The sequence below is a fragment of the Heterocephalus glaber genome, unplaced genomic scaffold (genome assembly GCF_053883595.1).
Source record: "Heterocephalus glaber isolate CG9 unplaced genomic scaffold, H.glaber_assembly_v1.0 deba00001442, whole genome shotgun sequence".
Classification (NCBI taxonomy): domain Eukaryota; kingdom Metazoa; phylum Chordata; class Mammalia; order Rodentia; family Bathyergidae; genus Heterocephalus; species Heterocephalus glaber.
This window is the reverse complement of record NW_028258296.1, coordinates 51133940-51206028: the sequence shown is the minus strand read 5'-3', so window position 1 is coordinate 51206028 and position 72089 is coordinate 51133940. Positions and strand designations below refer to the sequence as shown.

The window sequence follows — 72089 nt, the reverse complement described above, 5'->3', positions numbered from 1 at the left end:
CCACCGCAGGTGGGAGTGTAGACTGATGCAACCACTGTGGAAATCAGTATGGAGATACCTCAAAGAACTAGGACTGGAAGTCCCATTTGACCCTGCTATTCCCCTCCTGGGGATCTTCCCCAAAGAATTAAAAGAATTATACCACAGTGATATATGTGCACCCGTGTTCATAGCAGTGCAGTTTGTAATAGCTAAAACTTGGAAATAGCCCAAATGCCCATCAACTGGAGAATGGATAAAGAAAATGTGATTTTTTTAATAAAATGGAGTACTAGTCAGCCATAAAAAATGAGAAATTAGAGACATTTATAGCTAAGTGGATGCACATTGAGGCAATACTCTTAAGTGAAATAAATAGGACACACGTGTAAATACCGAATAGTTTCTCTGGTGTGAGAAACTGAAAGTGTAAATAAGGACTAAATGTATAATAGGTAATGTGAAATAGGAAGAAAAGGGGCAAAGGGGAAGGAAGTGGGAGGGCTAGGGGAAAGGATAGAAGGGAATGGGATTCATATGAGAAAATGGAAAAATAGGAACAAAATCTTTGTAAATAGGGAGGACTGGAGGGGTTGAAGGGAGGGCTGGGCAAGGGTGAAAAATAAGAACCAAGAGAGACTATGTAAAGGTGCAAATTTCCAATGATGAATGTCATTATATTGTATACCTAAAATGTACCAATTATTAGAATGAACAATCGATAATGTAAAATAGGAAGAAAAAGTCCAAAGGGGTAGGGGTAGTGGGAGGGGCAGGGGAAAGGAAAGAAGGGAAAGGAAAAAATGATGAGAAATGGAACAAATGGAAATGAAGTCTTTGTAAATAGGGAAGGGTGGAGGGCGTGAAGGGAGGGCTAGGAATGGGGAAAAAACAAGAACCAAGATGCATTATGTAAAGGTACAATTCCCAATGAGAAATGTAATTGTGTTGTATACCTACAATGTACCAATAAAAGAATTTAATATAAAAAAAAACGAAATCATCCAATAATAAATGCTGGCAGGGGTGTAGGGAGAAAGGAACTCTTCTCCATTGTTGATGGGAGTGCAGACTGGTGGAACCACTGTAGAGATCAGTGTGGAGATACCTCAAAGAACTAGGACTGGAAGTCCCATTTGACCCAGCTATCCCCCTGCTGGGTATCTTTCCCAGAGAATTAAAAGAATCATACCACAGCGATATATGTGAACCCATGTTTATAGCGGCACAGTTTGTAATAGTTAAAGCTTGAAAACAACCCAAGTGCCCATCAACTGGAAACTGGATAAAGAAGATGTGTTTCTTTTTATAAAATAGAGTACTACTCAGCCATAAAGAACCAGAAACTAGAGACATTTATAGCTAAATGGATGCATATTGAGGCCATACTCTTAAGTGAAATAAATAAGACACACATGTGTAAATACTGAATAGTTTCTCTAGTGTGAGAAACTGAAAGTGTAATTAAGGATACACATGGGTGAAATGGCCTAATGACATATTTCTCGGATTGTGTTTCCATCGCGTGTCATATGACTGTATCGAAATTTAAATTAAGGAGAAGCTTGGCTTATGTGGAGTCTGCTAGCTAACTGGAGTTTTTTTTCCAGACCACTATTTGTTCATTGTTGGTTTTGGGGACCTTTCTGAAATAAATCACATCCTCTGGCGTCTTATTGGTGCTTGAGATGCTTTTTTAAGTTAGATGGAAAAATGTTTAAGGGCTTTTCAGTTTTGTTTTGGTTGAGTTCTACTGTATTTGAATATTATTGTAGTTTTTTTCCCCTTGCATTGTTTTTCTTTGAATGGTTTTAATTTCTGTATGTGTGTGTTTGATAATAAAGTTATTTTTAAGTAAAAAAAAAAAAAAGAAAGAGTTGCCATTAATTTACCAATGTTCTTTTATTTGCTGCTCTAGAAACTCAAAAGGAAAGTAGTAGTCTCTTCTGACGGTTACAAAGTTGAATCATTAGCAAATTCTAGTAACTTGTCATTCCTTAATTGGCTAAAAGCCTGTGTAGAGAGTGTAAGAGGATTGCTCAGATAATATGAGACATGATTAAAATATACAGAGAATGTTTACATTTTTAAAATGTAATATAGTAAAAGACACAATGCCACTGATCCTTCTCAGAATACTTCCTCCTTATTTCAAACACACTTATCCCATCATTCCTGCTACTTTCTGAAGCCATTCTGAAAGTTCTCTTTTGTGAGTGTCTTTATAGAAAATTTATGATCAAACTTCAGTGAATGCTGCTGCCAAGTGCCATCCGTTATGGTGGGCCGGGGATGTAGCTCAGTGGTGCTGCGCCTGCCTCCCAAGCACAAGGTCCTGAGTTTGATCCCTGGTACCAGAAAAAAAAAAAGCATTATGCTGTTTCCTCATCCAACTGGTTTACTGGATCTAGCAGCAGGCAGTAGGACTTCTGGGGACGTTCCAAGGTCAAAATGACCATGAAAGGTAAACATTTTGAACTGATTCAGGATGCCGAGTCAGCCATGACAGTGCAACTAAAGGCACTCATGAAAGAGGACCTCCAGAGCTGCTTCAGAAAGTGGCAGGAATGATGGGATACGTGTGTTTCAAATGAGAGGAAGTATTTTGAGGGGTGCAAAGGGCAATGTTTATTTTACTGCAATAAATGTTTTTAAAATGTGAACATTCTCTGTATTTTCAATCATGCCTTCTATATCCACTATTTGAAAGACAATATATTTTAATGGAATGGTAACTTTAGATATTAGGATATTTTAACCTGTAAACTTATAAAGTTTCACATAGCTTAGTTCTTGTCTGTACTAACAATACATTCAGCTTCAAAGCAGTAAATCTAAGTTTTATTTTTTATACTGACTCCACACTTGTTTTAGTTTTAGCTCATCAATCATTGTCTGCAGTTATTAGCCCAGTAACATCATTCTGTACACTGCTATGATAGTTTTTTTTTTAAGTTATTAAAAGTATCAGTGAGATATGCAAGCGTACACAACCTCGTACAGGTAATAGTGCAGAGATACTCAGCTAATGACATCTCTTTATCAGCTTTTTGCAAAGTGGTTTCTTGTCTCATTTGAATTACATGTTTCAAACTTCACTAATGAAAACCAAAATTTGGAATTTATGGTCAATCTACAGCATTACAGACAATTCTGAAAAGTGCCCACTTTAAAGAATATATCTTAATCCAGCCAGACCGTTTGTGTGAAATTACCCAACATTGTTTGGAAAGATTCTGGCATCTTCTTAGAGGTTCCTGCTTGTCCCTGCAGAACACAGTGACTCATTGAGCACATTTCAGTGGCAGCATTTGTATATGCTGCGGCTTGTACAGTTTTTCCTGTGACTTTTGTGCTCTCAGTGCATATGGCTCTGCTGCCTTGCCAATTTAATGGAGAATTAAAACTGATCACAGCAGTTAGTCTTGTCTTCTTCTGTTATATAATAATCCTTTCTTGTTTGAACCTACACAGCCGTATCACATGAGGAAAGGTAGAAAGGTGAGGCCCGTGGCACTGTTCTATCCAGTTGCCTTCTGCACTTAGAACTAGAAAAGAACCATGACAATATTTAAATATCACACTCGAGAATGTCTTTGTGTATCTCAGCACAATAATGGAGACATTGTCACTCTCATAAATATCTGAGAGAAGTGCTTAGTGGAAAAATTGCTTCAAGTGTTCTCAGAAATCTTTGGGTCCACTTCCTCCTAAAAGTCAGAAACAGGATGCCATGGAGTTTCAATGAGTCATTAATTTGACATTCATTGGCCCTTTTGTTGCCAGAGTTTAGGGAAAAAAAAGTGGATTTATTTTCATGGCTTCCACTAGGACTAATTCTAGGGATGGCATAAAATGCAGGGCAGCTGCTTAGAAATCCTGGGCGGCATAATCCTGCACTCTCTATTTACCAGTGTGGAAAGGCGAAGGTGGTCCGCAACTGTAAATCCAGTAGGCCCTCGAGAGATTTGAATTGACCCTCAGTCCTGGTGTCTGGAAATCCATCATTCTACATAGACACAGTGACTTGAGCTGAATTGATAATTAGTACGGTTTAGAAAATCCAATTCAACAAGTATTTATTGAGTGCTCTGTGAACACACAGTGTTCAGGACCAGGTGCTGGAGCGGGGAGGAAACAAGTCTGGGAGAAAATGGGCAACAATCTATGAAATGGTTCTCATCCCCAGAAGCTCTCTCAGTAGAGAGACAAACACACTTTGGAAATACCGAGAAAGTACCAGAGCCAGTGTCTAATATTTAAAACCTTAGACTGACTATAAATCGGACCTGTGGCCTCAGCATGGGATATGGGTCAGTGGGGACTGGGAAGGCAAAGGGACAGAGGGAGGTGATGAACTGGTCCAGGGAGAGCTGGCGAGGACCTGCGTTAGGAATGGAATGAAGGGAAAGTGCAGAATGATGACCCTATGGTGGGGCCAGAGCTGAAGCATATTACAATCACACTGCTATAGCACTAGGACAGCAAAGACTCTGCAGATCATCTTAGAGAGAGAGAGAGAGAGAGAGTGTGTGTGTGTGTGTGTGTGTGTGTGTGAAATTCTAAGGCACTTTTCAGTTCTAAAACAATCTGTTGTTCTGAGCCAATGTCAACTTCACTAGGTATTGAAATTTTCTCTAAGAAAAATCAAATACAGATGTTCTCATTAGGATTTTTCAAGATGGGATTATCGCAGAAAATAAATTTAAGTCTTCTTGAAATTGATACTTAATCTGAGTACAGTTCCATGTACAGAATAAGAATATGAAGGAGAATTAAAAAAATGGAGATAATAGTTTAGTGATTAAATTGACCTCAGTATGAATCTTATGTTTGTAAAACATGTTTGTGGAAAGAGGTCTCTGGCCCTTCCTGGCACATGACAGATCATACTCTGCCCTCCTTTGAAGTTAGGCAGAGTCATGTGACAATCGGTGTGGTGGGATAAAGCACTGGGCACCACTTGACACTTCCAGGAGGAAGCTTCCAGGAGCAGCTGTGTGGTTCTCCTGTTCTTCTCCCACCTCACACGCCAAGGAAGTCACAGCTGAGGTGATGCCTTCACCAGGCTGGATCCTGGAGGCAGCTCGTGAGGGACAGTTGCTCCGGAGAGTCACAGAGTCACCTGGGACCTCACTGCACTTTGCATAAGTGAGAAATTAACCTTCACTGTGCTAAACATTGAGATTTGGGGGCTGTTTACTGCCCCTGTCCTACCCTGACTGGTACAGTAGTTGATTTTTTCCTTTAATTTCCAATTCAAAAATTTTTAATCTGGCTTAGTGTTTTAGTCAGATTTCCATCACTGTGACCAAATACCCAAGAAAAACAATTTAAAAGGAGAAAAGATTTATTTTGGCTCATAGTTTCAGAGGTTGCTGTTCATGGTTGCTTGACCCTGTTGCCTTTGAGCCACGGAAAAGCAAAGCATCATAGCGGGGAGCACCTGGTAGAAGAAACTGCTCATCCTATGACGACCTGGAGGCGGAGACAGAGGAGGGACGGAGATACCAATATGCCCTTCAAGGATACACCCACAGTGACCTTCTTCCTCCACGGAGCTCCCACCCCTCAAGTTTCCAGCACTTCCCAGCAGCACTGTCAGCTGGGGACAGTGCGTCACAGGAGCTTTGAGAGATATTTATGATCCAACCCATAACACTTACGTTAGCTCACTGGGAACAGAATAATTCTAAGAAGATCAAGACAAAGATTTAATTTCTAGGCAGATCAGTTAACTTCAAGGAGAGAAAAACTGTTTTAAGAGTCTATGGGCATCACTGAGCCTTCGCAGGTTCCCTCGACTGTCTCTTTACAACAGGGAGCCAAGTCCTTATTCCCTGGCTGTACCATCTCTATCTCCTCTCTGCTGGGATCCGCCAAGATTTCTGAGGTGTTCTGGAGATCAGGTGGACTCCCTGGGCCAGCATGGTTCTCATATCTCACACATTAACCCTTATTTGTACTGAGACACATTAACACTTCTGGAACTTGAGTGAAATGATACAGCACCAAGCACATTCCTTGCTTTCTGAGGAGACCCTGAACACTCAGTGATGCCACCCAAAGTACAGATGCTTTCTGCCCAGTGTAAACCTTGACCTATGGAATGCTTGTGAGAGCCAAGCAGATACAATTTGCTCTTCCTTTCTCCCATCCATATCCTGTACTGAAGCATGGCTTTTCCTTGTAATATTTCCAGGGGAAATCCTACCTGAACAATCTGTTTTCTTTACAGCTAATGGTAATGCATCACATCCTACAGGTGCTCATGTTTTTCTCATCTCATTTCCTTTTTGCTTCACTCATAACCTGCTGAATGTGCACCTATTAAGAAAGTGGTAGGAGCTGGGCATGGCAGTGGACACCTGCAAACCGAGCACGTTGAGGCCAGAGGATCACAGGTTCGAGCTCAACCTGGACAGTTTAGTAACTTAGCAAGACCTTGCCTCAAAATAAAAATTAAAAAAAATAAGAGAAGAAAGTAGCAGCACCTTAATCATTGTTGAGGATGTGTAGAGAACTTGGACTAAAATGATGAGTCTTGTCACTCCAAACTCTGAACAACAAAGTCACAAAATTAAGCCAAGAAGCATGAACTAGAGATTCGTTTTTTTGTTTTGACTTTCCACTTGGTATATTTTTGTTTCTTTCTACTTTTGTTGTTTATTTGTTTTGCAGTACTAGGGATCAAACTCAGGGGCTTGTACATGCTAGGTAAGTGGTCTACCATTGAGCGACATCCCCAGCCCTTGTTCCTCTCTGAAATGAATACGTTTGAGAAGTTCCTGTAGGAAGTGAGAAACTCTCAGGCCGGATGTGGTAGTACACATATGTAATCTCAGCACTCAGAAGGCCAAGACAAGAGGATGGTAAGTTGGAGACCATTCTGGATTATATAGCAAGTATAAAACCAGCCTGTACTACATAGCAATACCCTATCTCAAAAACAAAACAGAAAAACATACAAACAAAATAAAGCTCTTGGGTTTGTTTTTGGTGGTGGTGGTGGTGATGGTAGTGATGGTGTAAAAATATCTTTATTTTCTTTCTTTCTTTCTTTCTTTCTTTCTTTCTTTCTTTCTTTCTTTCTTTCTTTCTTTCTTTCTTTCTTTCACAGTCCTGGAGATTGAACCCAGGACCTTATAGAGCTACATCCCCAGTCATTTTCTAATTTTTTAAAATTTTGAGACAGGGTCTCATTAAGTCTTTAAGTTCCCCAAAATAAGTATTTTGCTGGGCATATGCTAGAGATGTAGAGGATGAGGGACAAAAGATAGGGCTTTAATCATCCAGCACCAGCCATTAAGAGTAAATGTGCCAAATTCTGAGATGCAATATTAGGAAGGCTACAAATAAGACATATTCATTTATCAGTTCCAACAGTAATAAATCTGGTATTTTTATCTCCATCCACCTGAATCCAATGCCAATGCACATTTTCAATTGGTTCCAAATTCAAGGAAGAATGGAATGTTACTTATCAACCTTTCTCTTAGAGCCCAATCTCTGAGCCCTTTATTTTCTTATTCTGGAATTCTAATTACTCATATGTTAGACCTCATTCATCTTCCTGTGTCTCTTAACTTCCATTATTTAGTTGCCATTTTTCTGTCTCATTCTCTTTTTCTTCATTCTGGGTGATATTTTTTCATTCATCAATTCTCTCTTTAGTTCTATGCAACCTATCCTTTTTGGTGATACCTTTTTCCTTATATTTTCAATTCCCTTTCCCCCTCCTTTTTAACACTTTAAACTGTAGCATAAGTCTAGGTTTCTTAGGTGATCTAATTTGACTGTCATTTTTATTGACTCTTTCTTATGACGCCTTGTTTCCTTAATGTCTTTCATAATTCTATGATGTCATCTTGTGTTTGGCTGCATTTTATTCATGGGAATCCTGGAAGATTTTTCAGGATATACCTCTGGAGACAGCGTTTGCTTCTAACCTGTCACTGTGTACATGACAAGCCTGCTGGTATATCATAAACTTCTAGCTTATACTTTCTTGAGAAACCCAGGTTTGAAAAAAATCAAATCCCAAACTCAAAGTTTTAGAAGGGATTTTTATCTAGTCAGTTTCAGCCCAGGCTGTAAACAATTCCCTTTGCTTTGAGCAAAGTGTCTTCGCCTGTCACTATTACACAGAAGTCTCTGTTCCAACTCTCACCTTAGTAAACCCTGAGGCTTTAATCCTTACACTTCAATCCTTACACTGCCACTGAACCCCAAAATCTAGGCTACAGACACTAGCGAATCTCCAAAAGGCAACTACTACTCGAGAGTCAGCTCATCCTTAAGTCTCTGAGTTTGGGTTTCATTTTGGGAGCTATGTCACTACCTAATTTTATTGCCTCCCAGAGGAGATTTCATCCAACATTTCTAGATGTCTTGTAGTGGGATATTTTCTCAGGGTGCTTTGATTGTGATATTTCTAGGAGCAGAAATCTTCAGTGTGCTAAACAAACTGAACACAAAGAGTAAAATCGATAGGTATGACAACCGGCATGTGGGACCTTAACCATGGATAGTAGACTTCTGCCATGCTTGTGGGCACCTGCATTATTTAAATTGCTTCCTATGTTTGGGAAGCTTTGAATATTGGGCCTTGCACTTCTCCACACTGCAGTGCAGGTGCGGGAGGTAAACATGACACCAGGACCCTGCCATTCAGTGCATCCATGTCAGAGTTGCATTTGGAGAGGTGCAACGCGAAGAGCAGGAACCCATGGGCCCATCTACCAGCAGGCAGAACAGCTGAATGTCTCCTTTTCTGGGGAGACGTTGCAGAGATTCTGGTGTACAATTCCCAGCATCACTTACTACTGAGTGCTCGTGTGGTCTTTGTAGATGCAATCCCATGACAGGATACCCTTGACTCCTTGACTGTGTAGTTTCCAATCCAGACCTTCTGGCTTTCCCAGAGAGTGTGTGTAATACCTAACAGCTTATAATACATTTTCCTCTTGCTTAAACTAGCTAAGCGGGTGATTGTGTTTTCAATTATGGACCCTGACTGATACCCTATGGATATAGCAGTGTGCAGAGGTTTAATTATGAAGACTAATTCCAAAAGCTACATGCAGAAATCAATATCATTACGAATAGTCCCGCCTCATTGAATTCTGTGAGCTAATGAAGAGGTTACAAACTTAAGATTACCCAAATAAATTTGATATTATATTTAGAAGGGAAAATAATTACAAATTTAAAGTGTACCTTTCTTATCAGCAATTTTGCTTCAATAGCTTTTTAATAGATGCAAGATTCTATTGTCTGGTTCAAACTGAGAGGTAAATGTGTGTGTGTGTGTGTGTGTGTGTGTATTTGTGTGTGTGTGTGTGTTTCAAGTTTGGTTTGATCTGTGATTTAGTTAAAAATAAGAAATGAATATTTGGTTCCAGTTGGGGTTTTATGTAAGTTCCTGCCAAGGTTATTATTACAAAGATACGAAGAGGTCAGCATCATGGAGATAAATAATCACACTGATTTTCCACATGATATCCCACGATACCACTGATAAATAAAGACTACACATCTCATTTCCATTTCATTTCACCTCTGCTCCCTCTGCTTGGAATTTCTCCCCCATCTGTCTCCACACTCCTGGATCATAGCTGTCCTTTAAAGCTCCCTTTCAATGCCACTTCCTCCATAAAACTTTCCTTTTTATCAAAGCAGAAGGACTTAACCTCTTCCTTCTCAGAACTCACCGAGTACTGTGTAAGATCTGCAAAATCTTCCTGTGGATGTCTGGAACCTCGTCACCCATCTCTCCTTGTAGAAGGTGTAGCGTCACCCAGGAACAGTCTTTCCATTGTTGGTCAGTTCATTCCAGGCATGGCTCTCTGCTTGGCCGTGCCCGTCATCGAGAAGTGTGCTGCTAAAGCAAGGGTGGGAGGTGGTGTAGAAATGGAAAGGTGACTGATCCATGTCTCGTCATCTCATAGGGTCAGACATACAAAGGCAATCACAAAGAATATAAAACTAGCTCTTTATTTTTGTCTGATCTAAAGTCTTATAATCCAAACATCCATGGTCCCATGGTAAGTTTACTTCATCTCTTTTTTACTCTCACTTTGATTCACAGGTACAGGGTGCACCGTTAAACCTGGGCTCCATCTACCACAGAGCCACAACTTTGCCACTCCCTGCTTCTTCCTCCTCTCCCCTGCCATGCAATTATTATTTTTTAAAATTTATTATCAAACACACACATACAAAAATTAAAACCATTCAAAAAAGAGCAATGCAAGGGAAAAAAACTACAATAATATTCAAATACAGTAGAACGCAACCAAAACAAAAATGAAAAGCACTTAAACATTTTTCATATAACTTAAAAAAGCATCTCAAGCACCAACAAGACACCAGAGGATGTGATTTCTTTCAGAAAGATCCCCAAAGCCATGCAATTATTTTAACACTCTACTTCCACAGAACCAGCCTGAAATCCTCCTTTTCTTGGGTCTAAACTTTTGGACCACTTGTCAGTTATTTTCTGTTTTATCTCCTCTTCGTGTGTGTGTGTGTATGTGTTTGCGCGTGCATGCGTGTGCGCACACATGTGTGTTGGGGAGGGGGAGGGACTCTGGTTCTGAAGCACAATACAGGATAGGAAGAAATTTCACAAGAGTCTGACCATTATGTGGAACACTTTAATACAAGATCTGTCAGAAGGCAAATATTAACCTACTCCAATAGCACCTATATCTCATCCTGTGGAAAAACTGTCGCTTTCTAAGCCCTAGGAGTGACAACCATTCTTCTGTGCCTTTCTGTGTAGCAGGACCTCTATGAGCTGCATCATCTGAGGCCCTTATGGCCTAGCTTCCATCAGGTTGTCCACTAGGCAGCATCAACAGGAGGAAACAGAGGTTGCACACACACACACACACACACACACACACACACACACACTGTTTCTATGCCTTGGTGCTGCATCTCTGAAAGCCTCTGTGCTCTTTCATGACCACTGCCCCTTCCAGGTAGCCCTACTGCATAGCACTGGCTCTCACTGGATCCCATGTCCCGCTGGTCTAGGGTAATATCAGCTTCCTGTGGTTCCTAGCCTCAAGGTCCTCCAGCATTCTTTAGCAACCTTGATGGTGCCCACATGTATGAAGCGGTCCCTTCCATGAAGTCCTTTTAGTTCATCCTAGCTGATATTATGCTTCCTGCCAGTTCCCTGACTGGTACAAAGAAAAACAGAAAAGTCACATGAAGAGTTATTTTCAGCTGAAAACAAGTTCTTACGTTCAACAAGAGATTTCTGAGTTTTCAACACCTTCCCACCCAGGTTGTTTCCGGGAGCTTGTTTCACAGGGGTACCAGGGCTGACAGTGCATGACACACGCCTGGCTCACAGTGATGCTCTTGAGAGCTCCTGCTAGCTCAAGGGGCTCGGGTCCCTTGGCTGAAGTCATAACAATTCCATTTTTCAGGCTTCCAAGAAGACCCTCCCACATCCCCAGGGAGCATCCAGGAGAGAGGGGGTCAATTACCTGTTCCCAGTCCTTCCTAGATCCCTAAAAACAGGTTACAGTTTAGAAGCAGCCAAAAACAGGATGGCTTGGGGTGTGAGGAGAGGAGTTCTCAGATAGCCTTTTCCATGATCTTCACATACTTGCTGAAATTCCTAGAGGACATATGGGGTTTTCCATAAATTGCACATGGCCTGGCAAGGGAATCATTGGTGTTAATGGGAGCCATGGCCAAAATATTTTAAGCTGAAGGAATTTAAGAAAACAATATGTGCATGAAGATCTTTCTTATTTTTCCCTGCCCTCCACCCTGGAAGCAGGTCACAAGGCCTTCATGTGAGAGGTGCCTCTCATATACCAAATGCCTTTCATACACCTTCTTCTTTGAAGGTAGGGAAACACAGAAAGGAATTTGAGCGTGCCTTTCTAAGTTTTTCTGTTTAATATCCTTAGATCATACCCTTTTGTCCTCCTACTATATTCCTCTATGACTAGCCAAATCTCTATTCCAGTTTATCTGTTTCTTTAGATCTTCCTTTCCTGGTGAACATTTCTACGTTACTTAAAACCTAAATGCATTTGTATACTTTTTTTCCTCTTATTAATTTGTCTTTTGTTAAAGGGCTTCAGTCATGTACTCACCTAGGATGGATATAGAAAGATATTTTTCTCCCATATAATATGAATATAAGTGACTCTGTTTTCAGCAGGGGTGTAAATGATAGCATCTGATCCTGTTCTGCTAAGAAGTAGGGACTCATCTGGCTCTGAGAGCCTGCCAGAAGCCACACTGAGGAGACAGAGAGTGCAGGAAAGAAAGGTCCCTCTGAGGAGTGTTTCCCATAAAACATTACCCCCCTCCCAGGTGTGTACCCTGAGGAAGGCTCCCCTGGAGGAAAAAGTCCCTCTGCAAAGAGAGTTCCTCCTGAGGGTTGCTCCTGTGAGGCGCTCCCAAGTTCTCCCTTGACCACTTCCACACAGATTCTCCCAAGAGAAAAGACTCCTTCCCCTGAAAGAGGAACCTTTCTAGTTTCTTTTTCATCTTCTCAGGGAGACTATCAGGGGAGGGTTTCATGGGCCTACTAGCACCTCAGAAGGGCACCAGGCCAGCAGTTTGGCTAGACCAGCCCCAGTCCTTCTGTTCTCTGTAGAGCTGGGTTCAAAGCTATAAGGGGGAACTTAGAAATCTATTTCCCTCCCCACACAAGTCTGCTGACCTAAGTTGTACCTTACTCCTCAATCCCATTGCAATTCCCACACCGTCAGCATCTTTGTCAAAATACTCTCCTTCTAACAATAAAGACTACTTCAGGCTTGATCTGTAATTGCCCACACTTGGAAGTAACAACAACTTCTTTCCCTAGATAGATGAGTAAATTGTGATATATCTAGACAATGGAATATTAAATATTGCCCCAAACAAGCAAACTCTCAAGCCATGAAAGCACATGGAAGGACTTCCAACATACATTACTAAGTGAAAACAGCCAGTCTCAGAGTCTGCCTTGGCATTCTAGAAATACCGTATGACATTCAGGAAAGGGCAAAACTGTGGTGGCAGTAGAAGGATCAGTGGCCACCCAAGGTTGAGGGGAAGGGGGGGATCATCAGACAGAGTACAAAAGGTCTTTAGAGCAGTGAAAAATACCCTGCACGCTGCTATAATGGTAGACATGTCTCATTATATCTGTTCAGCCCCATAGAATGCACAACACCAAGAGTGAACCCTAATGCAAATTTCGGATGACAATGACTTGTCAGTGTAGGTTTATCAGTGTAACTCATATACCGCCCTCGTGGGAGTGTTGACAAGGCGCGAGATTATGCATATGTGGGGGCAAGAGAATGTGAGAAACCTCTGTATCTTCCTCTTGATTTTGCTGTGAACTTAAACCTGCTCTAAAAATAAAGTCTATTGTTTTGTTGGTTTTTTTTAAAGAAAACAACCTGCACTCTTCAGGGAGATTTGCATTCTAACAGTGTCTGGACTCCCCAGCCAGAGGAGAGCAGGCTTCTTTGCATACCATTTGCTTTCCACTGAAATGAAAATGCAAGGAAAACAATATACTGAATATTCTCAAGGCTTACAATACTTGCCTTACTGAATCAAAGAATGTCAGTGAGCAAGCTGACCTGGATTTGTCATTCCTAAAAAGTTGGTGTCTGCACACCCTGAAAATTATTCACCAGTCTCTTGGTCCCTGCACATAATACTGTGTCCTCAGGTTGCTTGGCACAAATTCTTGCTGAAAAATACAAATTTGCTATAAAAATCTGCTATTAAAAGCAGAATGACAGTTAGTAGATAACAGCATGAGATCAGTTTAGGGGCAGCAGGGATTCCTAGTAGTTCAGAAGTCACACCCATGGGGTCCCCTTGTCCTGGCCCAGGGAGAGGTATCTCTAGGAAGTGTAGGAGACCTTCTTCCACCTTTCTAACTTCCCAGCAGATCCCTGCCCCAGAGAGGTGTCGATGTGGCCCAGCTGATGACAGGTCTGCTCCCTCAGTAGCAGAAGTCTCTGTTCTTTTGTTCCCCTTGGTTTCCTAGGGAAACGTGCTTCTATGATTTAACCAATTGTCGTGCTTGAATCCTTTTATCAACCCTATAAGGGCAGGTGTTTTGACAGTGGGCAATCTAGATTGCAGCCACCTTAACTCTTCCTCTCAAGGTTTGCCTCCTCTGATGGACATATTGGAGTGGAATCTCTTCATTTACTTGCATACGGGGTCTCCAGCAGTCCTATTGTAGCTAACTCTGGTGTGGTTAGGCTACTGCTGATGTTAGCCTTCTCAAGGCACATGTTGCCCACTTTGCCCCAAAGCATCCTATAAAGTCCACCTTGAACCTGAACCTGAAACAGGAGCAAATCAGAGTAGCAAAGATTGTATGCAGGAAATGTACCCCTTGAGACCACTTCCTTCTGCCACACATCAGACATACAAGTGCTTGCTCTGTTATTCCTTCTACCAGCCAATGATTTCCTTCTTCTTTCGATTTGCTTTTACCAGATTAGCTCCTGTTGTGGCATATGTGTTTACATTGGTTGGGGTTATTAGGTTCCTGTACATAGAACATCTTTATCCTTATTTTCCCTTCCCCTCTTCCTTACCCTTGTTCCCTTGGAAACTTCCCTGTTACAAGAGATCCATCCCCTTGTCCCTTTCAATCCATCCTTTATCATTTTCTTTTTTTATACTTTGCCTCTCAAATGAGACTACTATACAGTATTTAACCTTGTGTATCTATCTGGTTTATTTCACTCAACATTATATTTTCCAGATGTATCCATTTTCCCACAAATGTCTCAAAATGCGTCATTCTTTACAGCTGAGCAGTATTCCATTATACATAGATACCACATTTTCTTTATCCAATCATCTGTTGATGGGCATACAGGCTGCTTCCAATATTTAGCTATTATGAATTGTGCTGTTAGAAACACTGGTATGCATATATCGCTGTAGTATGATGACTTAAGCTCTTTGGGGAAGATATCAAGCAAGTGGGTAGCTGGGTTGTATGAAATTTCTAATTTTAATTCTTTGAGAAATCTCCATACTTATTTCCATAATCATTATACTGGTTTACATTCCCACCAACCATACAGGAAGGTTCCTTTTTCATCACAGCTATACCAGTGTTTGTTATTGTTTGATTTCCTAATGATTGCCATTCTTACCAGAGTAAGGTGAAATCTTAGAACTGTTTTAGTTTACAGTTCTCTAATGGTCAGGGATGTTGAGCATTTTTTCATGTATTTGGTAACCACTTATATTTCTTCCTCTGTGAAGTGTCTGTTCATTTCCCTTACCCATTTCTTGACTAGCCCTTTAATTTCAGGTAGTTTAATTTTTTTGAGTTTGTTGCATAGTCTAGATATTAGTACACTATCTGAGGAGTAGCTGGCAATTTTTTCCCCATTCTGTAGGCTGTCTCTTCACTCTACTAATCGAATCTTTTGCTGTACAGAACCTTTTAGTTTGATATAATCCCATTTGTTGATTCTTTCTGTTATTTCTTGTGCAATTGAGATTCTGTTTAGAAAATCATTTCGGACACCTGTCTTTAAGTGTTTTACCTATTTTATCTTCCAGAAGGTTTAACATTTCTGTTTAGATCTTTGATCTCAACACCCATTTCCCTCCAGCAATGTAAGTACTCTAACATATTTTTTAGTGCTGGGGATTGAACACAGGGCCTTGCACATGCCAGGCATATCATCATCTCTAGTTCTCAATTCTCATGAATAGTGTTTTTCTTTTATTTTTTCTTTCCCTTTTGCTTTCTTAGATAGCAACTGATTTTTCTAAGTTATTCAATCACCCCAATTTAATATTTCTGTAGAGCATGTTCAATTTATTTTCCTCTAATTTGAATATTTCTTCCCAGGGGTTTTCAAAGTAAATATTCATGTGGCACAGATTCTGAGATTGTGTATGCCAGGAAATACGGTTATGTCCAGAATATTTTTAGTATATTCACATATTTCATTGTCAGTTTGGCTGGATATAAAATTCAGTGTATAACAATTTTAAAATGTCACTTCTTTATTGTCTTAGTCACTTTCCTGTCTCTGGGACACAATAGAAGCCAGGGACAAGAATATGTTTCTAGGTCACCTCCTGCCCTCCTGCAGTGATCCACCTCCAACCAAGCCCCAGCTATAGAGGCCCCAGGATCGAATAACCTTCCCAAAGCCCCACCTCTGAATACATGACACTTTGGGAAGACATTTATATCTAAACTATAACACTTACCTTCTTGCATTCCAGTATCGCTACTGAGAAATCTGATGTCAATCTAATTCTTACTCTTTTGCATGTGAGCTGCTTTTTCTCTCTGAAAACATTTTGGAACATGCTCTTAATCTTCAGTGATTCTAGTAAATAGAAACATGTTTAGTTTTGGGATTTTCTGTCTCTCCATTTGACTCCCCATCATAGGCCTGGTTTCTCCTCTGTTCATGTCTTCTTTCTGTGGAATCTCTATTTTCAAAATGTTGGTATTTTCATCCTTCATATCTCTAGCATTTCTTTTTAAAATCTCTTCATATTTTCCCTGCCTTCTTAAATAAGTCTTCACAATGATCTTGCTGCTTCTTAATTCGTTTTTTAACTATATTGATCCTGCTAATTATCTTAGCAATTATGCTTTTTGTTTTCATTGTATTTTTCATACCCGATGTTTCCACTTGGTTGTTCTTCCATAGTATCACTAATATCCTACCTGGCAGAGTTCTGACAAGGAATGAACCCACTTTCCTGCTGGCCTCTTCCTCCAAAATTGGCAAACTGCAATACTACAAAAGAGAAAAACTGCAGAACAGAAAAAGGTAACATACCAGTGAGAGGCCTGTGAGCTAGAACATGAGCTTGTGAGCATCAAGGGCTGGGGGAGAGCAGGGGAGCACTGGCACACTCACCTTTGTCACACACACACACACACACACACACCATCCTGGGCCATCGTAGAGGGCTTCATCACTTCAGCGCTCATCAGCTGCAGTATCGTCATTCTGATGGTGGTGGAGAAGGTGTGAAGAGAGGTCACCTGCAAGCACCACAGAAAGAAGTGAATGTGCACACCACTGGCCTTATTCACAGTAGCTATGGTTTATAGAGTTGCTGCAAACACTGAGTTAGGAAATACTGAAACATTGCTCCCAGGGGAAATACAGGGTTAGGTTCTTGTGAGTCTCTGATCACAACATTTTCATCAAGTGATCAATATATAACTTTGCTTTATGTGTGTTTCTGCTTAAAGACGTATTTGAGCTATATTGTTAATGCATTAACACTGAATTCATGGCCAGCAGCACTGTAACTCAGACTTCACTGAAGCTTGTACAGCCTGTATTCTCTCCATGGGGCACATCACAGTCTTGCTGCCTTCAGGAACACTAGACAATGTTTAGGCACCAGTGTGCACTAGATTGTGTCCCCCCATTCGTGTTGGAAGTAGAATCCTCCGTATGACTGTATTTGGAGATAGCCCTCCAAGAAGATACTTAAAATTGAACGGGAGATAAGGTTGGGGCTCAAATTCAATCGGAGTTCCTTATGGGAAGAGGAAGAGGGGCATGGAATGTCCACAAGAATAAAGGCCACCTGAGGACCCAGCAAGGAGGAAATCATCTGCAGGCCAAGAAGAGAGGCTGCCCCAGAAATCAACACGCTGGCACCTTGATCTTGGGGTTTTAACTGCCAGAAGTGTGAAATAATAAGTTTCTGTTGTTTAAGTTACCTAAACTTGTTACGATAGCCCGTGTAGACTGACATAAGCACTATGCTAAAGAGAGGGGGGAGAAAGAGAGAGGCAGAGAGAAGCAGAGACAGAGAGAGGGAGGGGGGAGGGAGAGAGAGAGAGAGAGAGAGAGAGAGAGAGAGAGAGAGACATGATTCTGTTCTCCAAAATACATTGAAAATAATCTTTAATGCGACAGTTCTGAGAGGTGGGATCTTTAATAAGCAACTGAGCCAGGTGGGCTCTGCCCTTGTGTATGGATTAATGTTGCTGTCACAGAAATGGGTTTGTGGAGGATGGGTTAGTTATAAACATGAGTGTTATGTTTGCTTTCTCTCTCCCTCATGGTTTGTCTTTTGCCATGAGATTTTTGCATCAAGAAAGCCCTTACTAGAGCCAACACTTGATCTGGGACTTCCCAACCTATTGAACTAGAGGAAGTAACTGTGTTCTTCACTGATTACCCAGTCTGTGGGATAAGATCATAAAAGAGACTAAGATGCAAGCCTTGCAGGACTACTGGATTCTTAAGTTATATATGTCTTAAACCTTGAGAAAAATAAAATCTTCCCCCAAAAGATGAAAAAATTAAGGCAGATTGTTTTTAAAGCACAGAAAAATAATAGAATATACAAAGTGGATCTAGAGGACCTCGAGTTGGGGAAGTTGGAGCATATAGCAGAAACATAAATGGAGATTTAGTGATGACTCAAGAAACAACATAGGCCCAGAGTCAACCCCAGAGTACCACATCCTGAGTCAGAGGATCATCGAGAGCAGTTGCCTTAAGAGCATAAAGTGAGAATCCTATGGTTGACATAAGGACACCCACAGAAAATAAGCCAGGGTGGTTAAATTTGTTTCCATTTCTTCTTTTGTTTCTTTGCTGGTGACTGTATTTGCAAATGGCTCTCAAGCATACTGCTTATGTCATAGCAAGTTTAGGTGACTTAGAAATTTATTGTTTCATACTTCTGGAGGCTGAAAGTCTATAATTAAGGTAACAGTGTGTTGATGTCTGGTGAATCCTCTCTTCCTGGATTGCAGGTGACTGATACCCTTCCTGCTAGGTCCTCAGATGACCTTCATGTGTGTGCACATCCTATGTCCCTCTTCCTCTTCCCACGAGGAAGTCCTGATACCAAATAAAAGTGCATTACTAAGAATACCTTTCTGAACTCTCCCCACATTTCCCATTCTCCAGAAAGAACTATTTTCAGCTTTTTAAACATTATTTTGGTATTTACATCCTAATAATGTGATCATGTAGTTGCTTCTTGGGGTTTTTTTTTTTCCATTTTAGGCATCATTATATCCTTTTCCTCTCTAATCCCCCAATAAATTAATGTGGCAATTTGGGGTAGATTAACATTCAGTGTTTATATTATTAACAATCATGTAAATGATATGTACTGCTAAGTACGTACAATGATTTGCTGTCCAGAACAAGTTATTTTTCCCACAGTTAATTACTGTCTTTCGTTTGTTGAGTAATGTCATTTGTACTTATCATGATTTATTCCCAAACTCACTCACAGATGTGTAAATCCTTTCTCAATATGCTCCAACACATCTGGTGTTCTATCAATTTCTTCTCCAATAAGTGTTCTGGCTGCTTGCCCTGTCCTGTCAGGACTGCACGGCCCCTATGCCTTCTGTGCCGTATCCTGGGTCCTCGTTTATGTTTTATACCTTCATTTGGGCAGAGCACATTCCTCTAGGAGCTTCCTTGTAAAGGCAGAAAGTTAGAGGAAAATCTTTTTAGACCCATACTTGCCTGCAAATGCTGTTGTTTTCATCTCCCACCTAGTTGTTGTCTAGAACACTAGGCTGGAAATTCCTCAGAAGTCCAAGAAACCGCTTCATTGTCCCTTTGCTTGGGTACAGCTCTGGAGAAGTCCAGTGCCATTCTCTTCACCTTAGCTTCCTTGGCATTTTTGTATTTATTTATTTGCTTTGGTTCTGTTTTGCTTTTGCAAGAGTGGGAATTGAACTAGGCCCTCTGGCACTCTAGCTAAGGGCCCTACCATTGAGTTACATCTCCATCCTTTAAATTCTTTATTCTTAATTCTTGCTCCTCTCTCGCCCTCATCTCTCTCCTGTTCACAGTCTTGGTTTCTCCTATTCCCTCTCTCTCCCCTCAACTCCCACTGCCTTCCTTCCCGCCATCTTTGTGATGGTGTTCTGAAGTTTTACAGTGATATATCACAGTGTGAACACATTTTCTTTCTTGGTGCTAAGTCCTTAGTGAACACTCTTTTTTTAAATAGACTTTATTTTTTGGATTCATAGCAAAATTCAAAAAGAGTTATGGATATTTGCCATAACCCCCCCACCTGCACACATATATAACCTCCATATTATCAACAGCCACCATCAGAGTAATGCATTTGACCCAATGGATGAACCTATTTTTTATTTATTTATTTATTTTTGATACCCGGGATCGAACTCGGGTCCTTGTGGTTGCGCAGCAGGCAGTGAAACCATTGAGCTAAATCCTCGGCCCTGGATGAACTTATTTTGACACATCATTGTCAGCCAGAGTCCCCAGGTGATGTCAAGGTTCACTCTTGCTGTTATGATGTTATGTACCCTATGGATTTGAACAAATGATAAGGACATGTTTCCACCATTTTCATATCATAGAGTATTTAAATACCCTAAAAAATATAGCATATAGCCTTTTCAGATCGGTTCCTTTCACTTAGTAATATGCATTTCTACCCTCCACATCATTTCATGGTTTGATAGTTAATTACTTTCTTTAATTTGTTTTTAGTATATGTTTGCAGTTCATGATGTTTATCTTTTTAAAAATCCCCTTCTCCTTCCTTTCCCCCTCCCTCCCTCTTCCTCCAATTCCCCTATCCCATTTTTCATTCTTGTTGATATCATTAATCTTAGCTTATGTTATGGCATATAATGTTTGTATTAGTGGCGATTATTAGGTTCCTGTCCATCTTTATTCTATTTATTTCCCCTTCCCCTCCTCCTCACCCCTCGTACTTTTTGCCTTGGACCACTTTCCTATTGAAAGAGATCCATCCCCTTTCCCTTTCTATCCATATTTTATTATTCTCTCTCTTTTGCTGTACTTTGTCTCACTCAAATGAGAGCTACCTAACAGTATTTAAGCTTGCATGTCTGATTTATTTCACTCAATATTATATTCTCCAGGTACATCCATTTTCCTACAGATGCCTCAAATCTGTCATTCTTTATAGCAGAGCAGTATTCCACTATATACAGATAACACATTTTCTTTATCCAGTCATCTGTTGATGGCTATACAAGCTGTATCCAGAATTTAGCTATTATGAGTTGTACTGCTATAAACATTGGTACACGTGTATCACTGTAGTACAATGTCTTAAGCTCTTTGGGGAAGATACCTTCACTGGGTCACATAGAATTTCTAATTTTAGTTCTTTGAGAAATTTCCATACTAATTTCCATAATGATTGTACTAGTTTACATTCCCACTAACAATGAAAGAGGATTCCTATTTCACCACAGCCTCACCAGCATTTCTTAATGTTTGATTTCTTAACGATTGTCATTCTTTCTGGAGTAAGGTGGAATCTTGGTGTTGTTTTGTTAGTATTTCTCTTATGGCCAGAGATACTGAGCATTTTTTCATATATGTGCTAACCATTGTATTTCTTCCTCTGAAGCATCTGTTCATTTCTCTTGCCTATTTCTTGACTGGGCCTTTAATTTTAGGTGGTTTAATTATTTTGAATTCTTTGTGTATTCTAGATATTAGTCCTCTGTCTGAGGAGTAGCTAGCAAATTTTTTTTCCCATTCTGTAGGTTGTCTCTTCACTCTACTGATTGATTCTTTTGCTGTACAGAAGATTTTTAGGCTAATAGAATCCCATTTGTTGATTCTTGCTGTTATTTCTTGTGTGATTGAGATTCTGTTTAGAAAATCCTTTCCTACACCTATGTCTTCACGTGTTTTACCTATTTTGTGTTCCAGAAGGTTTGATGTTTTTATTTCAATGTTTACTTCTTTGATTCATTTTGATTTTAATTTAGTGTATGGTAAGAGATAAGGGTCCAATTTCAATCTTCTGCAGACAGATAACCAATGTTCCCAGCAGCATTTGTTGAATGGGCTGTCTTTCCTCAACTTATGTTTTTGGTCCCACTGTCAATGATCAAATGCTGAATATGTCAGGAGAAGCTCCTGTGTCCTCAGTTCTGTTCCATTGATCCGTATATCTGTTTCTGTTCCAGTACCATACTGTTTTTATCACTATTGCTTTGAAGTATAGCTAGGAATCAAGTATTGCTATGTCTCCAGGTTTCCTCTTGTTGCCCAAAATTGCTTTTGCTATTCTGGATCTCTTCTGGCTCCACATGAATTTTATGATTTTTTTTTTTAGATCTGTAAAGTATGCTGTATTTCTTTTTCTTGCCTAATTGCTCTGGCTAACTTTTCAAGTACTATGTTGAATATAAGAAGTGATAGTGGACATCCTTGTCTTGTTCCTGATTTCAGGGGGAATGCTTTTAGCTTTTTTCCATTTATTATGATGCTGGCTATTGATTTGTCATATGTAGTTTTTATCACATTTAGGTATGGTTCTTCTCTTCTTATTTTCTTCAGGGTTTTTATCATGAAAGGGTGTTGGATTGTCAAAAGCCTTTTCTGCACCTATTAATATGATCATATGATTTTTTACCTTGCTTCTATTTATGTGGTGTATTACATTTATTGAATGAATATGTTGAATCATCCTTTCATTTCTGGGATGAAACCTACTTGATCATAATGTATGATGTTTTGATAATGTGCCGCATTCTATTTGCTAATATCTTGTTGAGGATTTTTGCATCTATATTCATTAAGGAGATTGTCCTATTGTTTTCTTTTTCAGTTGGGTCTTTATCAAGTTTGGGGATCAGGGTAATACTGGCTTCCATAAATGAATTTGGGTGCACTGCATCCCTTTCAATTTCTTTTTAGGTCCTGGGCTTCTTTTAGTCAGTAGATTCTTTATGATTGTGTCAATTTCATTGCTTGTCATTGAATGGTTACGCATATTCATGACTATTTGCCATTGGTAAATCTTTATGAGGTGTCTGTTAATGTCTTTGGCTCATTTTTTAATCTAGTTGTTTGTGTCCTTATTATTCAATTTGAAGAGCTCTTTTATATTTTGGAAAAAACCCCGTGGGTGATGTAGCTCAGTGTTAAGGCCCAGGGTTCAACCTCAAGTACTGCAAGAAGGAGGAGGTGGTGGTGGGACAAGGTGGAGAAGGTGGTCATGAACACATGAATAGATGTGAAAAACACTCTGACAAAAATCTCACACCTTTTTATGATTTAAAAAGAAAACTCTCAGTAACTGGGACTAGAGGAGAGTTTCTTCAGTTTGATTTTTAAAATCTACAAAAAATGTACAGCTAACATCACATTTAAGAGTGAGAAATTCAAAGCTTTCCCATTAATACCAGGGTCAAGGTAACCCTATCCTACTGTTTTTTCAATATTATATTTGAAACTCTAGCTAATGCAATAAGACAAGAAAAAGGAATAAAAGGTATACAGTTTGGGAAGAGAAAAATATAATGGTTTTTGTTCTCCAGTAGCATAATCACCTATTGGGAAATCTGAAAGAATAAACAAACTCTTGGAATAAGAGATTATGCCAAGGTTTTGGGATACAAGTTTAATATAGAAAAGTCAGTCACTTTTTTATGTACATCAATGAACAAGTGCAACCTGAAATAAAAATGCAAAGCCATTCACACTAGCATACAAAACATGAAATACTTAGGGATAATTCTAATGTAATATGCATAAGATCTGTAAGAAGAAAAATACAAAATCCTGATGAAAGAAGTCAAAGAAAAATTAAATAAATGAAGAGATATTTCATGTTCATGGATAAGAAGCTCAATATTATCAAGATGTCAGTTAGTCCCAATTTGATGTATAAATTTGATTAAACTCTAATCAAAATCTCAGTAAGTTATTTTTTATTTTTATTTTTAATTTTTTTTGTACCAGGGATTGAACTTGGGACCTTGTGCTTGCAAGGCAAGCAGCAGCACCACTGAGCTAAATTCCTGGCCCTACCAACCAGTTTTAAAAAATTTTGAGACAGGGTCTCATTCAGTTGCTAAGTTGCCCAGGCTAGGCTCAAACTTGCAATCCTCCTGCCTCAACCTCTCAAAGTGGTAGGTTACAGGTGTGCACCACCATGCTCTGCTTGGCATTTTTCTTTAGCTTGTTAAAGCTTGTTATGGATTATTCTAATTGACTTATAAATTTTGAACCAAGCTTGCATACTCGGGCAAATCCCATTTGGTGGTGATATATAATTCTTTTCATACATTGTTAGATTCAACTTGCTAATACAGTGGTACTTCAGCTCACGAACTTTAATTCATTCCATGATTCTGGGAAAGATAGTCACACTAGTGTTCATGCAGGGAAGATGGCCCCAGTCATGTTTGTCACCTGATGTGGAGTTCACTAATGGAAGGAAAATTTCGCTGAATGCTTCTGTTCGTGAACTGAATTGTTTGTGAACAGAAGCATTGCTGAACTCAGGTATTAATGTGCTATGTTTAAGGTCTTTGCATCTATATTCATGAGATACTGGTATGTAGTTTTCTTTTGTTGCAATGCCTTTGTGTAAGTTTAGCCTTGTGGGATCAATTAGGAAGTACTCCCTCTGATTTTATCTTCTGAAAGAGATTGCAGAAAATTTGCATACTTTCTTCTGTAACTTCTTTCTTCTGTAAATTTGCATACTTCTTCTTTTTCTGTAACTTCTGTTTGATGGAATTCACAGTTCAACCCATTTGAACCTGGTACTGGTACATGCCTCTAATCTACTCTGGGAGGCTGAAGCTGAAGAATCACAGGGGTGAGCCCATTCTGAACAACTTAATGACTGAACAAAAACCTGTCTCAAAATTTAAAAAAAACAGCTGGGGATATAGCTTAGTTTGAAGGCCCTGAGTTCAATTCCCAGTACTACAAAACAAACAACAACTTTGCTTTAGAAGGATATTAGTTATTGATGCAATTTAGTGGAGATAGGCCTATTCAGAATGTCTATTGATTGATTGAATACTTTGTCCATTTCATCTAGGTGATCAAATTTGTTAGCATAGATTTCTTAGTATTCCCTCATTATCCTTTTAATGCCCATACAATCTATAGTGATGTTTTCTTCTTCATTTTAGTAATCTCTCCCCTTCCTCCTCCCTTCCAGCCCTTCTCTCCCCTGCTAGAAGCTTATCAATTTTACTGGTCTTTTCTTTTATATTTGGTTTGTTTTGCCATTTTGTTTGTTTTGGTTTGTTTGTTGTTCTTGTTGTTTTGGGTTTTCCTGGTTGGTGGTCTCTGAGCTTCCTGGATCTGTAGTTGGGTATCTGACCTTAATTTAGGAAAATTCACAATCACTATTATTTCAAATACTTCTTTCTGTGTTTTTCTTTTCTTTCTTTCTTTTTTTTTGGGGGGGTGGTTCCTCTCCCTCTAGAATTCCCATTATGGGTAAGTCACATTCTTTGTAGTTGTCCCACAGTTCTTGTTCTTTTTTCTTTTTTTCAGTTTTTTAATTCTTTGTTTTTCATTTTTGTTGGCTTCTATGAAGATTTTCTTCAGCCCAGATAATCTTTGTGTTCAGCCTATCAATTAGCCATCAAAGACAGTCTTCATTTCCATTATATTAGTTTTTTAAAATATCTAATATTCCTTCTGATTATTCCATTACAATTTCTACCTCTGTATTTTTGTGGCATAGCTCTTCTTGCATGCTATTTTATCCATTAGAACCTTTATCGTCTTCATCATAGTTGTTTCAAATTCCTAGTCTGATAATTCCAAAATCCCTGCCAGATCTGAGTCTGGTTATAATGGTTGATCTGTCTCTCTAAGCTATGTCTTGATTTGTTTTTGCCTCCTAGTTTGTCTTGTAGTATTTTTCTTGAAAACACTGCTATGGTTTAGATATAAAATGTCCCCCAAAAGTTTCAGGTATTCAGGTTGTAAGTCCCTCCTTTTCTTCAAATTACTTGTGTTTTCAGTTGATTTTCTTTGAGTAACTCCAAAATGGCTCCTCCTCTATTCATCCATGTTGAATCCAAGTCTTATGTATTCGAAGATGGGGCCTTGTTGAAAACATCAGGTCTATTGGTATGTCCTGGCTCCTCCCTTTTCTCTCAGTTTCCTGGCTACCATGATGTGAGCAGCCTTTCTCTGCTAGGCTCTTCCACTGTGTGGTTCCTGCTTTGGACTTGGCTGACTATGGACTGAACCTACTGAGACTGTCAGCCAAAACAAACCTCTCCCCCTTTAAGTTGTGGGTGTTGAGTATTTTGCCACAGCAATAAGAAAATGACTAAGACAATTACTTTTCTCCTCCTCTTGCCAGAAGTATGAGAACATTTTTCTCTAATATCACTGTGAGAACTCGGTTGAGCTCTTGGAGTTCACAAAAGTTTGGGGATTTCCCATGAGGAAATGTGTCTGGAATTTGTATCTCTCAAACTTGTTCATATTGAACCTCCAACAACTCTCTAGTGATGGCTCAGGTTTTCCCACCTTGACTGGTTCCTGAAAAGGTTTGAGCTCAGAGTTTCAGCTCTGGCCAGCCACAGTTCTCTGCATTCTCCTGTGGGCCTCTCCAATTTGCCTTGTGACCCTACTCCTCTGATGGAGTTAGACTTTTGAAGAGTTGCCAATTTTAGCAATTTGTTCAGCTTTTTAGTTGTTAAAATGGAATAGCATCTTCTATCTCCTTATGTGCTTGACCAGGAACCAGAAGTCCCTGGTGAGAATCTGGAAACTGTGTTCTGAAATTATATCATGAACAATCAACTCCCTTCTGTTTTCATTCTTCTTTTTCTGGAATGCATATTATTTAGATGCTGGATCTACAGGATTTGTTCTATTATGCTAATAATTCCCAAGAATGCTCTTTGTTCCTTGAATTTTTTGTAGCACTATATTCTTTTTCAGTTTTTTACATCCTTGGGAGCACACTAAAATATATGTGTTGTTTGAAATTTTCCTCTCTTGCTTCTAAAGTTTCTGATTGTTTGAGCCCCTATCTTTCATATTAGTGACTTTTCTCACTTTTATGGGAGTCTTTAACTATCTGCTCATAGTTAAGAGAAGAGTAGCAAAGACTAAAATCTCAGTGTGAATAGGCAGTGCAGAATGACTGAAGAATTCACTCTATGGCCATACAGCTGGCTAGTTTCATCGAGGAACCCTAGGTTTTTCCTCTTGAGCTGGCAAGATTTTCAGGCTGAGAGGTCTTTTCCAATATCCTGCCTGAAGGATATATTGAATATTCTGCCCAATATTTTGTTAGCTGAGTGAGGTAGAAGTTGTCTCAACATCCAACAGGAAATACGTATTTAATCCTTCTGTGTTTAATATTGTCCCCTGCTGTCAACTATGTATGTCATCCCTTAACTCAGAATAGAAACCTGCAGGCTTCTGCTGGGTAGTAACCAATCTTCATGGTGTAGGCAACAAAATGTGAATCTAACTGCTTCTTAAACAGATCTTTTATCAGTCTTTCCAATTTAGCTTCATCTTTCCTACTTCTGGATATAACTAGTGCTGCCAATTCCTATACCTTTTGAGAATTTGGTGGAGGAAACTAGTTTGCATCATGGTTTTCCCCATTGCTGCTTTAGGTTTGTTCAGCCTTTGGAATCCTCTTAGTTCCACATTTCCTTCTGCTTTTTCCAGCTCCCCAAATTGTGCTGCTCTTGTTTCTTAACTTATTCTCTCTGTCCTTGTGGTTTACGTCTTTTTCAAAATTAAGTTTGATGTACTTTTGCTAAGATTTCATGGGAAAGTCAAGGGTAATGTATGAGTTAAGCTGCTATCCTTGACTGGATATTTCCCTGCCTGCTGTTACCCCTGCCTGGCCTCCACCCCAAGGGTATCTCTGTGTAGTCGAGGTCCATGTGGGTGAGATCTTCCATGCCAGGTCATGTTGACCCTGTAGGACTGGTTGACTATATTTTGAATCCACAATGGCTGACTGCCTGCCCTAAACATTAAGGTGAGCCCCTCCCTTCGGCCATCTCTGACCAGTAGATGGACCTAGTTCTGCTATGTAATGTGGACCAGCTTTTAAAAGATCAAAATTTGCCCCTGCCCCTAGCTCTGTGCTGCTGTGAATAAACCAAGAGGGTGCCTCGTGGGACAAGTCCAGATCTGTTATCAGATCATTCTGTTTATGAGGTAGGGACATAACAGCAGGCTGGTGGCCAGTTTAGACTTTGTGAGGTAGCCTCACACATCTGTTCTTTAGCTTTGAATGCATCTGGTGTAGGGTTTTATCCATTTGTTTCATACAACCCAATGTGGGGAAACTGACTCAGGTGCATCTAAATTGGAGCAGATGAAGTTACCTTAGGAAGTACTTATTTATTAACTTTTAAGAGTCTGTGTCTTTTTCCAATAATTGAGCCATTTATATTTGTTACTCAGAGTATTCCTCCTTGAATGTCAAGCAAGAACCAAACCCAACAGTCATCATATGTATTCCCCACGGTAGGATTTACTAGGTTGAACTATGTACATTGTTCCCATTTAACCCCAGTCTAACCATGTAAGGTCTCATCCCCATTTTACCGATGAGTATGCCAGTGTTCACAGTGATTGTATAAACTACCCAACATGACACAGCCAGGAAAGAGAGACTGTGACAGTTAATCTTATTTGTCAAGTAGACTAGACTGAGACTCCAGAAGAGGTTATTAGATCATGGGGATGTAGCAGAATGTGCTGTTAGGAAGTGGTCACCAGGTGCCTACCTTTGGAGATACTCTTCCTTGTGCTTTACTTCCAAGCCTCTTTGAATAGAGCAGCTTTGCTCCAACATGCTTTTCCACCACACTCCTTCCTTGGAGCCAGTGGGCCATGCCCTGAAACTTCTGAAACCATGAGTTAATTAAGTTGACTCTGGTGCAAGTGTTGAGCATTTTTTTCCCAGTGATGGGAAATCCAACAAATACAGAACCTCCGAATTTTCTGGATCCAGTTTCTATGGGTCTTTTACTCTTCAGAACTTGACCACAGAACTACACATAAGACAAGAAGGGCTCAGAAGAATCACATTACCGTGGAGTTTAGAAGTCAGGGAAAGTCTCTTTCCAGAGATGTCCTTCTACTTAAATCCTGAAAGAGGTTGGGCAGGTGAAGAGCTGGTGACAAGTGCGGGTACTGTGAGCAGCATGTATAGTGGCCCTGAGGTGGAAAACATACTGGTGACCTTGAGAGATGGAGCGACTGCACCCTAGGAGCCTAGGGGAGCTCTGAGGAGCCCAATACAGTACTAGAGGTTGAACAGAGGAGGAGCAACAGGAGCACTAAGATAAAGCTTCTAGGTCACAACTGAAACCCCTGGGAGCTAAGTTGGTCAGCAGCTGGGATTGGACTGGTATTTGGGGTGGTCAGGTAGGTTATCAAAGAAATAAACTTTTCTATTGTCACATGACTTATAAAATGTTCCAGTACTCTAAATTATTTGGATATTTCTTTCCAACATGGCTGGCTTTCTTGCATTGGAGAGTTCCCTGCTAAGGATTAATTAACTTGACTGTCTCTATTTATTTTTCTTATAATGTTACATTATCTACAAAATCTCCAAGTTTGAATGTTCATTGATGATTAATATTTTGAGGACCAATAGACCTGTGGTTCTTCAACTTGAACGCCCATCACCTGGGGAGGTTGTTAAGTAATGTGGACAATGGACTGGGGATGTAACTCAGTAGGTCTACCATGTACAAAGTCCTGTGTTCCATCCCCAGCACCCCCACCCCAAAACACACACACATACACACACACACACGTACTTCACAAGCTCTATATGCTATTATTTTTAAAAAATTTATTGGTATATGCTTGCAACACATGATAATTACATGCATTTTGGGGAATTGGGGGACCAGATTGATGGGTGTCACACAATGTCACCAGGTAGATGACAGTGCAGATCTGGAACAAGGCCCACGCTACCCTCCTCACAGTGGAGACGGTAGCAGGGCAGGTGTGTGTGTTATGTGGGTGCTGAGTATGTTCACTTCCTTTCCTTTCATCAGGATTGTACCCACTCACTGAGCCACCTGACCCACTGACTTGCCTGAAGGACTGATATGCTGAAAAGAGTGCTACTAGCAGTATTGAAAGATGCTCGGTGTTCTCAAGAAGCTTATTGATTGGGCATTTTGTTAATTCAACATTTTTTCCTATGTTTTTACATTTAAGAAATGAGGTTGCCCCTAAAACTTGGTTATCTTAGAATTTCTTGTAACACAACTGAGCATGCTTTGGTTTAGGTTTAGGTTTGGTTTTTGTTTTGCAGTACAAGCATTGAACCCAAGCCCTTTGTACTGAGCCACAACCTCAGCTCCCTCCCCCTTGTATTTCGAGACAGGGTCTTGCTAAGTCACTAAGTTGCTCAGGCTGGGCTCCAACTTTGATCCTCCCACCTCAGCCTTCCAGAGTGCTGAAATTTCAGGATGGTACCACCATTCCCACCTTCTTTGTCCTTTCTTTCTTAGTATTATGTACAATGATGGTGCCAGGTAAAATCAATAGCATCTTCAAATCAATGAAATCCAGTATTTGAAAAAGGAACCATATACTTATGTAAATGGGTAGCAGGCATGGGCCTTCCTCGTGCTGCTCCCTTTCCATGGATAATTCGGCACCTCCACCTCAGCAGTTCTGCTCACCTACTACAATTCAGCTAAAATGTCACCTCCTCCAAGAAGCCTTCTGTGTCACCCCAGTCCTACCACCAAATGTGGATTCAAAATCCCTTCTCTGGGGTCCTGTACTTGCCTCTGATATATATTTCATGCTGTGTTACATCTGTTCTATAACGGGCCCAGCCCTACCCTACTAGACTCTCGGAGGCAGAGACGCAATTGACCATGTCTGCCTTCCCCCTCCTTAGCACACAGCCTGATGTAAGGATTGAAGACTTACAAGCTATATGTGATCCACACCCTACATAAGAAGAGAGGCTGGGTACAGTTCTGGAATGGCCAGGGAAGGCTTTCTGAAGGGAAGGACATAGGAGCTCTCTTTGTGGGCTGGTCTGTGGGACTGATCACTCAGGACTGCAGTGCAGGATGGGGATAAAGCAGTGCCGGGACCCTCCTCACTCTGCTGGGTCGATCTAGTGATGGTTGTTACTCAGCTGGATCCGTGTTGGAATATCAGGAGGCTCTGGGGTCTAATTCCTCACTGCCCTTTATAATCAGCTCTGGGTTCTGAAATAACAGATGCCCAGATTCTGAGGAAGAAGCAGTTCAGCCCATGAACTCTCTCTCTCACAGGAAGTCCTGAGCTTGTGGTTTACACCTCAGAGCTTCCTGCCAGAGCTTTACGAGGGTTAACAAGTCTAAGAAGTCAAGAGGAAGGCAGGCTGGCAACAGGACCACAAACATGGTACCAACTCTTCAAAGCAGGCGGCTTCTCGCTGCCTATTATTAGACCTTTACCTGAAAGCTGTCTCCCCCCTGCCATGTCTCCCAAAGTAAAGCTGCTGTGACTGCTAGCAGGAATGTGGTCTGGTTTTTAAGTAATGGTTAGTTATTTGTGACACTTAGGATTGGACTGAGCCGAGTTGTTGTCTTAGTCTGCCCTTTTGTGTGTCTGGTGGCCCCTGTGCATGATGTATTTGTGAACTCTTCTTCTCAGTGATGACTCCACAGAGCACTACAACCATAGCCAAAAAGCCAAGGGGGTGAATCACAAATGATTGCTTTTCTGGTATCTCTTGTGGAAGGTTTGTGTACAGGTTTCAGTGCATCACAGAAAACAAATACGTTGTCTGCCCAGCTTGGCAGCTGAGACCTGAGCACAGGTTCTGGTCATGGTGGTGGGGATTCAGGGGGCTCAGGTGAATTAAGGTGACCGAATCTGATGTTGTGGTCACAACTGTGAGCCTCTTTTTCAATCTGCAGTTTCCTCTCCTGGACACTGAAATCCTTTCTCTCTTCAGTGAGCAGACACCAGGGTGAAGTTAGAGCTTTTATTTCATGTCTACTCCAGGGTGGAGGACCAGAGCCTGCCCAGGCACATAAGGAACCCGAGAAACCCTCAGCAGGTCGGCCACCTGTAGGACGCCCAGGCAGCAACCAGCTGAGGCGTCACATTTGGGTGACATCAGAGGAGACGAGAAGATTGCTAAGTGTTCTGTGCTCTGTCACCCACCGCCCTAAAATCACACTTACACCATTTCTCTCTTCTTGGTGTGACAGAGATCTGAGAGGAAGCCAAAGACTCCAGGGTTAGACCACATGGCTGAGTTGGAAGGTGCTAGTGTAACTGTGACCCACGAGCCTTGCTGGGGAGGCCATCATGTCCTGTATGTAGAAACCACTCGAGGAAAGAGCAGACCTGCATGCTGACGTGGAGAAATCCACAGTGCCTTTTATTGGCGAGGACAGTTTCTGTGTCTTTTAATTAGTGGCAGGGGACAAGGAGTGTTCGGCAGCCCCACGGGGAGGTTTTGGCTGAACTCGAGGTTTGGGGAGGGGAGGGCCTTTCTGTTGGCGAACTTGTGTGCCCGACGGAGGAGGCCTCTTCTGATGCTGTGGCTGGACATGGTGAGCAGGAGCCAGGGGGCGATGACCAGGTGCCTGGGAACGATGGCTCGGTGGTGGGGGAGGGTGGGAAGCTGACGTTTTCTGAGCTGGTGGGGCCTGGATGTGGCAGGGCTTCAGGCCCCCTTCCTCAGTGGTTATTCTTCGGGTGCTTATCTCCAGCCCCTCATCTGCAACGAGAAGACATATCAAGAGCTAATCTTAGCAAGGTGCAGTCTGTGCAACAACTGAGTGCCTCTTAGGTGTGAGGTGCCCTGCTAGCTCTTTTGGAGTTGTGAGGGGAAAGAAGCTGTCCCTCTCCTCCAAGAGCACTGGATCTTGTAGGGGAGACAGAACTGCAAGTCACAGAGTAGAATAAGCTCCCAGAGCTCTGGAGAGCTGGGGAAGCCAAAGGGAAGAAGGCATGGGGTGGGGGTTGTGCCTGGCTCTGCATGTCCTGGAGCTTATGCCCTGAGAGCAAGGCTCGTGGCCAGAGCCCACTGTGAGAGGACTCGAGTGGTCACGGGGGTGTACTAGGAACTGCGCTCCCTCTGATGGCTCTCTGAGGTAGAGCTGTCATTTACCCAATTCTGTTGTCACACAGCCCACATTCTGCCAAGAGGCTGGAGTACACCCGGGGCGCTTTTTAGCCCTTAGAAATGTACTAGTTCTTCAGAACTTCATAAGCAAGACCCAGCCTCTTGGGGTTAGCAGGGAAAGATCACTGCTCTCTCCTCACTCTGGGGTTTTCCGCTTTGTATGACTTTAGTCCATGATGGCAGGCCCAAGTCTAATCATAATGCAATTTTTCCTGTGCTGTTTTAAAGTCACACAGGAAACTTGTGAGAATGCCCAGCTGCTACAGGCCCCCTCTGGCCACCTCTGGGCTACATGTGAGGTATCTAGTCCCAGTGTACAGCTCCTCTCTGAGTGTCACCTGTGGCTGCAGACTGACTGTGCCAATCCATCAGGCGGCTTTGAACGTGAAGCTCTAAGTCAAGACCATTAATCATGGCCTGCCTGCTCCAAGCACATAAAACAAGGTGCACAGAAAGAACAGAGCACATCCCCTGTGCCACCTTTGATTCCCCAGGGTGGCTGAGGTTCCACTCGGCGAGGCTGGGATGAGGACTTTGACCCCTGCTCTCTGTTCCCAGGCGTGGGGCCGTAAGTGGCCTTTCCTCATCCCTGGTGACAGTCTGGGGTTGGCCATTTGCTGATCAGTCTGATTGTCCAACAGTTTGTTCATTTGTTCCTCCTGTGTTTATTCCTCAGCTTCTAGGTATTGGGCACTATTACGAAGTGGCAATGATGACTCAGACACAAGCACTCAGACACCCCAAAATCAGGCATGTGCAATGAATCAGGACTGCAAATCACAGTGCCAGCCTCCGGAGCCCACGGCCACCAAAGAGGTGCAGATAAAGAGCGCTGTGGGTTCTGGCAGCAGGAGTGGGTATGTGACCAAGTGGCCAAGTCCTCAGGCAGGGCTGGATAGACAGCCAGCTATGGCTCATCGCAGCCTGCTTGGTCAGAGCAGGACTATGGCTCCCTGGCATGCCCACCCCAGCGCCTTTAGCCACTGCCTAACATCTGTGCCAAGGAATTCCTCCAGACTCACTGGACCCTCTTCCCCATTTTCGTCTTCTGTCACTCAAGCCAGAGCTGGGAGGAAGGTGAGGCAAGCAAGAGACATTGGGTGCAAAATGTGAGGAGATCCCCGTGCTCAGGGTCATGCAAGAAAGAACAAGGTGAGGGCCTGCTTACACTTTGCTGCCCAGGCTCCCTGCCTCATCCTATTCCTAACTCCTGTTGGCCATAGAAGATCTGAGGCCACTAATCTAGCCTCACTGAGCTTGCGTTTCACATCTGTATTCATGCAGTCCATCTCCTAAGATCACTAACAGCTGGATGAGGATAGTGATTCTAAAACACAGAGATTAGTTCCTGCCACAAGTGACTGCTTAGTCAACGTGAGCTAATTATCATGCTGATAATTTCAGCCCGGTGATGGCAGGCATTGCTCTGTCTTAGCTGGCATGTGAGGTCCACCTTAGAAGAATACGTGGTCCCATCAGACTAGGTGATGAGAAAGGGCCTTTGTAAGGGCAGGGATGGAGAGCAGCCTGGGTGGGACACGATGACGAAACCCACTTGGGGCCTGGGGATGCAGCACCAGGGTGGAGAGTGTGGAAACAACTCCAGGAGGAAGTACGGGCACTAAGGGGACAAAGATGCTCCCAGGCCCAGACGGGGGGTGGGGGGCAGTGGGGTGGTGAGACTTGGGGCTGAGTGGTGGCAGCCTAGAGAGGTGACTGAGGGAGAACCTAGGAAAGACGTCTGAAGGAAGGAAGCCAAATCCAAAGGGCACAGGGCCCCTGGCTACCACTTTGCAGGGTCCTTGCAGGAAGTGCTGGTGTGGGTGTCCCTGGGTCTGCACCAGGAAGAGACCCGAGGCAAGGGAGCTCCAGCCTGCCTCAAGCGTGAGTGTGACACTGCACAGCGCCGAGGGCCTTGCCCGCCTGTCGCCATGGCTAGCAATGACTGACAGTTCATCCTGACAAGGACACCCAGTTTCTCATTCCCTGATGCCTTCTGCTTTGCATGCCCTGGAGGCTCCCTGAGCGCACTCCCCGCTCTGAGCACAACCCTTTCCTGCCTGGTGAGTTGCCAAGCAGGCCTCCTCCAGGGAATCAGCACTCCCCAACACATCCCTCCTGGATGTCAGCTAGAAAGAGGGACATGGTCACCCCGTTTTTTTGGCTTTTATTTGTTTGTGGTGCTGGGGATTGAACTCGGGACCTCGGAGGCGCTTGGCAAGGGCTGTAAAACAACTATACTCGAAGCCCCAGGTCCGTGTTTTGGAATGATTGTCTTCCTGTGCCTATCTCACGGCCTGACTCAGTTTTACCTGTGTTCCCCGGAGCTTGGTCCTGAACACACCTCAGGCCACCACCCATGAACAATATGTTCACTCATGTATATGGCAGATCTTTCTGCCCACGTGGAGATGTGTGGCCCATTCAGACACCTCTGCACCAGTTTACACCAAGTGGATCTCAGCGGGTGGATCCCAACAGGGCAACCCTCCATGCAGCTTCTCCAAGCTCCCTCCTTATCAGTGCTGAGCATCTGTTTTGCTTTGGGTTTTGTTGTTGTTGTTGTTTTTTTAAATCATGCTAACCACAGAATGGAACAAGCTATCACCTCTGGTATCAGCCCTGAATTCTGTCACTGCCCATCTTCTCTCCTTTGCTGACTTGAGGTGCCATCCCAGTGAGATGTTTCCATGGAGATTTGTTCAGGCCTGCGGGGCACCACAGAGGGGCAGCTTACCGCATCTCCTACCGTTCTGCTTTTTCCGCTTGCAGATGTAGCAGATGAGGAGTGCCACAAAGACCACCAGGAGGGCGCTTCCTCCACAGATGCCAACCATGAGATAGAAGTTCAGGCCTTTCCCTGCAGGAGGGAGACACGGAATGCAGAGAGGGGTCCTGACAGAGAGGTCATTTCATTGCTCTGGCCAAGCCCACCAGCCTCTCTCACCAGGCAGGGGGAAACAGCTGGATAGGTCACTGGGACTTTTGATCTTTACCAAGCCAAGCTCCTGGGCAGAGGTGAGCTGTGTCCATGCCTGCAGGGGTCCCAGGCCCAGCTAAGCCCTTGCCAAAGCTCCCTGGGAGACTGCTGTCATAGACTACGACAGCCTGGCCATTCATGAAAGCCTGTCCTGCCCTCATCCCCCACACAGGACAGCACCTCCGGTGGAGCTGAGTGGTGATCTAGTGCCACTCTAGTTTCAAGGCCCAGGGAGAGCAGGAGAGTTGTCTGAGGCCTCACAGTGTCTGTCCCTGAGTGATTCCTTTAAGCTGCGCTTTTGTTTTGTTTTGGTTTGTTTTTTGGTTTTTGTTTTTTGAGACAGGGTCTCGCTTTGTAGTTTAGGCTGGCAATGAACTCACTATGTAGCCCAGGCTGGCCTCGAACCCAAAGTGATCCTCCTGCCTCTGCCCCAGTGCTGGGATCGATCTTAGCAAGTTAAGTAGCCCTTTGTCTCAGTGTTTCTGCTCTGTTTTTCATCTCTGCTCTCTGGCTCCCCTCCCACACCAGCGTCCTTTCTGACCCTCTTGACCAGGCAGTTTCCAAACACGAAGGGTGAGTATTTCACTTGTGCAGCCCTTTCTCCTCACTCACAGTAGTCCCCTCTTCCAGGCTTATTGCCCAACCCACAAGGGAAGGTCAGATGCATATTGAATTAGCAACAGCAGCCTGGGCCTGCAGTTCCTAGACCTTCAGTCCCTGGAAGGCAACAAGCAAAACAACAACTTCAGTGGTAAGGGAAATAGGTGTGGAGACCAGCTGTCCTAGGCGAGAGCTGTGTAGCCTTTGGAGAGTCATTCTGCCCCTCTGAGCCTGTTTCCTTCTTCATGCAATGGAAACAATGAAAACTACCTCACAGGGTGGCTGTTGGAAGTCAATCAGATAATGGATGTGAAAGTGCTTTGTAAACTGTAAAACAACCCACAAATGTGAAGTCTTGCTTTTACTGGCACTCTTCGCACTGGTGTTTTTGGTAGCTGTTTCCCAGGAGGGGTGCTGGGCCTGCTGCCCTTTGTGAGTCAATAGCAGTTACAGAGGAGCAGCTGGGGCTGGGGTCAAGGGGCTGGGACCTGGGGAGGCTGGAGCTCGTCCCAGAGTAGCTGAAACACTTCTCTGGACAAACCATCCCGGAAAGAGATGAGCTGCCGGAGCCCGTCTCCTACTGCGCTGAGGACTTCCCAGGTTTGGGGGATGGGGACACCTGGATGAATTGGGGTGCACGTGCCTAATCCATGCAGCCAGCTTGGCTTCCCCTGCAGTCCTTGGATGGGACCCCCACCCCTTGTCCTGGCGCAATCAGGAATGCAGGCAATGCCCAACACATCTGTTCTCAGAGTTGTCCTGTGTCACCCTGAGCTCCTGGTGGTGCTCAGAAGCAGCTGTGGCTCTGTCATTCAAAAATAGGCCCACACATTCTCTAAATCCAACTATTCATCACCCTACACTTCCTCTTGGAGATAATGTGCCCATAAGTTTCTGCGATGGAGTACTTGTTCAACCCATTCCTTCCCCCTCGTATTCTGTTTTAAGTACCGTATTTGAGCTACACGGTTAGAATGTGGTCATTGCTTCATCTCTGCCTTGGTCTTTTGGAATGAAATGACCAAATACCTTTAAGGCCTTAAAAGTATAGCCCCTTCCTCCTCAACCTCCCCCCAAATATTCCTCCCACTCCACAGTGGCCTTTCCCAGGACCAATCCTGCTGGGTACCATGGAACAAGGGACATGCATGTCACCCCCTTCAGGCCCTGCCTTTTCCCAAGGTCTTTCCTCCCTCCCTCCTTAATACACCCACATTTTTATACTGGTGGGATCCAGTTAAAATAAATGTGAAGAGCTGGATTTCCAGGTAAAAAACAGGACAGCCAGTTAAATTTGAATTTCAAATGAACAACGAACAATTTGTGGATTAGTAAGCAATATTTGGAATATACTCATACTGTATTTCTATCTGTTACATCTGACAGCTCTAATCAAGGGCAGCCTGAAAAGGGTGGTGGCTTCTGTCACTCTGCCTTGGTGACGGTGGATGAGACAGGATGGCAGTGCTGGCCTGTGTCTGTGTGCTGGCAGTGCCGGCAGACTCTCAGGTGGCCTCCAGTGAGCCCGGCCTCCCGGAATCAGGCCTGCGTCCTCCCCGCTGAGAGAGTACGGGCCAGGCTTACTGACTTGCTTTTAGCGCACAGAATTTAGGATGATGCGTATACTCCTGAGACGAGTTATAAAAAGACCATGGCTTTTGTTTTGGTTGCTTATTCTTGTTCTCTCTTGGACTGCTCCTTGGGAAGTGAGCTGCCATATGAGCTTGGAAGTAGATCCAATAGTTTCCTCCTGTGCTATCTTCTTTCTGAATCACACAACTGAAGCCCAGAGAGGAAAGACCTCTAAGGTTATTCGACTAAAATTGGGTGGGCCCAATTCAGACGTCTAGCCCTCTGGCCTCTGGGGTACTATAGCAGGGTGCCTCTCAAAAATTACTGCTGGGGTTCCTGGCAAGCTGGGACACTGGGAACGAGACCTGAGAGTTTAAGGACTTCCTGGAGCTTGTACCAGTGCCAGGCTGTCCTCCATGTGACAGAAGTGCTTCCTGCTGTGTCTGCAGTCTTCTCTGGCCTCCAGCTTCCCCCTTCTCTCCCCTGTCTCCCAGGTGTCTACAGCCTTTCTATGCTTCCTCTCTCTAAATCAGCATACGTGGGTGGGAAGTCAGAGTCATGGTCATTAACTAGCAGAAGGACCTTGGGTAACTCAGTTTCCCTCTTTATTAAGCAGGGGTTTGCACAAGTTGATCTCTTTTCAAATTCTTTCCCCCCAAAGAGGATCTTTTTAAATCCCTGAAGCCATAGGGAGGGAAGGATATTCACAGAAGACTCCCAAGATGGGTGGCCAGAGAGTGTCACCTCCTCAAAGCCTTCCCTTGGGGGTATCCAGGAGAAAGAGGTCCATTTTTCACTTCTTCCCCTAAGCCAAAGCTGCCTCCCAGCCCAGGCACTTGCCACCGTGCCTGTGGGCCTGGCAGGCTGTGTGTGAGGGGACCCTGGCACATCCTGACCCGCGCCTGCCACGCACCTGGGCAGCTGATAGCCACGGCACTGGATTCTTCACTGACTTTGTTATTTGCTGTGCAGTTGAAAGCCGCAGTCAGTTTTGTCCACTGGTATGTGATGACTTTCTTGGAACCTTTCTTGAGATATTTCCCATTTTGGTACAGGTTCAAGTTAGGGTTAGTTCCATTCACTACCTCACAGGTCAAGGTTTTGTTGCTACAATTCCAGGAGATCTCTGGCTTTGAGACCATCTCTGAAAAGAAAATAAAGATCCAATTCTTATTTGGCAATTTTCTGATTTTTATAGACATCCTATCTAGACAGTGGGGAAGGGATTCGGTTTGTAGCCAGGGAAGAATTTCAAAGACTCTCAGCAATTTTCAAAAATCATTTTTATTTTACTTTATTTACATACTTCAGAACAAAGTGATTTCTGGGAAGTTCACAGATACATTGTAACAGTAAAAAGCTCTGTTGTGACCCTTTAAAATGTTTCCCATGCTATTACTTAATTCTACCGGGGAGACTGATGTTTTTCTGTTTATAAATGAAATATCCAGTGCTCTGAGAGGTTCAGTGAGCGGCCGTAGGGTACCCACTGTAAAAAGGGCAGATCAAGAGAGAAGCCTACCCTTGGGAGTCCATGTTCAGGAATGCAGGTAAGAGGATCGCTGTCCTGACCCCCACTTACCCAAGAGGCTTGAAAAGCATGATGCTTCCTTCCTCAGCAGCCAGGAGCAGGGCTCTGGCGGGGTCATTTCATCCGCGGCCTGGAACCTTGATCAGCCACCCTCCCCTCCCCCTGCCAGGGTTCTGGGAGCAGAGGGCAGGTGGGTGTGAGCGCTGGGTGTACAAGGAGCTCAAGGTGCTGGAGGAGGGGCACCAGCCTGGAGGCCAGGGACCGCGCTCTGCCCTCTCCCAGCCCAGAGCTGCCAGGTTATTCACTGCGCCTCACTGGACCTCATCTTTCAGAGAATAAGGAAAATGTTCTACACCTGTTGCCAGACAGACAACATGTGGCAAAGCCCTGGGCAAACCATTAGTGCTGGTTCCTACATCCACAGGCAGAACTCCTCGCCTCTCCTTCCTGATCCGGAACCATTAAAGGGTGCATCCTAAAGGACCACAGCCCCACACTGGCATCCCATAGGTCTAGCTAAGTGACCGCTTTCCTTCCCTTTTCGTCTTTTTATTTTTCATCCGTTATTTTGTTTCCCTAGATTGCCAGCTTTCTCTTTACAGTCTCTCTTCATTCAGTAAGCAGATAGCTTATTTTTCCGAAACACCAATATCCTCCCCATTTGCCATCCCAGTAGAATTCCATTTCTGTTCCAATGCACAGGCCGGCAGAAATAGTGCTTCCTCCCACCTGGAAATTCTATGAAATTCTGTGTAACTCAGAATTAAGAAAATGAAGAAAACATCAACCCACAACAAAGTAGTATATGGTCTAGGGGTTGGGTTGGTCTTTACTTGTCTTCAAAATGGAAAAATTCTTTTTTTGTAACAGAAACAGTCAAATTGTTCAAATTTATAAAATATGAAAAAGATTGAAAGCAAATTAGAAACCGCCACCAACTTTACTACCCAGAGTCAATAATTATTAATATTTTGATACAAGATATTGTCTATGCATAAACATACATATTAATGATACAATGTTTTAAAATGAAAACTTAGGTGATCTGAGAGAGTCTCCTTCCTGTGGAAGTATGTTATAGTACAAAGTTCTTTCTTTTATGAGCATCAACAGATATATATCTCCACCATCTTTTTAAGTGATATATTCTTCATTTACTTGGTAAGTTTCTCCACTAGAGATTTCTAAATCCATTTCAGTATTTTACTAGTGCCAACAACACAGCGATGAATCTCATGTAGTGATGGCTTTGCACTTATCCTTACTGTAAGACAGCTTTCCTAAGTGGCAAGACCTGATCAATAGGGGTAAATTGTTAAGGCCTTCCTAGAAACGAGAACTCCTTCATTGTGGCAGCTAGCATTAACTCCCTCTCTGTTGCTTTTAAGGGGACTTTCTGAGCCTCTTCAGCTAACAGGACAGCTACCTTACGAGGGCAATGTGGGTGTCATGGCTGAAGTTGGGATAGCCATGGGGAGACAGAGATGGGAGGGCATCAGCAGTGACCAAACAGCTCGTGTCCCAGGGACTCTGGGGCCCTTTTGCATACACTGTCTCATGGAATATCCTTGAAGTTATGACAGATGAGTATCCCAGTCCAAAACTCCAAAGTCTGAAACAGTTCTAGTCCCAAACATTTTAGATGAGGGATACTTAGCCTGTATCAGGAAAATAGATCCAGAGCAGACAAGTAAGGGTGGCCAGGGCACAAATTAAGTGTGGGATTAACTGTGTGATGTCGACACACACACAGCAGCCAGACCACTCCCTTTTGGCTAATGGGGACCAGGCTTCCTCAGGAGGAGGGAGAATGTTGAATGTGGTGAGGACGGTTGTACAACTCTGAATGTACAAAAACATTTTACACTTTAAATGTGCAAACAGCATGGCATGTAAATTATATCATGACGAAGCTGTTCGAAGAGTGAAGAATGTCACCTTTTGTGCAGAAAGAAGCCCTGGGTTTGAATCCTGATTTTGGCGCTGTCCAGCAACGATAAGCTGACAGCGTCGGGACTGCGAGAGAGGGGCTCGGCTGGGTGCAGGTGCTGGGGACCTGGCAGGAGACCTGAGGGAGGAGGAGGGGCCCTGCCCTGCCTCTGGTGACACTTCCTGTGTGAAGCACAGAAAATGCTGATTTGCTCACGAATCGCTGGCCTGCGCCCGTGCTGGCATTCCTGGCTTCATGCCCCGACATTCTGAGATCCCTGGTCTAGGATGGGGCCTGGGCACGGGTGACTTCTAACAGCATCCCTGCTCTTCTCAGGGGTTTAGAACCACCTACTGGCCCTCCCTCGCTTGCTTGGGTTACAGCAGCAGCTTTGCAGTTGGTCTCCCGCCTCCACCCCACCATCCACTCGTACCCTCTCAGCACATGTGGAGACCATGTGGTTTATTTTCTCCACATATCAATCAAAATCGCTTTCTACTTCAATCGCCATGATGTTGAGCAGAGCAGAAACAAAGGCTGTTCATCCTTATGTTCATTGTTTCCAGCCCCTTCCTGCCATGGAATCTTGGCTTGAAACAGGCTCTCCACACCAAAGACTCACTGCTCTCCAGGCAGCCTCTCCTCCCTCGCCCACATCTGGTTCACACCTGCATCACCCACCAGGGACAGCCAACTTCCACTCCCCAGCTGTGCCCTTTCTGATTAATACCACCCTCACTGAGGTTCTCCCTCAGCCCCATAGCCCTGCAGCCACCTAAAGAGAGAGCTGCAAGCAGACAGACTGGATAGATAGGCTCTATTAGCTGGGCATTTCTAGGTGTGTGAATCCCATTCTCCCACCCACAAGACTTGAGTCTCCATGGGATTGGGAGGATTCATTAGATTTACTTGAGAGCTACTCCAGAGGCAGAGGCCGGGGCGGGGGACATTTCATAAATGGTATTTCCCAACTTGTTAACTAGCAGCCACACTGAAATGAAGAAAATTAGGGCAGGCTTACCTTGAATATTCAAACGAAATTCTTTATCCAACACGCTTGTTCCGTTTGTATCGTATATGATTATTTTGTAGATATTGTTAAAGCTTCTCCCCAGGTGTTTGATTTTCAGAGTTCCATTTGGCAATATTTCATATGTTTTGTTTAACTCATACTGTTTCTTGCCTTTTAATTGGGCAACTTTGATGCCATTCGTTTCCCATCGGATCTCATTGATGAGATTACTCATTTGAAAATTGGGAATATCCAGGTTTATGTCCTGATCCAAGGCACCCCAGATGACCTTGTGTTCTTTGAGGACTGAACCTACAAAAAGCAAAACAGGGCCAGGGATGTAGCTCAGTGGCATAGCGCCTGCCTGGCAAGTATGAGGTCCTGAGTTCGATCCCCAGTCCCCCCAAAAAAGCAAAACAGTTACTGAGGTGTTGAGACTCTGCCAGAAAATGCTGGGCTGTAAACACTTTAACTCTTGTGCTCATTTCAGGATGTCCCAAGAAACATAGTGACAGTGAAGCCCCACTCACCAACTTACCTTTGGTGGAAAAGCTGAAAAGCAGAAAGAAACTGGCTAAACTTTTATACGGGAGGCTCATCTTTGGGATCCGTTTCCTTGTGGTGATTCTGAGCTCTTCTCTCAAAAGGAACTGATAAAAGGCTGGTGGAAGCCACCCTCTGAGAACCGAACCACGTGTCTCTGCTTTCTTACAGAAGCAGGGAGCTCACACACTTAACACTCAGCAAAGCGCTCTTCTGACGTGTGCCTTCGCCGGAACAGCAGCGCTGAGGAGCCTGGGTGTTCTTAGCACAGTTTAATTCTTACCAAAAGAAAAAAAGTGAGGGGAGATGGGTTTATTACTTCACTGAAAAGGAACTGAAAGGTAAGTAAATGTAACAGAATCACCTTTTTGTAAGCAGAGAGCCAAATTCAATGTCACAACCCATCTTATAGGCACTCCGTGAAATTACCAGTAACAGGGCCACACAGAAACATGGGAAATGCCCCCAGGCCAACAGCAGAACACAGATATTTGCTGTATGATGATAAATGTTTGAAAATGTGCATGTATGAAGTGATTAGGAAATAGGTTTGTTTCTTTTTCCTGAAAGATATGTTTTATGTTCTAAAATTGTTTATGTACTAAAAAGAAAGAAACACAAATTGAGTCTCAGCTGTAAATGCTTAGAAATCTCCAGATCTTGTGTTTAACATACATTTCACAACTCTACTGAAATTCACAGGTAAATTAAAAACGTGCTGCAAAACAAGTAAGAAGCACAGAGACTACGAAATACTATTACACAACCAGATTTAAAATTACCTAAGGCAGCTAACATGATAGACGGCTGAGAAGGGAGCGCTAAGAAACAGAATGAGGGAGAACCGGGAGAGGGAGAGAGCAGCCATCTGTGACTCAGGGAGGGACGGAGACACGAGGCGAGGACCCTCAAAAAAGACACGCAGGAGGAAGGAGCGGCCCAGGGACAGGCTGCCAAGGTCAATCTTCATTTTTATCATTGTTTAGGACACCGCGAGTAAACATCTTTAAAGTTTCGGTGGGGTTTTTTTGCCACTATCAGTTACAAATATGGAGATTATCTTTAGAAAGTTACCTAGGAAATGACATTAAGTCAAAGCATTGAATTGCTACCATCACGCAAAAGGAAGCCTACATATAATATTTTATGATAGTTGTGTGATAAATCCCTAATGACATCCACACAAGAGATTATAATTGGACTAAAACTTTAAATGTTAAAAAAAAAGTCCTGTAATAATGCCTAAAAGACAACCTAGAAAGATATTTTTATATCTTTGAGTATGGAAGACCTACCTGCATGGATCATAAAACTCAGAAGTAATAGGGAAAAGATGGACAATTGTGTCTGCAATTATGGCTACCTAAAAAATGTAAAATTATAAATTTTAATATATGATACAAATATTTTGTCATGTCTTTTTACGTTGCGCACCAATAAGAAAAAAGGGGTTAAAAATGGGCAAAGGATATAAATTATCAGTTTACAGAAGAAATACCTCATATAGAAAAGTATCAGAGAAAAGTCTGTGGCCCCCAAAATATAGATAATCCTAGCTATAAAATACCATTTTACCACAAAATTATAAAAAATAATAGTTCACATTATTGACATGAATATGGAAATGCACAGGTGCCTTCCTACAATATTAGAGAAATGGAATCAATACATCTTGAGATGGAATTTGGTGATTTGTACTAACCTTTTAAAAATATATGTATTTTTTGGCCTGGTAATTTTAATATAAGAAATCTATCCTACACCAGTGATTGCATAGGTATGCAAAAATTCAATTCAAGGATGTTTATTTATCATTTTGATAGTAAAATTACAAATAAGACATTATGATATATTCAAATTATAAAATATTGCGTGACAGTCAAAATAGAATGAAGCCGACTTTAAAAGTAAGATATGGAAAGATGCCTTCGGAAAATCATGTGAAAAGAGCAACTTGCAAAACAACATAACCCCTTTCATATATTATATTGTGTCATATTACAATGTACTATACTGTTCTACATTATTATTAATGGATGTGTGGAAAATATCCACCCACTCATGCTGAACTTTTTTTTTTTTTTTTGGTACCGGGGATCGAATTCGAGTCCTTGCGCTTGCGCAACAGGTAGCGAAACTACTAAGCTAAATCCCAGGCCGAATGGTGAACTATTTGTGGTGCTTGCCTTTCCAGATTTGTATTGAAAATCTACATGAAAACTTTCTTTTTTACTATATCAACTTCTATGAAGTTGGAAATTTTGGTAAAGGACACATATTTTTGTAATAATTTTTTTAAATAAAGGATGCTTATGACACACAATTTTCCTAAAGTATAGGTGGACTTTGAGAGATCATTGACATGTGGTTCCCCTACTTCTAAGTGGCCAAGTCACCAGCGACCCGTCCAAAGCCAGCTGTGTGCCGGTAACCCTCTAACCTCCTCAGCTTTTAGGGGAGGTTGCCTTCCCCTCTTGTCAATGTGCTGATAACTTTTCTTACGTTTTCATGGAGCAAGTGCTCTCCGAGAGCAGCTTTCTGTTCTTCTTTGTTTTGTTTTGTTTTGTTTTTGAGACAAGGTCTCATTATGTAGCCCAGGCAGGCCTTGAAGTCATGGAAATCATCCTGCCTCAGCCTCTTGAATGCTGGGATTACATTGTGTGGAAATCAACTCCATTGTAGGAGTGAAGTAAAACAGTAATCACTCAGGTATCTGCCTCTCTGCATTACAAGTTTGTACAGTGCATCTCTATGAGGCTTCTACTGTGAATGGCAGTTTGGCCTAAAAGTGCCATACAGTTCTGGTGCAAAGAAAGGGCTTGGAGACCTGTGAACTTTTCCCTAAGAAGAGCTTTAAGTTAGAAGTCATTAACGTGGTTAATATATTAATAAAGACATGTCCTTTTTAACATAGATACAGTTTTCACTTAAAAAACAAAAAATACAGTGTTAATGATGATAAAAATGGACATTCTTGTAGAAGGCTAGTAAAAATGCAAATACTGGGGCCAGGGATTTAGCTCAGTGGTTCCACTGCCTGCTTTGCAAGCATAAGGTCCCAAGTTCGATCCCCAGTACCAAAAAAAAAAAAAAAAAAAAAAAATGCAAATACCCCAAATTCTGGTGAGCAGTCTGCCAATGTGAATCAGAAGCATCAAAAATATTTTTGGGCTGGGATTCAGCTCAGTGGTGCCGCCGCCTGCCTCAAAAGCACAAGGTCCTAAGTTCGATCTCCGGTACCAAATATATATATATATATATTTTCTTTTTTTTTTGACCTAACAGGTCCACAGGATGAGTTTTTTTCATAAGGAAATTATGGAGGGTCTGAACTAAGATTTAGCTATAAATTTGTACACTGTAATATGAAGTCAAAATTGGACATGATTTAAATGTCTAAGAAAAAGCCAGGTAAATCATGGTTTGGACAACCTGTGAAATATGGAAAAACAAGGCACAATTGAATGAAAGGAAGAAAAACATATCTTTTTTCTATACCCAGCTTAGATTCTCTGGCCCTGTAATTTTATTGCCAAAGGACAGATTACCACCACCACCACACACACACATGCGCACACACACACCACGCACACCACACACACACACACACACGCACCACACACACACAAGTTCATGAACATGTACATTTTACATACACATGGTACCACCCATGGACGAGTAATCAAAACAGATGGGTAGAGCTCAGGCTTGTACATCATCTCAGGCTAAGGAAAAATGAAGGGGGCAGGGATTCAGGGTGGGGAGGACAAGTCATGGGACACCCAGGAAAGGAGGAAACCAAGGGCTGTTTAGTGATAGGTCTGTTGTGCACATTAAGCAGCTGATGGACATTGAGAGTCTGCCTCTTCCTGACACAGGAAAGGGTGGCACCTTTCACAAATGACTGTGCCCTTTATAATGCACATGCCTCTTACAAAAGAAAACTTTGTGCCCCATTTTAGAGCTTTTCTTGCTTCTGCTGGTTCAAATGGCCTTTAACTCAACACAGTTCCTATTGCAAAGAAGCATGTTTTGGGGTGGTGTGCTCTGGTTGCTTCGTAGTACACAGTGGAACCTCACTGTGTTTCTCACGTACATTGGGTGTGTGTCCTTCGATGGGGGTTCCTGAGCGGTGGTGGGATGATGGCTATTTTTCCATTGTCCTCGGTTACTGTGGCTATTCTAACATTTCTGCTTTGAACATATGTGGCTTCTCAATTAAATTCTTTTTCATTCTACTGCCCCCCACCCTGCTTTGTAGCAGCGCCAAGCACTGAGGGTGGATACAGTTCCCACCTTCCGGTGTGTGCGTTTCGGGGAACCTGTGGTCCATGACTCATCCCGGTGTCTCCCTTTACCCCCTCACCTCGGGCTGAGGGTTATCTCCCAGATCTCCATTGACTCTCTTCCCCCCTCACTGAAGTTTCTGACAGATAGACTAACAGGAAGAAAAGAAGAAGCAGAGGAGGAGGAGGAAGAAGCCATCTCAGAGGATGGCTTGGATGCGTCAGGATGCTTCACTTGCTTGTAGGTTGAATGAAATACTGAAGGTCCGGACCCCACTTCCTTCTCTCCCCTGTGTTCAAATAAGTTTCTATAGATCACATCCAACTGGAATTCTTAAACTGAGGGATTTTAGAAGAGAAGGAAATTTTAAAGGGAATCTGATCTCCTGTCCACCATTCAACTGAGGGTCCTGAGCCCGGAGAGGTAAGGAGCATACTTGCCCCTGTTGGCTAAGCCAGACCTAATCCCCAGCTCCACCGACCTGTGCTCCGAACTCTGGGACCCTCTTGCTTCCTCCTGGGACCTCATCGGTGTTGTCCTTGCCTCCTCTGCCTTTCCTGCCCCTCTCCCGAGGTGACCACTAAGCCCTGACTCACCGTGCTGCATCACTGTCTCCTCTCTGGGCCCCCTGGCAGCCCCACAAACTCTGGGGAGAAACTCCCAGCAGCAGCCAAGAGTGTAGCATTGTTTACCAAAAGCTGACATTTACCCCGGCCTCAGGGGCCACACCGTGTTGGTGTCACATTAGCAGCCACAGTTTTGTATCTTTGTATCTCACATTTGTATCTCGGTGTCACATTAGCAGCCACAGTTGCAGCTCACCGGGTTCCTGGCATTGACACTGCCAGGCGCTGCACTTGGTCCCCTCACAATAGCAGCCTCTTATAATGGGCCACCAGGTCACATTCTGTGGCAAGAAGAGATGTTCCTCTCTGACAGCCCGTTCCTCTCTGAGCAGAGCTGTCTCTGAGACACACAGTTATCTCTTCTTCTTCCACACAGCAGAGGACAGAACCAACCTATAGTGACGGTTCCTGGGTGACACATGAGTTCTAAGAGGAGCGTCCCTCAGCCTGGAAGTCCCCCGTGGGTAAATACTTTGGAGAGAAGGACAACAAGCACACCTGTCCCTAGCTGTGCAATCCATGATTATAGAAAAAGCAGCTTTGAGAGGGGGACTCAGCAAATGTCAGCATGTCTCCTTGTTTGTCCCTACAGTTCTGATAGGGCTACAGTAGCCTCCTCATGGGGAGGGAAGTTGTGTCCCTCAGCCCTGAATATGCTGTTTTTCCACATACATATAAACCTATGATAAAGTGTAATTTATAAATCAGGCACAGTAAGAGGTTAACAATCCCTAGTAATAAAATAATTATGACAATATACTGTAAAGAAAGGTATGTAAAACCCATGAAATGTTTATATCAAGAATTCCCCATTTACTATTCTTGGACCACAGCTGACCTCAGGGAACAAAGTGGAATGCAAAACCGCAGAGATGGAGGACAAAGAGAGCAGGGAGAGGGTGAAAGAGAGACGCTTCCCCACAGAGAGAGCAGGGAAAGCTCAGTCGCTGAGTCCTAATGCTTTCTAGCAAGGAATTCAGAGGCTGCAGACCAGCAAGGAGGCAGGAAGCAGGGGCTGGAGGTGCGGAGCAGTAACAGAGCACTTGCCTAGCATGTTGTCTACTGGTTCCATGCCCAGCCTTGTGTTTGTAGAAGATTAACGGCCGGGGATTTAGCTCAGTGGTTCCGGTGCCTGCCTCGCAAGCGCAAGGTCACAAGTTCGATCCCCGGTACCCAAATACCCAAAAAGATTAACGGCTAGAAACTTTTAAGGATTTATTTATTTATTTAGCAGTCCTTCCCCCAGTTATTTCTCAGGATTGCTTGGCTAGAAAGCCAGCCTGCACTCTGAAGAGGCACTGGCCACTCCGCGAGTAGAGGAAGGTACCCCGAGGCCTGGCCTGAGGAAAAGCAGATGCGGGACATCTCCGGAGGCCAGAGGAGCAGTCCCCAGGGCCTAGGTGGCTGGAGGTCTGTGCAGCTCCCCTGTAAAGAGCAGAGCCCCCCAAAGGTGGTGGTGTGAGCCATCGAGCAGGAAAAGCGACAGCATGGTGGTGTAACGGGATTAACCCCCGGCTTGAACGAGGAATTCTAACTTGCCCTTCTGGCTCTCTGTGTGACCTTCAGAGTCACCTCTGGGCCTCAGGTTCCTCACACCTCACATGGCCAGGTCGGGGAGGGGAATAAGTTCATTCGCTCATTTTAGTCGGGAAGTTTATGGTAAAGACTGGCTAAGGTCACCCGTGGAAAACCTGCCCGGCAGACCGAAAATGCAGGACAGTATGGGGATGCTGAGGATCGCCGTGAAAACATCTGGAAAGTCTCTCAAGGGCGGGCTTCTGAGGTTTGGCTCAGCCACGACCAGCTCCCACACCAAGAGAAAGAGAAGCCTCTTCACCATCAGGTGAGCTGGGCAGAAAACAGACTGCTCAGCCCAGGCCGCGCAAACCATCTACCATCCCCTTCCAGCCTCTGCTTTATTTCAAAGGACCTCGGACAAAGTTCCTGCCTGCTGCTGCCACCCACTGGCCACAACCTGAATTGCAGTCTTTCTGATTTCATCCCCGAAGTTAGAACACCTGCCTATTTGCATTTGGATAATGTTTTTTGGTTTATAATTTTCCCCCTTAAGACATGATATTCGTTCACGTACATAATATCTTTCTGACATGAATGTTTTTGTAAAAAAAGAAATCAAGGCTTGGAGAAGTTAAATGAATGGTGTATAGAGACTTAGCCAAGAAATGAGCCCTGGCTCTCTGACCCAAAGACCTGCGTTCTCTCCAATATCTCTAGCGCAGGTCAGCTTGTTCTACAGCTATGGCAGCAGCTCTCGGAGTCTGGCTCAATCTGACCATCTGAGACGGAGTCCCCCTGATCTCCTCTATGCCCCCACCCATCTACCACGGCCGACCCCTAACCTCTCCCCTCCACGTACCTGCAGCTGTCTATGGGCCAGGGGTGGTAGGGACTGTGAACGAGACACACCTGGCCCCTGGTCGCCAAGGGGTCTCAGGATGGTGGGGGAGGTGAGCAGGCACCTGGGACCTCAGTACCTGAGAGAAGAGCCATGCAGTGCAGGAGGAATTAAGGGGAGGTCAAGAGGCCTGCAGCTGGGAGAGGTGGTGCTGGGCTGGTCCTGAAAAGACAAGCAGCGTCTAAGCTCAGAAGGAGGTAGATAGAGGGCATCCCAGGAACGGGAGCCTGATGGCGAGAGGCCTCAGTGCTCAGGGAAACAGGCTCCCATGTGGCAGAGGACAGAGGCCAGCAGTGAAGGTGGGAAGTGAGTTGGGGTGGTAGCAAGGAGAAGGAATTCCTGCTCTTTTCTAAAGGCAGTGATGAGCCATCCACTCTTCACATCTTCCTTTTATTCATTTAACAAATATTTTGTGATAGGCACCCAATCTGCTTCTTTCTCAGGATAATAGCAAAACCAAACCTTTGTTGCACAATGTTCATTTATTTTTGCAATGCATGCTTATTAACTGCCTGTTTGCCTCATGCTGGGTGTTCTCCTAGGTCCTGTGAGAGAATTCCTGCCCACGTTGAACTCATATTCTAGTGAGGGAGACAGACAATAAAACAACACGAATAAGTAAAATCTAAGTATTTAGACAATGGCAAGTGATCAGAAAAAAAAATAAGGTAGGAAAAAGGTTATTCAAGCCAGGCCACCTTTCGGCGACGGTGGCCACAAAGGCTTCACTGAGGTAGCTGAAGGCACTGAGGGAGACAGGTGAGAATGTGGAGAGCAGCAGTCCAGGTAGGAGGACAGCGTGAGCCCTGAGGTAGAAGCAGAGCGGAGGCCAGCACTGCTGAGGAGCAAGTGAGCACGGGGGAAGAAGGAGCCAGGGAGGTGCAGGGGCCACAGGCAGGGAGTAGAGGGTTGTCCGAGGCTTTGTTAGGAGTGGAGCACTTGGCTCTGACTGCCACAAAGTACGGACAGGACCTCACAGGTGAACCTTTAGTCTGGCAGGTGAGGAAAAGAAGCCTTCGCTGCGGCAGAGGTCAGCCATGTGGTCGTGTGTGTCTTTGGGGCCCTGTCCAAATGAGAAGCTAGCTGGGATCGCTTGCAGCTTCTTCTGTAGTGAATGGTGAACTAGTAGGAGAGCTAGCGAGTGGAAGTGTTCCCCAAGGGGCTCTCCTCTGCCTGCGCAGAGAAGGCGACTGCGCATGTGTGAAGCCCTCCACCAGAAAGCCAAGCAGGCTGCCTTTCAGCTTTACTCTGGCTCAGGCTGGTTCTGAGGGCTGTATTGTTGCTAAGTAGCCTTTTTACCCCTGAAGGTGGTGGCCTCTGGTTCTCCCCATCCTCCCCAGGCTGTGGGACTGCAGCACCCGTCCGTCTGAGAAGCCCAAGGGGGCTCGCCCGGTTTTGTCCCGCTTCCTGCACCCGCCTGATGACAGTGGAGTGGAGGCTGTGCCCCTCCTGGTGGCTGCGTCTCTGGTACTGTGTGCTGCGCCCGACACTTCAGTTTTTCTGGTTGGAGCAACACCTTATTCCCTGCTCCCATGCTCCTCGGAATTCCCCCTCTTCACCCATCCTGGGACGAAAGGATTCGGCTTCTACTTTTTTTGAGATTGTACTTGGTACATCTGTTTTGTTTCTAGGCTATGATACATAGGCTATTAAATAATACAGGTAGTTACTGCTTTTATCTCCCTCAAATTCCTCCAAGGACCAAGAGCTAGGGGACCATACTGAATGTCGCACTGAGCATGCAGAGGGTCTTACTCGAGAGCTGGTCTGGCTCCTATGGGATCATATTACTCCTTTCTTTTATTGTGAATAAAAGCTTCCTTTAGGGGATCCTAGAGGGGGACAACACTTGTGAAATATTCTCCTATTCATCTACATAAATGTTCAAAGATTACCTCTTTTGTATAAAAGTAATAAGACCAAACAGAATTACTGGACTAAGAGAAGAGTTACATTTTTTATCCAAGACAACAAAGTGAGGCAGTTGTGGTGGTGCAGGCCTGTTATTCCAGTGCTATGGGAGGCGAAGGCAGGAAGACTACAAGCTCTAGCCCAGCCTGGGAAACTTAGTGACTCCTTGAGATCCTGACTCAAAGCAAAGAGACATAGCTCAGCATGAAGGCCTGGGTTCGAGCCCCAGCACCACTGGTGTGTGTGTGTTGGTTTAGAAAATCTTCCTAAATATTGATGTAGATAGCGTTTTCCTCCTATGAGTGAAGCATATTATAAATAGAGTAGAGAATGGAGCCTGTGAGATTCAAGAAAATGTTCACTAGCTGTGCCCTGCTTAAATATGACAGCTTGTGATTGTGATAAAATGGAATTTTTATTTATTTTTCTGTTCCAAAGACACATTCCATGGGGTGGTCAGAAAGTCTGGGAATATAGATACTAAGATTTTTGCCATTCATTGTCATGTAATGTCAACAATCCATTTGTTGAAAGATTTTCCTGGTTTCCAAAAAAAGAAAACGCTGAACAAACCATAAGCACCATCACAATGTCACCCTCGGTCACGTCGGAGAAGAGCGGCTGGACCCTGAGGTTTAGGATTTAAGAAGAAGACCTCCACACTGTTTAGCACTGTCCCCTTTTCTGAAGCCCCTACCTGTGGGTCTCTGGTCCTTACCTGAAAGGGCAAGCCCTGAGGAGGTCCGTGGGGAGGGGGTGGCATCCCAGCCGCCCGCCACTGTGGGCTGTGCCTGTACACATGTGCCTAGTCCCTTCTCCTTCCCCATTGGCACAGGCCAGCGTCACGTGCCAAACTTGTGCCAAGTGTGTATTAATAAACTCTGAACCATACTGGCAGCTTTGCGGTTTTCTGTAGCCTTTTGTAGCCAGGAAAACGTTTTCTGATTAGAAGCCCCTGCTGTTTTATCTATTACATAGAAAACCAAATAAGTCTGTGCGTGTCCACTGGGGGTTGGAGAGTAGCAGCAGCGTGTGCAGGGAAGGGAAAGGAATTAAAAAGGGAGCTAATGTTGTCCAGGGGGAATAGCTGGGGAAAGAGAAAGCATCTCTGGAGGACAGGGGCTCAGAAGGTCTTTCACGATGTATTTTGGCCACACAAGGAGGAGCCCATGCATGTCTATCATCTGTGGCCCCAAGATGGAAAAGGCAATTGCAAAGACAGCTATGCCATGGGCTGATTTACAGAAGGGAAATTTTTATCTCATGAAGCAGATTCGATTCCTGAAAGCCATATGCTTGCCTTTCTTTTTCCCAAAGAGCCCACAATCTCATATGGGAAAAATTCAAAATTTCGTTGACTTTCACAGAAGAGGGGACTGGAAATGTTAGATAAATACAGACCACATGGAACACAATTTCGTATCATTCCCCCAGGGCTGTGGGTGAGTGCCACACTGTGAAGCTGCAGAATTAGGGACAGAAAAGCAAATATGAGATGTGCAAAGAGCTGTGGGCTAGAGACAAGACTCCGTGGGCTCTAGGGCCTGTTCTGCTGCTAACTCTGCCAACTACATGTGCTTTCCCTGTCGTATAGGGAGGAGGTAACACTCAACCTGGTTATTTAGAGAAACAACAGTGAAGATCCAATGGGGCTTGTTTTTTTTGGTACCGGGAATCGAATTCAGGACCTTGTGCTTGCCAGGCAAGTGTGGCACCACTGAGCTAAATCCCCAGGCCCTACTGGGGCTTTATGTGAGGAAGTGTCTGGTGACTTAGCAGGGGCAGTCGGGTGTCAGGTTCTGTTCTATAAAGAGGCAACTTACCACCCAACCAAAGCTAAAGTATTCACTTGTCCACTTTTAAAGCAAATATTAATTGAATGCTGCATTTGAACACTTTGTCTGACAGAAACCCAATTAAAAATACTTCACTCGGCAGATAAAGTGGCACATGCCTGTCATTCCAGCAATTCAGGAGGCTCTGGAAGGAGAACTGCAAGTCTGAGCCAATCCCAGGAAGCTGAGGGACTTAACAAGACCCTGCCTCAAAACAAAAACTGACAAGTGCTGGGGATGTAGCTCTCAGTGCAAAGGGCTGAGTTCGATCTTCAGCACTGCAAAAAGTGAAACAAAAGTAAACAAAACAAAACTTTCAATCAAAATAGGAAAGGGATTCGTTCATTAATCAATCAATCAATCAATAAGTTGGCAACATTCTATTGAATACCTGCTTGCATCAGTTGCTGCTCTAGAAATTTAGATATTTAGGAACAAACAAACTAGTTCAAGTTTCTCATAGGATGTATATTCTAATGTGAATACAGGATGATAATAATCACATAAAATATAGCTTGTCAGGCAGTAGTAAAGTGCTATAAAGAAAAATAAAGCAAATCAAGGGGACACAGCATGACAAGGAAATGCAGTGTAAGGTAGGAATGGCTAGGGCTGGCCAACTGGAAACATAACCCTGAAGCGGAGCCTGGAAGGAAAAAAAGAATCAGCAAATCACATAGCTATCTGATAGAAAAGCTTTGCAGGAAGATGCAAGAGCAAGTGCAAAGGCCCTGAGACTGAGGGGGGCAGGTTATTACAGTTTATATATGGATATCGCCCCCCCCCAAGCCTCATGCCCCTAGGAGGGCTTTGGGAGGTGACTGGATCAAGCTAAATGTGATACTGGAAGGCAAAGCCTGGTTGGAGGAAGTGAGTCCCTGGGGAGTGGCCTGGAAGGGTCTGTCTCCTTCCCCCCTCCCTTCTGCTCTCTCTGCTTCCTTCCCGCCAGGCCATAAGCAAGTCCCCTCGGCCGTGCCACCCTGCCCTGCAGCCAGCCAACTATGGACTCAAACCTTTACAAACTGGGAGCCAAAATAAACCTCTCCTCCTTCAAGTTGTGGGGTTTTTGTGCCAGCAACGAAAAAGTCACTAAAACCACATGCAAGACCTGAGGGCCAGGGTAAGGGTTTCGCAGATGTATGCAAGGCCTTTAAAAGGTTCTGAGTGGAGCCAGTGGAACAATCTGGCTTCAGCTTTCGAGAGGATTTCCAGGGCTGCAGAGGAAGCTCGGTGGTAGAGTGCTTGCCTACCATGTGCGAGGCCCTGGATTTGACCGCCAGCACTGCATAAAATCAATAAATAAAGTATAACAAAATGAAGGGATCCCTTGGCTGGGTCTACAGAATAAGAATGGAGGCAAGGAGACCAGTACGATGGGAACTGCAGAGGTCTGAGCAGGGGACGAGGAAGGTAGCAGCAGATAGAAAGGAAGGAACTGGGCTCTGGATATGTCTCTGTGACACTGCCAGGATTTGCTTACGGACTGAATGTGGGACATGAGCACAGTGGCAAAGGTCTAGGAGCAGTTCCTACAAACCTGGACCCAGACTCTGCCTTTCTCTCTCGGCTTTGTTCTGCACTGGCTTCATCTTCAGCTCTTCCTGCATGACAGTAACAATGGGCATCACAGCATCGCACTTCTGAAAGCTCTCTCAGGAGACCAAAGAAGCATTTTCCCCCAAACGTCTTCAGTAAATGTCCTGTCTAGGTTCACTGTCTTGAACTGTGTCTCATGCTGACCCGCGAACCAAGGAGACCAGCGGAGGGGTGAGATTAACTGGCTGGCTGAGGCAGAAGACCTAGCCTGCCTTCCTGGAGGCCTGGGTAGAGTCCATGCCCTGATATTCACGGGGAAGAGCAAGGCCGGGTACTGAGAGCAGGGGCTGGGTACAAGGCTCACCGTTGTCCGTGTGGCCAGGGAAAATTTGATAAAGGTACCAGTGTGAATAGAAGGGAAGGTGTTCGTAAAAGACACGAACCGGTGAAATATTTTGTGCGGTGGCTGAAGACAAAGAGAGGCTGGAGATGTCTGTAGGATGACTTCGATATCAATGATCTTCGTATCGGTGGGGACCAAGGGATCCAAAGTATCGTTAGGTTGTAAAGGAATGAGACTGCACGTTAAAGTCTGGATGTGTAAAGGGGAGGCATAAATGACGAGTCACAAGTCAAGGAAGAACAAAACAGGTGTCAAATGAGAAGGACAAGCAAAATCCACACAGAAACTAGATCTGTGGTGCCTGCAGGTCACAGCTGGAGCAATGAGCAGCCCCTGAGACAAATGGACACTTGGATCTGGCTCTCAACCAACCAAAGGTGGGGTTTCGTCTTCTTTGAAGATGAGCACTTAATTATCCATGGTCATGGAGCCCCTAGGTACCCACCCTGCTGTCGTTAGCTCCTGAGGTGCTAATAGGAAGCCCCCTGTCTGACTGCTCGGCTGCCCTCCCTCTTTCCTGCCTCAGGCACAGCCTTCTGTTCAAGCAGTAAAACAGCCAGGGGAAGAGTATCCCGCGCAGAGGGTCTTGGAGTACTTCGCCTGGCTGCACAGGGCAGATTGGAGAAGCTGATGTGTTTCGGGGAAGAAGCATGTGGAGAAGGAGGGGCCCACACATAATGAAAGCCCAGCCCTCGATTTCTAACAGAGAACCAAAGCGCAATCAATGCAACTTCCCCCACAGACCAGCGAGAGATCTATAGAGAAAGAAATCCACTCCTGTCTGCAGAGAAAAGGGAGAGAATTAAGCAAGAATATGCTGCATCAGTTAAAGCTTCCTGGGAAAAGATAAGGGTGGTGAAAAATCAGAATGAGATCACACCAGCATAGCAATTAAGGAGAATAAGATGTGCTTTTACAAATATCAGGGGGAAAGGAGATTATCGAGAGGAAATAAGACTTAAGAAATTCAGAGGACCATGAAATTAATGATGAACACAAAGGACTGGAATACCTAATTCATTCTTTGTTAGCCTTTCACTAAGAAAACAAAGAAAAGAAATCAAGTGATTCAAAAGGAAGGACAACTTGAGGAAAAAGTGAAGCAGACACTGGCAGGGAGGAGGAGTCTGCTCACCGCGGTTCTTAAACTCGGCAGGCACTTTTCGGGTTTGCAGCCACACCACAGGCTCCTGCGACAGTCCTGACACTGGGCTAAGGACACGATGTGCAGCTTCCTGAGTCTAAGGAACTAACAAAGCGGAGGAAACAGGGTGGCGTGAGAAGTGCAGGGTGGGAAGGAGGGAAGCATGCCGGGTCTCCTAAGCGATGGTGAACCGGGACTATCCTGGCCGCCCCAAATTCAGCAGCGAGGAAGGGTGAGCAGTCGTGGGCACTGCCTCTGCCTTTCCCCTCCCTTCCCTCTCCTCTTCCTCTCAGGGCCCAGGGATCCGCACACATCTGTTGGGTTGCTCCCTACAGAAAGCATAACAGCAATATCGTCCTGCTTTTGAGAAATGGCAGGAAACAGTGTGGCTGGTGCGTGCCAAGTGAACACGAGTGGCCTGACAAAGTTGATTTCTGTAACTTGCTACCGGAAGTCCTAATATACCTCGGGCACTGACAATGAGCCCTCAAGGAACTTACTGCCCAGTAAGGAAACACACACACACACATACACACACCCTGCAATATCATGTGATGCCGGCAGTAATGGTGGATGTACACACAAGGTGCCCTGGAGGCTTACAGGAAGGAGCAGCTCCACTCTTCTAGCCAGTGAAGGCTTCTAAGGTCTCTTGTGCTTGCTTCTGAGGGACTAGAATTTCAACAGGTGGCAAAGCATCGTTTTTCAGATGGCAGGAAGTCCACATGCAAAGGCCAAGGGGGCACCAACAGTGTGTGGTAATCCAGTGATGAATTGTTCCCTTTCCTTTCTAAATCCTTCCAGCTAAAACCCCAGTTGCCTAATACTCTCTTTTAATTCAGCTAGCTCTTGCTAGAGAGACAGTTTTAGGAATCAATTTCACTCAAGTGCCAGGACCCTTTCATCCTCCTTCATTGCATTGCAAAGAAAAGGGACACTGCTGAAACAAAGCAATAGGTAGCTGCACACGGGGAGGAGGGAGCAGAGGTTTGGGAGTAGTTGGGGAGGGGACTCAGGAGCCAGGAGATGCCATGCCCTCCAACTTCCTGTGTCCAGATGATGCTAAGGGAATACTAAACGTCACCTGGAATAAACATCACTAGCGTGTCTCCCCTTCGCCCTTCTGAGGGAGCCCTGCCTGGGTCACAGACACAACTGCTTCTCTCCCAGTGTAGTGAGAGGATCAAATTATCTCCAAAAAGAAGGTACAACTGACTGCAATAGGAGAAGTGCTGTGAGGAAGAGGAGCCAGGATCACAGCCCTGGGCTGATGTGATCTGCTCAGGAGCATCAGGGGAGGGTGCCCTGAGGAGGTGCCACTGGCCTGGGCTGGAAGGATGGCAGAGCTTTCAGCAGGACCGGATGGGTGGGGAGAGCACTGCCTGAGGCAGAGAGGCTGACAGGGCAAGGGCAGAAGGGAGGTCAGCATGGCTGGACCCATGAGCACAGGAGTAGGGCAGGGCCACAAAGAACACAGGTTCCCTGACAGGCAGGGCTGAGGCCGGGGCCTGTGTATCCCAGCACAAGGGAAAGCCATTGAGATGTTTAAGCAGCAAGTGACAAGATGGATGAGATCTGGGATTTTTAAACATCACTCTGGTGGGCCAGAGATTTAGCTCAGTGGTTTCACCGCCTGCCGCGTAAGGACCCGAGTTGGATCCCTGATATCCAAAAAATTTTATTTATAAATAAATAAATAAATAAATAAATAAATAAATAAAAATCACTCTGGCTTCAGCATAAGGATAAGTTGACGAGAACACAGGTCCAGGTGACAGGTGAGGCTGGGTGCTTGGATTATGGCAGAAGCAGCAAAGCTGGATAAAAAGTGAGAGAGATGCAGTGATGGGCAGAATGTAGTGCTGTGATGTTGGGGCCCGGAGAGAAAGGTGTCAAAGTGACATCCGGGTTCAGGGCGGAAGTACAGACGGAGGTGCCACTGACCGAGACGAGGAGCCCTGGCAGAGGGTGGGCCCAAGGGGGCCTTGCCTTGTACTGTACCTGCACGGGAACCTGCCCGAGTGCCACTGGGTGGGTGGGGGAGTCCAGTGCTGTCCCTCACCCTAACTGGCCTGTAGAGTCCCCGCGGGGTCATCAGCTAGCCCTGTGGTAATCAGCTTCCCCAGCAGGCGGGCCGAGGCAAGCCAGACGGTAGGACTCAGTGTGTGAACTATCACTGGCATTCTACGTTGCTCTTGTCAACTTTTCCTCCTTTCTTTTTTTATAGTGGGAAGAAGAGAGGCTAATCACCAAGATAAAAAGAACTACAAAGGAGCTATCAACTTAGCAAAACATGCTGTAGACTTATAGGATCAATCAATCACACAGTGTCAGAATTGGAAGAAAACTTACTTTCTAAAATATCTCTTCTGCAGCAACTTTGACAGCTGTTCCAACACCCTCTGCTTCAGCATTTCCCATCCCTGGGAGCAAACTCTCAAAAAGCAGCCTCGTTCCATTGTCAGAGGGCTCTGATAGCAGGAGAAAGAGTTTTCTTGTACTGAGTCAAAATTTATCTCTGAGCAACTTCCACCCATTTGTCTTGGTTCCATTCTCTGGAGGCAAAGCTGGTCAATGTCCCTTTGAAAATGTGGAGCCCAGAAAGCAACACAAGACTCCAAATGTGGTCTGATTTAGTTAAAGCCCTGTGGGGAATTTAGAAGGGGCGCGGTGAATAATAAAGCCACTGAGTTAACCAGCTTTAAAAAATGACAGTCATAGGAAGTGGAACCTTCAAATCATAAACTAAAGGGAATCTTTGAAAATTTCCAGGTGGTCCCTTTCTCCACAGAGGAAAATTCACACCTAAATCTGTCCAGCCCAGAGAAGCTGACCTATTTCTTAAGATCTCTTAAAGAAAAATTCTGTGTTTATTGATCACAGACCGATTTCTTACAAATAAATCATTGTAAAATATTTTCAAATCAGTGTCTTCCAGTAGACTAATTTGTTTTTACATTTTCCTGTCTCCCTTGCTATTATATCTCCTACCACATAAATTACCTTCCTAATGAAACCACTTATTGTATCATATTCTGGGAGTGCATGTTCATCTGCTCCCATAGTGTTTTGGTGCCTACTGCATTAATTAACCACACTTCCTCTATTATTTTCCTCTTTTTTGCATAGGATCCACACAATTTGTCCTTATATTGTTGCATAATGCTTTGTGTGATGGATATGTTCTCAAAGTTTTGTACAAATCTAATCTTTGCAAATTGAGTCTCTTCAATGAAAAGTGCCTTCCAAATGCATTTTCAGTATACATTATTTAAGCTACTCTGTGGGAAGCACAGGGTCTTTGGAGCGAGAGAGAATAACACCCAAATCTGGGTCTCCCTCCTGCAAGCTGTATGAACTCAACTGGTCCTAACTATGAGCCCTAGTTTTTAATCTGCGAAATGGGGCTAAAACCATCCCAACATGCTTCTGTAGGACATAAGTATTGTGCTGAGCACAATTTCTGCAGCCTAGAAGATGGCTATGTCTTCCTGTCTTTAAAGTGAAAAATCGTGCTTTAAAGTGGATACTCTTTTCAGCAATTTATTTTGCAACTTCAGACATTCCTGCATCACACATTTGCAAAGCAGAACACAGTGTCTATTGGCTTCATTCTCTCACTCTGGCAACTTCACACTCAACCCTTTCATGAGTTCCCCTCCAGAATCCCTTCCTATCTTCTCAACTGGCCCCTAACAGAGGTTGACCTCTTAGTGCCAACACCAACCTTGCCAAAGTCCCTGCTCTTGAATTCTTGAAGCTTGCATCACATCCCTTCTGTTTTCTCCATCACTAAATGCCTCTTCTTTCCCTCTTTCTCTCTTTTCCTTCAGCACCTGGGACTGAACCCAGGACCTGACGCAGGCTAGCCAAGCACTCTACCACTGAGCTACATCCCCAGCCCTTTCTATTTTTATTTTGAGACAGGATTCACTAAATTGCCCAGGCTGGCCTTGGACTTTCAATTCTACCGCCTCAGAGTAGCTGGGATTACAATGTGTACCACTGTACCCAGTTTAAATGTCTCTTTCTGAATAACCTCGCCTGCCCTTTTACAGATTGTTTGGGTATTTTTGCCTTCCCCAGAGTTTACTCCAGAGGGTGGGATTGTGTGTTCCCTGGAATCATCCATTTCTCCTGCCTGAATGAGCTCCCTGGGGCACCGAAACCCTAGGCCAAGCACAGCGAAAGAATGAAGGACTCCTCACTCGCTGAGAAGTTCTTTATCTGGCCTGAAGCATGGGACAAGTTACCTTAACTCTAGATTCCTTTTGCTCCTCTGTAAAATGTGGCCGTACAATGGAATCCTTGGTTTACAGACTAGAGTTCTCAGTACTTAGCGATCCACAGTGATAGAAGTGGAGCAATGGAGAAAAGCATTCTAGAGAGTTTTCTGAAGCTCAAAAGAAAGAGTACACATGGCCAGTGAAAGCTCCACGGGCTGTGTAAACACTGTCTCCTGATCTGGTTGGAGTGATGTCAACTCTGTGGTATTTTGGGTAAAATCATGTTGCTGAGCAGTGCATCAATCAGGATTCTCGGTTGCAAACAATAGAAACCAAGTCTGGTTGACTTAAGAAGAAAATATGTGGGTTGAGAAGATGTCAGCTAATTCCAGAGCAAGTGGAAAAGCAGGGGGATTTGGCTCTGGAAAGAGGCAGTGACCAGGAAGACATGAATGGTGAGGGCTTAGCCAACATCACACTCAGGAGCAGCCGGACACCAGACACCGCCCCACTGGAACCAGGACTCCAGGGTGCAGGATGCCACAGCCCAGAGAGATGTGTTCTAACCATGGCCGCTCTTTCGGGCCACTCCTTCCAGAGGCCGAATCCCAGAGGATACCTTTCAGCTGGCACATCTGAGGTCTTGGGTGCTTACTTCCAGCTGCTGGAGGCAAGAAGAACCAGTATTAGGTCTTCATGGCCTCCATTTTATTAGGAGAATTCTCCCAAATATATAAAAGGGGTCAGTTGCTGAATGAAGTCCTGAGTGAAAAATGTTCACTATGGTTGCTGAATGGTTTTCTCCCGAGAAAAACCAATAGAATTTACTTGATGATGGAAAAACTTGTCTTGAAACATGGATCCATGGAAGGGGGAAAAAAAAGAAAGAAAGAAAGAGTTCGGTAATAAAAAAAAAAAAACCTGACACCAGGCCCTCACCCGCGCCCCACCCAACCCCACCCCTGCCAAAAGAAAAAGGATTCGCCAGAATGTAAGTGATCCACAATGTGGCTTCTAAACTTTGACGCCCCCTGCCGGCAGCTGGAGGAAAAAGACTGATTTTCTCAAACTCAGTCAATACACAATATACTGAAAACCTGGATTTAGAAAGAGGGTGAGCCGTTCCCAGCACCCTCAAGGAAGCTCCCTGCCTCCATCCCAGGCTCCTAGGGCAGTGAAGCTCAGCCAGTCCCAGCACCCGGAAGGAAGCTCCCGCCTCTATCCCAGGCTCCTAGGGCACGGAAGCTGAGCTGGTCCCAGAACCCGGAAGGAAGCTCCCCCACTGCCATCCCAAGCTCCTAGGGCAGAAAAGGTGAGCCCCGTGGGTGCCAGAAGCACCCCCCCACACGTGGAAATGAGAAGACACATAAACAAGCCTCAAAAACAGACTTCTGGATCACCTACAGCAACCCCAAAGGGAAACGAGATGGAACATCTGATACTCAACCACCTGGACTCTCTGAACTGGCAAAGAGAGGATCTGGGAAAAATGAAATCAGAAGTAATTACTCAGATAACAGTAAAGATTTTGCTCATGGTGCAAGACATGATTAATAAATCTAGAGAGGACACAGATAAAAAAATAGAGGATCTGAGGTATATGATGGAATCCCAACATAGGAAACAAATGGAATCCATAAAACAGATACAAACAGATTTCCAAGAGATTAAAAACTCCATCAAAAGTCTGCACAGCAGAATGAACCAATGTGAGGATAGAATTTCACATATAGAAGATAAGATTGCAATTAGTGACCAGGAAAAGAAAAATTGCTTTAAAATTGTAAGGGAACATGAGAAATCAATCCAGCAGCTGCTAGATGATGCAAGGAAGAATAACATAAGACTGATTGGAGTCAATGAAGAAAGAGGAGAGAGTGCAGATGACATAAAAAACTGTTCACAGAAGTGATGGCAGAAAACTTCCCAAGGAGGGGAAAAGAACTTGACATACAGATAAGTGAGGCATATAGGACTCCACCTAGCCTTGATCAAAAAAAAATCTACACATAGGTATATAATAGTTAGGATTCCAGAAATCCAACAGAAGAATAAAATTCTACAAGCAGTGAGAGAAAAGAAACAAATCACATACAAAGGAAAGCCCATCAGAATCACAGCAGACTTCTCCATGCAAACCCTCAAGGCAAGAAGAGCTTGGAGTGATGTATTTCAAGCCCTAAAGGAAAACAGCCTCCAACCCAGATTGATGTACCCTGCAAAACTATCTTTCAAAACTGATGGAGAAATAAGATACTTTCATGACAAAGAGCACCTCAGGAACTTCATGAATACCAAACTGGCACTCCCAAAAATTTTAGACAATACCCTAGGAAAAGACAGTGAGGATCACAACCCCAGGAAACCCAGCAGAATGAATCCATTGGGGGTGACAAATTAAATGCAAAGGGGGAGAATTCAACAAAAAGAAAAGTCATGACAAGGCTTTTAAAACTTTTGACTTCATCTCCCTAATGAGTGTATAATTCAATCTTATTATTGGACTGATTAGTATTTTTCTGACTCTAGAGTTGCACACCATTCCTTGTGCTATACTGGCTATTTATCATCTTCTTATGTCTACATTTTAATTGGGTTGTCTATTAATGAGCTCTAAGAATTCTTTATATATTCTGGTCATAGGTTATATGCATTGTAAATATGGTCTGTTTAAGGACTACTTTTCATTTTAATGATATCATTTAAAGTTCTAAATTTTGATGGAATCTCATTTATCAATTTTTTTCTTTTATACATCATTTTTTTGTATCCTAGGTAGTTCTTGCCTACCCTGAATTCATAGATATTTTCCCTTATAAGTTCTTCTTAAAGTTTTATACTTTTAGGCTTTCTTATTTAGGTTCATAGATCCCTTCAAGTTATTTTCATGTATGGAAAAAAAGGGTTGAGGTTAATTTTTTATATACAGATACCAGGTGTTCTAGTGCCATTTGCTGAAGACACTATCTCTTCCTTGGCTCTTGAATTGAGTTTATAGTCTATAAAATGCCAATGTTAAATAATCTTTCAAAACTCAGTGGACCGTATATGTGTGGTTCTATTTCTAGATTCTCTGTTTTATTCCAATGATCTATATGTCTTTCCTTACACCAACACTGCCTTGATTACTGTAGCTTTAGAAGAAGTCTTAAAATTGGATGCTAAACGTCTTCCAACACTGTTTTTTGTTTTTGTTTTTTGGCTTTTCTGGGTCCTTTGTACTCCTACATAACTTTTAAATTTCAATATTCAGTTCTTCATTTATAGCAAGTATATACAGACCTGAATTTTTATATATACCTTGTGCTTTCTAATCCTGCTAAATTCAAGGACAAATTCTAGGGGCTCCTAGACATTTCTTAGTATTTTCTCTGTAGATGATCATTTCATCTACATATAAAGATTTTGCTTCTGCTGTGCCAATCCTATCCTAGTTGTGTCATTTTATTGCCAGGCTATTGTGGTTTAGACCTATGTTTCAAAGTCTAATGGACAGATAAAGAGTAGGCATATATGCCCTTGTTCCCCACTTTAGGGAGAAAGCATTGTATCATCTCCATTCATAGAAGGAGTTTTTGTTGGAAGTATGGAGTACATGTGTTTGATCTGTTGAGAAGGTTCTGTTCTACTTCTAGTCTCCTGATAGCTTTTACCATGAACAGCTGTAGAATTTAGTCCAATATTCTTTCTCCAATTAGTGACAGGATCATATGGCTTTCTCCTTTCCTCTGTTAAAATGATGACTTTTGGGGGTGGATCTTCCAATGCTGAAGCAACACTGCCATCCCTATAACAAAACCACTTTCTACATACTGCCAGATCTGACTTCTAAGAGTTTGTTTTGTTAAACAAATTTTTATTTATGTTCATACTTTTTTCTTCTATTATCTTTATCCAGTTTTAGGATTAGCACAATGTTGAGTTCCTAAAATGAGGGGAGAAGTGTTCCTTCTTTTTTCTGCTTTAATTGTTTGATATAATTTATCAGTTAAAATGTTTATGAGCCTGCTGCTGTCATATAGCAGGGAATATACTTTCTTTAATAGGTGCTATTCAAATTTTATATTTCCTCCAGAGTTAGTTTCATTAATTTGTCTTCTAAGTTACTTCTTTGAAGTTGTCAAATTTATTCCAAAAAAGATTTTTGTAATATGCTTTCTATATCCTTTTAAATTCTGTAAAATCTGTGGTAATGTCTCCTAGATCTTAATATTGTAATTTTAAAAATGTATAAGTGATATTGTGTAACAGGAAGAAAAGGTCTAAAAGAGCAGGGGAATTGGGAGGGGTAGGGGAAGGGAAAAAAGGGAAAGGAAAAAATATGAGAAGAGGAAAATAAATGGAAACAAGGTCTTTGCAAATAGGGAAGGGTGGAGGGGGTGAAGGGAGGGCAAGGGAAGGGGAAAAAAAATAAAAACCAAGAGACTCATAATAATGGTACAAGATCCCAATGATGAATGTAACTGTATTGTATACCTGAAATGTACCAGTAAAGTTAATGGGGGGGAAAAATACCGAAAAAAAAAAAAAGGAAACCTGGATTTATCTGGGAGTGATGTTACATAGCTGTACAAAGTCCCAGAACCCTCAGAAGCTGAGGCAGGAACGTCCCAAGTTCAAGCCCAGCCTGGCCAACCTAGCGACTCAGTAAGACTGTCTCAAAGTAAAACATAAAATACATTTTTTTGAAAGAGAGCTGGGGATTAGTTCAGTGCAAGGGCCCTATTTTTCAATTCCCAGTACCGCAAAGAAAAATAAAAAGCAACACAATAACAAAACTTGGACTTGCAGAATTAATCCCTGCAAGGAAATAATTAGTTCACAGCTACCACATATACAAAAAAAAAAGCAATAATGCTTTAACTGTGATATGGAGACGTCTTTTACATAAAAGAAAACTGGAGGTGGGCGGTCCCAGGCTGGTCTGGTGTTCATAAGCCAGGATTTTACTTTGGCCTCATCATGGTTAGTTGTACAGGGCTCCTATCCTCAAGGACACTTCAAGGACACCTTGCTAGCTCTCCAGCCATCACATCTGTATTCCAGATAAAAGTTGAAGGAAAGGCAAAAGGACAAAAGGACACATATAAACTGTCTGATCCTTCTTGACTCTTCCTGAAAGTCCAGACCCCTACATTTAGATTTAACAATGCCTGCTTACATCTTATGGACCATCCCTAACTGTAAGCCATTCCAGGAAATGTGATCTTTTCGCAGGACACCTTGCCACCAAGCATAGAGTGGGAAACAGGAAGTCTATGCCATCCCCAGGGAAGTCTGTGAAGTAGGAGAGGTCCGGTCTGTGGCCTTTGTTTCACCTCCTGCTCCCACTTTGTCCCTCCTTCAAATTTACTTTTTGTAGCGTCACCCAGAACCAAAGAGGCATGGAAGACACAAGTTCAGATGCCTTAGGGGCCCCTTCTTCCAGTGCCTCTAGGGGTACAGGCTCTTTAAAGAGCTGCCCAGAGGAGATCAAAACCAGGGACAATTATCAAGAGTTCCCCTTCTGCGGGCACAGCGTGCATGACATGCTTCACCTCCACTCACTTAACTCATTCTGTAGCTTCTCCATGCCGCAGGCACAGTGCTGCCTGGCTTGGAAATGAGGGATGCAGGGATTTGGGGCAATAAGTAACTCATACGGTCACAGTAAGTGGGAAGCCAGGATGGAGACCCATGTCTATCTGTCTCCCAAGCCCAAGGTCTTAACCAACATACTTCGGCTACCCCATATAGTGTCATCACCTACACATAGCTATGAATATTTAGATTAAAGTGAAAATAATTAAGAATTCAGTTTCTCAGTCATGCTGACCACATTTCAGTAGCCACGTACAGTTACCACATAGGGCTACCGTATTGGACAGCTAAGACTGGAACACTGCACTCCAAAGAAAGTGCTATTGACAATGCTGTGCAAGAAGACTGGGTCATTGGAGTCTTCCATTCCTCACCATAAACGAGGTGAGGAGATAGCTTCTTTCCTTCCCTAGCCTCTTTCCCTGTTTTTCAGTTGCCTTGTCTTGTCACGCTATCAACCATGCCAGGCAGAGAGATGGAGAAAATTCTGACAAAGACAGTACCAATAAAAGTTGAAAGTGACAGCTTGTGGTATTTCTGATGTGAACGAGGTTGTAGCTTCAGGGGAGGCGACCAGTGGGGAGGGTGTAGCATGTACTCAGTGGTCAGGACACGCCCTGGTGTTTGTGGGGAGCTCAGCTCACAGGGTGAGCACTAGCCTGGCTGGATTCCTGGACATAAATCTTTAGCCCCGTAACTTTTTAATTCATTTTCTTAACTTTCATTCTCTCCTTTTCCTATTCTGGCATATGCCTAATATATTTCAGTTCAAACCTGCTCTCTTAAAAGGTTGTAAAGCTCCCTGCTGCTTCAAAGTCAGATTTTTAAGAACACATTTGCATCTTTTCTCACTTGCTGCTTTAATTATACATAATGAAGGTATTTAGTTAAAGAAGAATGGCTGATGAGCCTGGACTATCATAAAAAAGGAGGGGGATCCTGGCCAAGAGCCATTTCCTTGGTCAAGACAGAACTTGCTGGCAGACATTGGGAAGCTATGATTCATTCTTATGCCACAAAAGTTACTATAAAAATTTCAGTTCACTGGGAGTGGCTGTTGCACAAACGGTGACGACACCTAGAGCTCTTGGCTACCCTCTGCAACTACCAGCAATACCATGACTAGAACATGTGATCAGAGAAGAACAGCACCAATGGCTACTGGTCTGACAGGGCTCAGCAACCTTGGTGACACCTGATTGCTTGTTTTTGGAAATAAACTTTTCCTGGGACACAGCTGCGCTCATTCACTTACATTTCATCTGTGACTGTTTTTGCACTTGAATGGCCACATGGCCTGCAAGGCAAAAAATATTTACTGCTCGATCCCTTACAGACCAAGTTTGCCAATCCTTTGCTTAGTAGGTGGGAGCTGGAGTCCCTGAGTAGCATGAGCACCATCCTGGATTCGATTCCCTGCAGCAGGAAAAGAAAAAACAAACTAAACTCCAATGCCATCTTACCCAAAAGGCTTTCCCAGACTGCTCTAAATGAAACAGTAAGTCTTCCCTACCCCAGTACCCCTATCTGCCTGGCACTGTTCTGTTTTCCTTCCTAGACACATCACCTGACATAGACTTTATTTCTTAGGCAGCAGTGCCTGAGTTGCTTTAGTCTTTCTCACTCTGCCAGGATATGAGCTCCATGAAGGTCTCAACTCTGTCAAGCTTATTTCCACAGGTCCCCACCACTTTGGCCGCTGGCGTGGTGTGGACACTTGATAAATGTTTGATGGATGAATGAATGAATGAACCAACAATCCTAAGAGCTGTCTTTCTGATTATATACACAGATTAGTGGAGAAAATAAGAAGGTTCAGGGTGGATGGTGGCAAGGAGGGAAGAAATCAGTGAAGTGATTCTTTTTGTTATTTCATGCCAAAGACAACACTCAGCTCAGCCCCGTGGAGCCCCAGCTCTCCTGGAGCCCTTTGTCTACAAGCAAATGAGACTGGGAAGCAGTGGCCACACACGTTCAGAACTGCTTTATCCTAGGGAGCTTTGAGGGCTCTGAAGCTCAGGGATAGGCACTGAAGTTCACCTGAGGGGTCCAGAAAGCTCAGCAAAGGAAAACACCTAGGAGGAAGCGGCTGGGAGAAGAATCTAGAAGAGGTGTTCCCAACATAAGGAGTAGCGGCCCACATGCCATAGCCTCGTAGATTGAGGGAACGTTGAGCAGCTTGATCCAGGGTGAACTCAGGGTCAGAAGGGGGTGGGAGGACAGAAAGGCTTGTGGGGCCCAGATCGTGAACAGACTTGCCTGTTAGGCTGAGAAGCTTCAACTGTATCCTGAGAGCAATGAGAACCAAGCAACAGCATCTAAGCAGGCCAATGGCATAATCATACGGGCATTTTATGAGACTCTTTTTGGCAGCAGCTTATAAACCAGATTGGCATGAAGGTAAGATTAGAGGCCAGGTGAGGTAAATATATCAAGACATCCTGGGGTGGTCCCAGATCCCAGCCCCAAGCCACATGGACCAGAAGCAGCCACTGGGAGCCTGGGCAACTGTTTCTGCTTTCTTTCTCCCTGTGCCAGGGGAGGGGTGGGTGCCATCTTGGTCTAGTTTCATAAACTGAGCTCCAGAAAGCAGTGTGGTTTAAACCATGAATTTGGAAACGTAACTGGTAGAGCCCTGTAGTATATCTGCTCTCACTGTCAGAAAGGCCTCAGCCAGGATGATGCCACATGGCTGCCCAACCTGGGTGCCTGTGGGTGCACCATAGCCCGGGGTCCAGCTGAGAGATGGGCTGCTTGAGTAGCCTGGCTCGAGGTCAGTCATGTTGGAACCTAAGTGTTGAGGGTCTCTGCGCCTGAGAGGCAACCGGAGAGAGGACGTTAGGGTGCACAGACAAAGCAGCTGCATTTCAGACGATCGAGGCTGGCATTCTCCAGTTAGAAGAGGCTGGGATCTATGGGAGAGACATCCGAGTGGGTGGCTGTAGCTTCCTGGGTGGCAGCAGTAGGTCTTCTGAATCTCTTGGTTTGTCCCAGACCCTGAGGAGCTTTGAGGGCAATGTCCATACAGCAGCAAAACTCTTGATACTTTCATTTCTGTCATCCCCGGCTCTCCCAGCCATGGAGGGAGGGTGCAGTGTGGTGTCTCAGGGTGCAGAAAATCCTCAGAGTGAGGTGGAAGAGACCTCTCCAGGTCTGGCTCCTAGCGATGAGTCAGGAGGCTGAAAGAAAATCAAGACTGCTCTTGTTGTTCACATGGCTTGTGCAACTCTGCTGTGGGATGAGAAAACATTCTGCATTCGAGGAGCTTAGAGAAGTTCAGAAAGGCTGGAGTGACAAGTGAGGTGGGAAGCAGGGCCGAATCGGACAGCACCACGTAAACCATGGCAAGGAGTTGAACAACACTGAAATGGAGGTGTTACTGCTCATAGTGGCTTCCACGGGCTCCCTGGCTCTCGTTGTGGAGGAGTGGCATGGAGATTTGAGTCGGAATCCTAGAAGGGCCAGCAAGCCGTGGTGCGGTGGGGTGGCAGCCCCTTCCCTGCCAGCTATGTGGCACATGGCCATGGGGCCGATGTCACTGGTTCTTCTGATTCTCAGAGAGAAAGGGAAGAGCCAGGCTCTTGTGTGGCATCTCCTCCCATCAATCCATTTTTCTAGGCTTTAACAATAAACTGCTCCCAAATACCATAACCAGTTATGCCAGTGTGCCATAACCACAAAGCTCGTTTCTGGGCCTGCTGCATATTGGCAGTTATGCCTCTGCTCTGCCTTCCCTTTGCTCCAGGGTCCAGTGTGAAGAGGAGAACCCAACCTGGATGAGTCCTCTTGTGGCAGAAGGACAAGAGGGCCTCAGAACCACATGAAACCTCTGGTGGCTTCCGCTTCCAAGTGACCAAAGTCACTTTTGTTCACACCCTGCTAGCCAAAGCAGCAGCCCTGGACGATCCTGAGTGAGGGGAGACAAGGAACAGCCCTGGAGGCGCTGCCACCCACATGGCTGGGGGAGGGGCCCAGACAGGGGACACCTGGGGACAAGCATACTATCTCTGACTTAGAGTAGTCTTGGGCTCTTCCTCGAAACACACACACACAGACACACACACACACACACACACACACACACACACACACACACAGAGTCTCAGAATCCTCAGGGAAAAACAGTTACTTTACCTGGACATTGTGAAGCACTCCACACTGGCACCTAGTAATCATACTTTCTTTAGTAGATGCCCATAATACCCTTTCAAACAATCCACTCATAAATATGCCCCAGAATTTAGTTTGTCATTCTGTAATTTTGTAATCATCTCTGTCTATTTTTGTTTATTTTTGGTTTTGCACTCAGGGCATTTGCCTGGGTCTGGTCTGTCAGTTTTGTTTACCACAGATCTTCAAAGATGACCGACACTCTGCAATCCCATGGGCAGATCTCTCAGCACCCAAGAAAAGTGACATCACTTCCAATAGTAAGAAGCTCTTCCACATTTCACAGCTATTTCTTTATAAGAGGTGTGTCCTGGAGCCCGACCCTTTGCTTTGGGAACTATATAGGTAGACTCTGAAGAAACTGCCACTGAAACGGGCATCAAGCCACGAATGGTGTTGTGCATTAGTAATCCCAGCACTCTAGGAGGCTGAGGCAGGAGGATCACAGATTCAAGCCCAGTCCAGGCCACTTAGTGACTTAGTGAGTTCCTGTCTCAAAACAAAAAAATAAATTCTAGACATGGTGGTGCATACCTGTTGTCCCAGAACTAGGGAGGCTGAGGTAGGAGAAGCACAGAAAGTTCAAGACCAGCCCAGGCTACATGGTAAGTTTGACAGTCTGAACTACATAGTGAGACCTTGTCTCAAAGAAACAAACAAAAGCTAAAAATATTTTTTTAAATAAAAAAAGGAATTAGGGATTTAGCTCAGTGTGAAAGCCCTGTATTTAATCCTCAATACCTGGGAATAAAACAAACAACTATAACAACAACCTTTAATTCATCCAGACAGTACCCTCAGGTCACCTTCATGGGTCTTTTTGCTGTATACACAGAATATGGCTGTCTTGATGTGCTCCGAAGCCTCATGCAGTTGCAGGTGG

At 43.9% G+C, this 72089-nt stretch overlaps 1 protein-coding gene across 1 annotated transcript; it reads right to left on the bottom strand.

Moving 5' to 3' along the window:
- Positions 1-32133: 32133 nt before the first annotated feature.
- Positions 32134-43274, bottom strand: Cd2 (CD2 molecule). The gene is made up of 5 exons (XM_004853812.3): positions 43068-43274; positions 42539-42841; positions 38970-39200; positions 35642-35764; positions 32134-32496 (listed from the first exon to the last, which is right to left on the bottom strand). The coding sequence occupies exons 1-5, from the start codon at positions 43126-43128 to the stop codon at positions 32183-32185; spliced, it is 1032 nt and encodes a 343-aa protein (XP_004853869.3). The 5' UTR covers positions 43129-43274; the 3' UTR covers positions 32134-32182.
- Between the last annotated feature and the right edge of the window lie 28815 nt (positions 43275-72089).

What these genes read in the sequence shown, in the direction of transcription:
- Cd2 (XM_004853812.3), bottom strand. Translation starts at nt 43,128, where the DNA reads ATGAGCCTCCCGTATAAAAGTTTAGCCAGTTTCTTTCTGCTTTTCAGC. An exon ending in CGTGGCTATCAGCTGCCCAG is followed by an intron (nt 35,765 to 38,969) that starts GTGCGTGGCAGG and finishes TCCCTCCTGCAG; the next exon opens with GGAAAGGCCTGAACTTCTAT. An exon ending in GCAGAACGGTAGGAGATGCG is followed by an intron (nt 32,497 to 35,641) that starts GTAAGCTGCCCC and finishes TTCTCGTTGCAG; the next exon opens with ATGAGGGGCTGGAGATAAGC.